This window comes from Lolium perenne, chromosome 2 (assembly GCF_019359855.2).
Source record: "Lolium perenne isolate Kyuss_39 chromosome 2, Kyuss_2.0, whole genome shotgun sequence".
NCBI lineage: Eukaryota > Viridiplantae > Streptophyta > Magnoliopsida > Poales > Poaceae > Lolium > Lolium perenne.
This window is the reverse complement of record NC_067245.2, coordinates 91,531,672-91,603,273: the sequence shown is the minus strand read 5'-3', so window position 1 is coordinate 91,603,273 and position 71,602 is coordinate 91,531,672. Positions and strand designations below refer to the sequence as shown.

At 44.6% G+C, this 71,602-nt stretch overlaps 4 protein-coding genes and 1 long non-coding RNA gene across 7 annotated transcripts; 2 read left to right on the top strand and 3 right to left on the bottom strand.

Moving 5' to 3' along the window:
• Positions 1–15,725: 15,725 nt before the first annotated feature.
• On the bottom strand, positions 15,726–17,345 carry LOC127330123 (aspartic proteinase nepenthesin-1-like). Its single transcript, XM_051356449.2, has one exon. It carries the CDS (start codon positions 17,211–17,213, stop codon positions 15,882–15,884), a length of 1,332 nt encoding a protein of 443 aa, XP_051212409.1. The 5' UTR covers positions 17,214–17,345; the 3' UTR covers positions 15,726–15,881.
• Positions 17,346–20,793: 3,448 nt separating this feature from the next.
• Positions 20,794–22,296, bottom strand: LOC127333249 (aspartic proteinase nepenthesin-1). Its single transcript, XM_051359590.2, has one exon. The coding sequence runs from the start codon at positions 22,279–22,281 to the stop codon at positions 20,956–20,958; it is 1,326 nt and encodes a 441-aa protein (XP_051215550.1). The 5' UTR covers positions 22,282–22,296; the 3' UTR covers positions 20,794–20,955.
• Positions 22,297–44,628: 22,332 nt separating this feature from the next.
• Positions 44,629–48,801, top strand: LOC127333247 (putative cysteine-rich receptor-like protein kinase 20). Of its 2 annotated transcripts, none has more exons than XM_051359587.2 (7): positions 44,629–45,479; positions 46,903–47,013; positions 47,119–47,294; positions 47,421–47,631; positions 47,724–47,961; positions 48,047–48,203; positions 48,376–48,801. In XM_051359587.2, exons 1-7 carry the CDS (start codon positions 44,729–44,731, stop codon positions 48,670–48,672), a joined length of 1,941 nt encoding a protein of 646 aa, XP_051215547.1. In that variant the 5' UTR covers positions 44,629–44,728; the 3' UTR covers positions 48,673–48,801. The 2 variants fall into 2 exon arrangements, with proteins under 2 accessions (XP_051215547.1, XP_051215548.1); XM_051359588.2 differs by having other exon boundaries at positions 45,286–45,444; positions 48,376–48,763.
• Positions 46,690–53,860, bottom strand: LOC127333248 (uncharacterized). 2 transcript variants are annotated; one of them, XR_007871032.2, is made up of 3 exons: positions 53,673–53,860; positions 48,471–48,587; positions 46,690–47,250 (listed from the first exon to the last, which is right to left on the bottom strand). It is a non-coding gene; the product is annotated as an uncharacterized lncRNA (long non-coding RNA). The 2 variants fall into 2 exon arrangements; XR_007871033.2 differs by lacking the exon at positions 53,673–53,860 and adding an exon at positions 49,316–49,405.
• On the top strand, positions 49,637–52,903 carry LOC127333246 (cysteine-rich receptor-like protein kinase 19). Its single transcript, XM_051359585.2, has 7 exons — positions 49,637–50,417; positions 50,960–51,079; positions 51,188–51,369; positions 51,654–51,867; positions 51,962–52,199; positions 52,361–52,514; positions 52,628–52,903. Exons 1-7 carry the CDS (start codon positions 49,637–49,639, stop codon positions 52,901–52,903), a joined length of 1,965 nt encoding a protein of 654 aa, XP_051215545.1.
• Positions 53,861–71,602: the final 17,742 nt, after the last annotated feature.

Here is a 71,602-nt window from a genome sequence, read left to right as displayed (position 1 = left end):
CATTACTACTGCTCATATTCATTTATACCACTTGTATTTCACTATCTCTTCACCGAACTAGTGCACCTATACATCTGACAAGTGTATTAGGTGTGTTGGGGACACAAGAGACTTCTTGTATCGTGATTGCAGGGTTGCATGAGAGGGATATCTTTGACCTCTTCCTCCCTGAGTTCGATAAACCTTGGGTGATCCACTTAAGGGAAACTTGCTGCTCTTCTACAAACCTCTGCTCTTGGATGCCCAACACTGTCTACAAGAATAGAAGCACCCGTAGACATCACGCCGCCAATCCCATCTCGGGGGATTCAGGAGATCGCCTCCGGCACCCTGCCGGAGAGGGGAATCATCTCCCGGAGGTCTCTTCATCGCCATGATCGCCTCCGGAGTGATGAGTGAGTAGTTCACCCCTGGACTATGGGTCCATAGCAGTAGCTAGATGGTCGTCTTCTCCTTATGTGCTTCATTGTCGGATCTTGTGAGCTGCCTAACATGATCAAGATCATCTATCTGTAATGCTAAATGTTGTGTTTGTCGGGATCCGATGGATAGAGAATACTATGTTATGTTGATTATCAATCTATTACCTATGTGTTGTTTATGATCTTGCATGCTCTCCGTTATTAGTAGAGGCTCTGGCCAAGTTTTTACTCTTAACTCCAAGAGGGAGTATTTATGCTCGATAGTGGGTTCATGCCTCCATTAAATCTGGGACAAGGATGAAAGTTCTAAGGTTGTGGATGTGCTGTTGCCACTAGGGATAAAACATTGATGCTATGTCCGAGGATGTAGTTATTGATTACATTACGCACCATACTTAACGCAATTGTCTGTTGTTTGCAACTTAATACTGGAAGGGGTTCGGATGATAACCTGAAGGTGGACTTTTTAGGCATAGATGCATGCTGGATAGCGGTCTATGTACTTTGTCGTAATTCCCAATTAAATCTCACTATACTCATCATATCATGTATGTGCATGGTCATGCCCTCTCTATTTGTCAATTGCCCGACTGTAATTTGTTCACCCAACATGCTATTTATCTTATGGGAGAGACACCTCTAGTGAACTGTGGACCCCGGTCCTATTCTTTACATCTGAAATACAATCTACTGCAATACTTGTTCTTTACTGTTCTTCGCAAACAATCATCATCCACACTATACATCTAATCCTTTGTTACAGCAAGCCGGTGAGATTGACAACCTCACTGCTTCGTTGGGGCAAAGTACTTTGGTTGTGTTGTGCAGGTTCCACGTTGGCGCCGGAATCCCTGGTGTTGTGCCGCACTACATCCCGCCGCCATCAACCTTCGACGTGCTTCTTGGCTCCTACTGGTTCGATAAACCTTGGTTTCTTACTGAGGGAAAACTTGCTGCTGTGCGCATCATACCTTCCTCTTGGGGTTCCCAACGAATGTGTGTATTACACGCCATCAAGCTCTTTTTCTGGCGCCGTTGCCGGGGAGATCAAGACACGCTGCAAGGGGAGTCTCCACAATCCAATCTCTTTACTTTGTTTTTGTCTTGCTTCATTTTATTTACTTTCTTGTTTGCTGCATTATATCAAAACACAAAAAAATTAGTTGCTAGCTTTACTTTATTTACTGTCTTGTTCTCTATATCAAAAACACAAAAAAATTACTTGCATTAGATTTACTTATTTCAACATGTTTCCTTTTAATTTTACTGAAAAAGATATACCTGTGGGACAAGGGTCTATAATTGGAAGAGATAATATAGAAGAATTTTTCACCCATGTTAGTATGCATGAAGATCTTAAAGATATACCCCTTGCAAAAGCTGTCCCTACTTATGAAGATGCCTCTGTTTGTTTGGTACGCATGATGGAAGCTAGATTTATTAGTCTCAACCCCATGATACAACACATGTTTCTTACACTTTCTGATATGGAGCGGGGAGAGAAGAGAGATTTTGTTCTAAAAGTCTTAGTGCGAGAATTTGCGGATATAGCTAAAGAAGCTAGAAAAGTTTTTAGTAAGCATGAGAGGCTTGGTACGATCACCGATTTTAAAAGAACACTTGAAAAAATGGATATGGATAGAATTAAGTACACTAATAGTGTTAATGATGGTGGGGAGATTAAAGCACCAATACCATGTAAGCTCCTAGCGATGCATGAAGCTCTAGATGATAATTATGCTTGGCTTGTTCCTGAAAATTTGTTTGATGAGAGTAGCAAGCCCAAGACTAATAAAAAGGGAGCCGCTGAAACCTATGTATCCAAAATACTATGCATGGTTGAGAAAATTCCAAACCCCGCTGTCGATGCATCGTCTCTTGATAATACTTGATATACACTTTCTGCGCCTAGCTGAAAGGCGTTAAAGAAAAGCGCTTATGGGAGACAACCCATGTTTTTACTACAGTACTTTTATTTTATATTTGAGTCTTGGAAGTTGTTTACTACTGTAGCAACCTCTCCTTATCTTAGTTTTGTGCATTGTTGTGCCAAGTAAAGTCGTTGATAGTAAGGTTCATACTAGATTTGGATTACTGCGCAGAAACAGATTTCTTTGCTGTCACGAATCTGGGCCTAATTCTCTGTAGGTAACTCAGAAAATTATACCAATTTACGTGAGTGATCCTCAGATATGTACGCAACTTTCATTAAATTTGGGCATTTTCATTTGAGCAAGTATGGTGCCACTTTAAAATTCGTCTTTACGAACTGTTCTGTTTTGACAGATTCTGCCTTTTATTTCGCATTGCCTCTTTTGCTATGTTGGATGTATTTCTTTGTTCCATTAATGTCCAGTAGCTTTGTGCAATGTCCAGAAGTGTTAATAATGATTATGTCACCTCTGAACATGTAAATTTTTATTGTGCACTAACCCTCTAATGAGTTGTTTCGAGTTTGGTGTGGAGGAAGTTTTCAAGGATCAAGAGAGGGAGATGATACAATATGATCAAGGAGAGTGAAAGCTCTAAGCTTGGGGATGCCCCGGTGGTTCACCCCTGCATATTTTAAGAAGACTCAAGCGTCTAAGCTTGGGGATGCCCAAGGCATCCCCTTCTTCATCGACAACATTATCAGGTTCCTCCCCTGAAACTATATTTTTATTCCATCACATCTTATGTGCTTTGCTTGGAGCGTCGGTTTGTTTTTACTTTTGTTTTCTTTTGAATAAAATGGATCCTAGCATTCATTGTGTGGGAGAGAGACACGCTCCGCTGTTTCATATGGACAATATGTCCTTAGGCTTTAGTCATAGTATTCATGGCGAAGGTTGAATCTTCTTCGTTAAATTGTTATATGGTTGGAATCGGGAAATGCTACATGTAGTAATTCTAAAATGTCTTGAATAATTTGATACTTGACAATTGTTGTGCTCATATAGATCTTGTTTAAGCTCTTGCATCATGTACCTTGTACCCATTAATGAATAACTACATAGAGCATGTTAAAATTTGGTTTGCATGATTGTTCTCTCCAAGTCTAGATATTTTCTGGTTAAGGTGTTTGAACAACAAGGAGATGATGTAAAGTCTTATAATGCTTACAATATGTTTATATGTGAGTCTTGCTGCACCATTTTATACTTGAGTTTGCTTCAAACAACCTTGCTAGCCTAGCCTTGTATTGAGAGGAATTCTTCTCATGCATCCAAATCCTTGAGCCAATAACCATGCCATTTGTGTCCACCATACCTACCTACCACATGGTATTTCTCCGCCATTCCAAAGTACATTACTTGAGTGCTACCTTTAAAATTTCTATTCTTTACCTTTACAATATATAGCTCATGGGACAAAATAGCTTAAAAACTATTGTGGTGAAGAATATGTACCTATGTGTCTTATTTCTTAGTAAGTTGCTTGTTGAGCGGTAACCATGTTTCTGGGGACACCATCAACTTTTTACCTTTGTTGAATATCATGTGAGTTGCTATGCATGTTCGTCTTGTCTGAAGTAAGGGCGGTTTTCACAATCAAATGGTTTGAGTATGCATACTGTTAGAGAAGAACATTGGGCCGCTAACTAAAGCCATGAATCATGGTGGAAGTTTCAGTTTGGACATAAAACCTCAATCTCTTATGAGAATATTAACTGTTGTTGAATGCTTAAGCATTAAAAGAGGAGTCCATTATCTGTTGTCTATGTTGTCCCGGTATGGGTGTCTAAGTTGAGAATGATCAAAAGCGAGAAATCCAATGCGAACCTTCTCCTTAGACCCTTGTACAGGCGGCATAGAGGTACCCCTTTGTGACACTTGGTTGAAACATATGTTATGCAATGATAATCCGTGTTAACCCAAGCTAATTAGGACAAGGTGCGAGCACTATTAGTATACTATGCATGAGGCTTGCAACTTATAAGATGTCTTATACATAACTCATATGCTTTATTACTACCGTTGACAAAATTATTTCTTGTTTTCAAAATAAAAGCTCTAGCACAAAAATAGTAATCCATGCTTCCCTCTGCGAAGGGCCTATCTTCTACTTTATTGTTGAGTCAGTTTACCTATTCTTTCTATCTTAGAAGCAAACACTTGTATAAACTGTGTGCATTGATTCTTACATGTTTACCTATTGCACTTGTTATATTACTTTGTGTTGACAATTATCCATGAGATATACATGTTAAAGTTGAAAGCAACCGCTGAAACTTATATCTTCCTTTGTGTTGTTTCAAAGCTTTCTACTAAGAACTTATTGCTTATGAGTTAACTCTTATGCAAGACTTATTGATGCTTGTCTTGAAAGTACTATTCATGAAAAGTCTTTGCTATATGATTCATTTGTTTACTCATTATCTTCATCATTGCTTCGAATCGCTGCATTCGTCTCATGTGCTTTACAATAGTATGATCAAGATTATGATAGCATGTCACTTCAGAAATTATCTTTGTTATCGTTTACCTACTCGAGGGCGAGTAGGAACTAAGCTTGGGGATGCTTGATACGTCCCAAACGTATCTATAATTTCTTATGTTACATGCTACTTTTATGATGATACTCACATGTTTTATATACATTATATGTCGTTATTATGCATTTTCCGGCACTAACCTATTGACGAGATGCCGAAGAGCCAGTTGCTGTTTTCTACTGTTTTTGGTTTCAGAAATCCTAGTAAGGAAATATTCTCGGAATTGGACGAAATCAACGCCCAGGGTCCTATTTTTGCACGAAGCTTCCAGAAGACCGAAGAGGAAACGAAGTGGGGCCACGAGGTGGCGCCACACTAGGGCGGCGTGGCCCAAGCCTTGGCCGCGCCGGCCTGTTGTGTGGGGCCCTCGTGTGGCCCCCTGACCTGCCCTTACGCCTACATATAGTCTTCGTCGCGAAACCCCCAGTACCGAGAGCCACGATACGGAAAACCTTACTGAGACGCCGCCACCGCCAATCCCATCTCGGGGGATTCAGGAGATCGCCTCCGGCACCCTGCCGGAGAGGGGAATCATCTCCCGGAGGTCTCTTCATCGCCATGATCGCCTCCGGAGTGATGAGTGAGTAGTTCACCCCTGGACTATGGGTCCATAGCAGTAGCTAGATGGTCGTCTTCTCCTTATGTGCTTCATTGTCGGATCTTGTGAGCTGCCTAACATGATCAAGATCATCTATCTGTAATGCTATATGTTGTGTTTGTCGGGATCCGATGGATAGAGAATGCTATGTTTTGTTGATTATCAATCTATTACCTATGTGTTGTTTATGATCTTGCATGCTCTCCGTTATTAGTAGAGGCTCTGGCCAAGTTTTTACTCTTAACTCCAAGAGGGAGTATTTATGCTCGATAGTGGGTTCATGCCTCCATTAAATGCAGGACGGTGTGAGAAAGTTCTAAGGTTGTGGATGTGCTGTTGCCACTAGGGATAAAACATTGATGCTATGTCCGAGGATGTAGTTATTGATTACATTACGCACCATACTTAATGCAATTGTCTGTTGTTTGCAACTTAATACTGGAAGGGGTTCGGATGATAACCTGAAGGTGGACTTTTTAGGCATAGATGCATGCTGGATAGCGGTCTATGTACTTTGTCGTAATGCCCAATTAAATCTCACTATACTCATCATATCATGTATGTGCATGGTCATGCCCTCTCTATTTGTCAATTGCCCGACTGTAATTTGTTCACCCAACATGCTATTTATCTTATGGGAGAGACACCTCTAGTGAACTGTGGACCCCGGTCATATTCTTTACATCTGAAATACAATCTACTGCAATACTTGTTCTTTACTGTTCTTCGCAAACAATCATCATCCACACTATACATCTAATCCTTTGTTACAGCAAGCCGGTGAGATTGACAACCTCACTGTTTCGTTGGGGCAAAGTACTTTGGTTGTGTTGTGCAGGTTCCACGTTGGCGCCGGAATCCCTGGTGTTGCGCCGCACTACATCCCGCCGCCATCAACCTTCGACGTGCTTCTTGGCTCCTACTGGTTCGATAAACCTTGGTTTCTTACTGAGGGAAAACTTGCTGCTGTGCGTATCATACCTTCCTCTTGGGGTTCCCAACGAACATGTGTATTACACGCCATCATACGTCACCATAGATCTATCTGCAGTTCGTGCAAGGTTCAAATTCCTCCATATCTATAGGGTTAATCTATTCTTATTTTCAATCTTAATGCTGAATGTTATCTTCATCAATATATTTTAGATTCTACTTCATCGGCTTTTCCCGTGGTGTCATCGTGCTTGCCCAGAAGAACCCGCCGCACAAGATACGGCTTCTGAACCCACTCACAAAGACATCGAACACTATGTTTGAGGCACAGATGCCAACTGTTTTTCTGGATTCAGTCGCTGCAATCAACTCCCCGACTATGGTCTTCACTTGCGGACATTACTCAGAGGAACTTGGTTGGGTCGATGAGAGCATTCCAACTAAGGATATATATGAAGATTGGGGAGAAGGAAGATTTTCGATCAAGAACCATAGTATGCGTTGCATTACCCCGTTCAATAATGAACTGTATGCAATAGTTGTGGACAATTTTGAGTCCGGAAGAATAGTGTGCACCAGTGTACAGAAGCAGCAGCGCGCGAGCACTGTCAAGATGGAGACACTAATTTCATTTCCAGAACTTGGACGTGACAAGTTCTACCTTGTGAAGTCGGATGGTGATCTGCTGCTTGTGTTGATGCACAACACGCCTGTGGTGTACCGTGTGGACACTCAGAGCCGCTCTCTCCATCCGGTCAGTAACATTGGCATTCATGCCTTCTTCGTATATTATATCCGGTGTATCTCCGTCGACACCAGAGTGCACCCGACTCTTCGACCTGGCTACATCTACTACGCGGATTTGGGTTATACCAGAGAGTACTTTCATGATACAAATTCATGGGATGAGTAGCCACAATATGTGCATAGATTAGGAAGCTACGGTCTGAGAAATGAACACCAGCCATACCATTTGGAGGATGTATTGGCCGCACACTGCAGACGGCGGGAGTTCAATGAATATTTCTTTGGGATAATGCACGAATGGAGCGACGCAGAAATATATGAGGATTGAATAACAAATTCATTCATCCTGGGGTATCCTAATCTTCTTGTTGGCCATACATTGCGTGCGTCTTGTATTTTTTTCAGCTTAGTTTGTCGTGAACATTAACAATGTTATTGGCTACTTTTGGCTGCTGTATGCAGTTTACCTATGTATTATACTTAGTTTTCTGATTATGCTGCTGTGAATTTATCATATAATAGCTTCTAGATTTGCTACTAGATTTGCTGCCATATTGGGCAAAAAACGAGGGCCAAAAGGCATAAATAATTGAAGAAAGACAGAAATAGAAGCTTCTCTAGATTTGATACTAATTTGGTGAAAAAGACAGAAAGAGAAAGAGGGGAAAAGGTGCTGTTAAAAATGCCAATTTGGGCCGAGAGAGACAAAACCCAGCTCTCACGTACAACCAAACACGGTCTCGTCCGTCCCACACGGTCCCTTCCTACCAACCCCAGACGACGCGGCCCCACACGTCAGCATGGAACATTCAAATAAATGGATTCCTTCCGTCTGAGCTCTTTCTGCGGGTTTCAGACAAAGGCTTGGGGAAAACTGAGGAAAAACTAAGGGGCTGGGAAAAACTGAGCACAACTAAGGAACCGAGGGCACGAAAATAGAAATCCCTACTTAAATTGCAGCCATCTAGCAGATCTCTCCTGTGTAATTCTGCCATTCCATATTCACTCATATGTCCAAGACGCATATGCCACAGATTAGTTTTACCAGGTTCATTAGGAATAACGGTAGCACCAATACTAGACAAAGTGTAAGGGTACATTGCCCCTATGTGTGGTTTTGGTAATTAATGACAACCCCTATGGACTAATTTTTTCATTGAGTTTATATGAAGGAGTATTCCATAGGTACTACTTGTATTCCATGTGTTGGATTCAAGTATGGATGCCACGAAGATAAAGAATACCTTGTGTATTGGCATCAAGATCATCGATTTGAAGATATATATGTGATATGATCAAGAAGAAGAAATGAAGATGGAGTTCTTATGTGGAACTCAATATTAGCCATGCTCTAGCTTATGTGATAATCAATGAATGATCAAGATCTTGAGTGCTTGATTTCAAGTGAAGAATTCAAGTTCTGGCTCTAAGTCGGTGTCATGATAGTCTCATAAGTTGAGCTATGGTTGACTAAGATTTAGAGCATGCAAACAAATGAAGAATTCTATATACACCTCAAGATAGTATGATAGATCATGGGAAGATACAAGGTTGACCAATACAAAGAGTGAAGAATAGATTCAAGTTTGGTCAACACATGACGCATGAAGAATGTGCCACGAGAAGTCATGTGGTATGGTAAGCCGTGTCAATTATGCTTTATGAACTAACCCATCATATATGTTCCCTTGTGTTGTCTATGTGGGTTAGGTATCTTTCCATGGGCATGCATCAAAAGTGAGATCTCATATAGCCAATGAGAGGATGACGTCAAGTGGTGATCGTCATCAAGGTTGAGTTGGGCAAGTTCAAGTTGAGCATCTCAATAGGATCATATGCTTGAAGCTTGCTGTCCATTTGGTGATAATGGACATGTGAATATGTGCATCAATGGAGCTTTCCCATCATGGTGTATGGGGGAGCATTTGTTAGTCTTCACGAAGCAACAATGATCAAGTGAGACATTCCGGCTTGAGTGGAGCTTGAAGAGTTATCATCAAGATCAAGCGGGATGCGCAAGGCAAAGTTATGGCTTTGCTAGTTTTCCTTTTTACCGGTCTCAAGGTGGTTGTTGGGAGACCGGGTTATAGGATACATAGCCGCACTATCAAGAGGGGCTTTTGGTTGGGTAACTTGATCACATCATTTTAGGGAGATCAACCCTTTGCATGCTTTGCATTTCATAAATCTTGTTGCTTCTTGGTGTTTTTCTGTGTGAGGTTCTTGAGCTTGTTTCTAGCTTTACAACAAGCCCAATTTCATCGAAAACGGAATCCATAGACCATATGCATCTTCTATTGCGTTTTCGAGCTTGGAGGTTTTACCGGTGTCTCTTTTATAGATAGGTCAAAACATTCATATTGTGGTTTTACTACGTGGGTGTAAAATGATGTTTCTATGCATAAAGTTGTAGGGCTTGTTGTTCTGATTCCAATAAGCCCAAGATCATCGACATCGGAGTCCGGACGCAAAAGTTATGATGGTTTTTGTAAAACATATTTTCATGTTTGACCCGGTGGCGCCGGCCTGTGGACTGGCCTCCCCGGCGCGGACTGGCTCCTGCTCCGGTGACAACCGGGGACATGTTCTGTATGTCCCCGGCCCGCCCCGGTCACGGCCCGGCCTCATGTCCGGTTTGGACCGGATGGTCCGGTCTGTGACCCGGTCGGACCGGCCCTCACACCAGGTGGCCCGGTCTGTGGCCTGGTCCCTGGCCCGGTCGGACCGGCTCTCACGCCAGGTGGCCCGGTCTCAGGCCCGGTTTGGTCCGGTTGACCAGGCTGCATGAAAACTCTCAGATCTGCCCCCAACGGTTATATCTTCCCTTGGGCTATAAAAAGGGCTTCTTCCCCAACAGTTATTTAGGGTTCTTGAGCACGTTTTTTACCACCATTGTTGAACCTCTTGAGCTTGCTTCCTCTCTCTTCCTTCACATGATTCTTGCTCATTCTTGAGGGATATAAGAGAGGAGATCTAGATCTACAACCTCCACCAATCCATTTCTCCTCTAAGTGAGGGGAACTCTTGGGATCTAGATCTTGGAGTCATTTGTTGATTTCCTCCTTTGTTCTTCCTCTCTAATCTCATCCTAGCATTTGTTGCTTTGGTAGGATTTGAGTGTGAAGGATCTGAACACCTCTAGTGTTCTTGCTTTGCATCATTCCATAGTGTTGAGCTCTCCACCACGATTAGTTCGAGTGAGATACCGTGAGCTTGTTACTCTTGGAGGGAGACCTCCTAGTTGGCTTGGCGGTTGGTGCTCCGGTGATCTCTTCAAGGAAGATTGTGAAGAGGCCCGGGCTTCTCCTTCCTGGAGCTTGTGAAGTGGTTTTAGAGCTTGCCATCTCCGGAGTGGAGGAAAACCTAACCATAAGAAAAGGGCCATTATCCTTCGTGGGTTTGGATCGGAGAATAGGGTGAGCCTTTGTGGCATTGCGGAATCCTTCGTGGGACCTCCACCCCTCCAAACATGACGTACCTTCTTGCAAAGGAAGGGAACACGGGAATACATCCTCATCTCCGCGTGCCTCGGTTATTTCTATACTCGAGCTTACTTTCCTTGTGATAGCCATCGTTCTTGAAGTACATATATCTTTCCATCACTTGTGCTACATATATCTTGTGCCTATCTTGCTTAACTCTAGTTGTTATTGTTGCACTTAGGTGAGCCTAGCATATTTAGGGTTTGTTCTTGTAAAATAAACGTTAGTTTAATTCCGCATTCTTACAAGCCAAATCCGTAAGAGTTTTAGCATAATTCATATCAGAAAGTGCTACCTCTAAGAACATATAATTTAGCATAATTCATATCACCAATCATGTGAACAAGATAAACTTTTGATACCTTCAGAACTCCGCATGAACCGGATTGTTTGTACCCATCAAGATCAATGGTACTGAGAGAGATCAGATTTCTGGCCATACCAGGTATGTGTCTCACATCTGTCAGTGTGCGTGTCATGTCATCATGCATCTTGATCTGAACGGAGCGAATGCCCATGATCTCACGTGGGTTGTTATCTCCCATACACACAACATCTCCACTCTGCACAAACTCATAAGAACTGAACTAGTCTTTGTTACATCATATATGAAACAAACAAGCAGAATCAAGGATCCACTCATCATTGCCAGAAACACAACCAACAAACACAACTAGGCAATCACCATCAGAATTATCATTGGAAACAACATCAGCCTTACCATCACCATGAGATTTGTTTTTCGGTTGGTAAGTACCGTTTCTTTTCTTCTTGTTCTGCAGCTTCCAATAATCATCAATATTATGGTTAGTTTCTTACAATACTTTCAGAACTTACTGTCTCATCCCTTGAACTTTGGGAGACCTCTGTCGGTCTTGCTCTTATCTATGTTGTAGTAGTTGTTTCTGTGCTCGGTCCTGCCTCAGACCTGCAGTGCTTCTGCCTTAGATGACGAACCCTCTGCCTGCACCATATATTTCATCTTTTCCCTCTGCTGGAGGGCCTGCCTCGAACCTGCAGTGCTTCTGCCTTAGATGACGAACCTCTGCCTGCACCATAGATTTCATCTTTTCCCTCTGCTGGAGGGCCTCATAAACTTTGGCAAGGGTTAGTTCATCACGACTATATAGTATGGTGTCTCGAAAATTCGCAAAATAATTAGGCAATGAGACTAACAATAGAAGAGCGAGATCGTCATCTTCATACTTTACCTCCAGGGACAACAAATCAGAAACAATCTCTCTGAAGATCGATAGGCGTGTCATCATTGATGCACCTTCTTGCAACTTGTGCGAGAACAACTTCATCTTCATGTGCATCTTACTGGTTAGATCTTTGAACATGCAGATCGATTCTAGTTTCAACCACATCGCCGTTGCATTTTCTCAGCCAGCACTTCCTGCAAAATATTATTGGATAGATGAAGTTGAATCAATGACAAAGCCTTACGATCTTTTTTGCTTTTCATCATCGGTCCAAGTCTTTGCATCAGACTTGTTGAATCCTTCAAGAGCTTCATCCAGATCAGAAGTTTGGGCGAGGATCGCCCTCATCTTCACTTGCCATAGAGAAAATCTCGTGGTGTAATCCAGTTGTGGTAGATCGAACTTCAAGAAAGACATGTCGCAAACCCTAGGTTGAAACATGTCCTCCGATGCCACGTGTTATAAACGCGACAAGCAAATAACTAAGAACGATAAAGAAAACATAGCGGAGACACAAGATTTTAACGTGGAAAACCCCTCCAACACAGAGGGGAAAAAACCAAGGGCACCAGCTAGCAAAACTTCACTATATCGGAGAGTGTTTACAAATGTCGTGGGTTACCATATAATCTGATAAACCCTAGTCGGCGGCTTACAATAGGTATATATAGGCGGTGGCATCGATCCGTACCCACGACGGGCCTCGCTCCGCTCGTCAGAAGTTAGTCTCCCTTTAGAATGAATTTGAATCACAATATAACATCTCCACCGGAGCTTCCAATAGCAAGCGCAATAACCTTATTGAGGTTCGTGGGAGAGAAAGTGGTCACACCGGCGCTCCCAATACAAAGTCAACATCATCATGAGCACAATAAAAGCGCCGGCACGCCCCAAACAAACCCTATACGAGGGGTTCTGATCGGGCGCGCCAGCATGAGGAGAGCAGCAACTCCATGTCGGATTCCCCTGGCCTGGCCCGCTGGTCGCTCTCCCATATCCCCACCTGCCCCTCACACTCTCTCTACCCCTCTCCCCCTCCCTCTCTCTCACCACTTTTCCTTTTCCCACCTCGTTTGTGTATCTTTGTCACTTTATTTTCTATTGGGGTTGAGCACCCGTGTGGAATTCTCTCCCCAAAATTGTCGGCACTATCGTCGGCGTGCCCCAAACGTGTCTGGCATATGCACTGCCAGCTACAATTTGAGGTTCGCTGGTAGAGATTCTCTTAGTCATTGCAAAATGAAGTCGAAAACCAGATGGAGAAGAAGATGGTCTTTGTTTTAAAATATGAGCACCAATATTAAAGCCAAAAAATAAAAAGAATGGATGTGCGTGATAAGCGCCATGCGACGAACAATGGTCTTGGCCAGAATAAGGGTTTTAGAGCATCTTCAGCCGTTCCCCGGGAAGGTCCCAGGACGCATTTTTTTCATCCGGATGGACCAAAATGGCCCAGTCGCGCCTCCGGATCCGATTTAGGCTTTCATCCATCCGGGGAGCCCAGGTCATCCCCCCCCCCCCCCCCGGGAGCGCTCGTGGAGTCCGGATGAAACGAAAGCGCGGGAAACACCGAGAAAACTTCTCACGCGGTTGGTGGCCCCGACTTGTCGGCAAAAAAGGTCGATCGTCGTCCTCATCGCATCGTTTTCCGCGTGCTGTAAAAGCCTGCCACCGGTCAGTCTTCACCGGAAGCGTAGCTTCCACGTGGCGAGTTAATCCCGTCGCCTCAGTTTGACGCGCGTCGCCCTCTATTTATCGCGGAACTACCGCGTCTGGCCGCATTCACCACTCCGTCTCCCTATTCACCTCTGTTCGCCAATCTCATCGAGAGCTAGCGATCAATGGCGAACGACGGCGCGGCGAACAACGGCTTCAGCCGCCGCTCTCTCCACCAATGGGAGGGGAGGCTCCTGCACGCGGCAGGCTACCCCGCGCCGCCCGACTTCCGCGCGCCCGGAGGCTGGAGACTGAGCGCGGGCGGCGTCCCGATCCCGTCGCCGCCGATCGGTCGCGTCGCCCTAGAGGCGGAGATCAGTGCGCGGAGGAGCGCTTCTTCCCGGATAACTAAGACATGTGGATGAAGTTCTTCTAGCGAAGGTATGAGCGCGAACTCGCCGCGTACGACGGCCCTCCTCCTCCTCCCGTTAGGAACAATGCCGCCGGCCGCCGCCGCTGGTGGAGCGGACCTGGCCGCACCCTCGAGAACATGCTCGCGCACATCGAGGTTGGCAATTCCCCAGTTCTGGGGATGCCGCCGCCGGTGTTGCCTACCGTGTCGCGCCGGCACGGTAGCTCCTGGACGCCGCAAAGGATGGCGCCGTCCTCCTCGTCGTCCGGGTCGTGGTCAGCGTCCAGGTCCAAAGGATCGGCTCCTCCGCCTTCGATGCCGGCCGTCGTCAAGAAGGAGCCGGCGTCTCCACCGCCGACCAGAGGGCACAGCAGCGGCGCCCTCGTCATTCGCGAGCAGCCTTCGTCTCCCTCGCGTGGCCACAAGAGGAAGACCTCAAAGAAGGAGGCCGCAGCCGCGTCCCAGCTCGTCGAGGAGGAGGCCAAGCGTGTCGAGGACGCCGCGGTGGCGGAGGTGATTGCCAAGTCTCTCAACGACCTCGTCCCCACCGACAACGCGCTTCCCATGGACGTCACACTCGACTGGTCCAGGCGGGACTGGGAGCGGCAGGAGGCGGAGCAGCAGCGGTGGCTGCTGGACTTGGCTGCCGCGCGGCAATGCGCCGTCCGCGCCGCCGCACCGGCTGCCGTACCGACCATCGCGCCCAAGCCCGTGCCGCTGATCAAGCTCGAGGAGAGCAGCGATGACGAGCTCTACCGGCCGATGCCGCGCCGCGACCCTGGTGCTGGATCAAGCCGTTGGTACGAGGCGTTGCCGGCCGAGGACGTCGGCAACTCGAGGGATGACGATGACAGCGGCGACTACACGGCCTTCTACCGTCATTTCGGCGTGTAGAAGGCCGTTATTAAATCTAGTTTTTGTTTCCCTATCGCCAAATTTAAATATATTATGAATTCAGCCTATATATGTACGGACTCGCCTATTAAATATCTTTAAATTTCGCTTATTTTGAACGAACTTTGTCTTGTTTTGTCGTTTTGTCTGAATTCACCGTTATTTGTCAAAGTTTTCATCCATCATGGACTCGCCGCTGGGAAAATGGATCTCCCTAAGCCTTTTCCGTTCGGCGCTAAATAGTGCCGGATTTCGGTCTGGAGAGCCCAACGGCTGAAGATGCTCTTACCAGGGTAACATTTGCCTCTAATTGTCTCTCGTTGATCAATTGTATTAAATCTTCCTCATCTGATCCTTTCCCGGTGGGCATCAGATGCTTGACGAAGGACTTTGTAGCTAGTTCCTTCTGAATTACTTGTTAATTGGGTTTTCAATGAAGCGGCAAATATTTTCGCTAGATCTTGTGTCGATTCTAGCTTAGATCTCATTCTTGATTTAGCTTCAGATAGTATCGGAAAGACATTATGTATTGATGTTATTTGAGGGAAATTCAATTCGTCCCCGGTGCATATGCTCCCTCTATAAAAAAATTATATTATACAATATTAAAAAAAAATTACATGTACATTTTTATGAGATATGTGCATTCCTCAAGTTTCGTGAGGAACCAATATTTTTTATAATCTTGTAAAAAAGAGAAAATTTATCTTCTGAAAAACCTGGTTTTTAGCATGGAGTTTTATCTTTTTTACACAAGTCACACGACAAGTCGACACGAAACGACTTTGTGAGCTCGTGAAGATGTACGTGTGAATTTTTTATTCTATTTTTTTGAAATTTTAAAATGTATTTAACATGCTTTCAAAATAAAGTGAGCATATGCTCATGTGCCAAAACACCACTCCTATTTGATCACTAAAGTGCCATATTTTCAAAGGAGAAAAAAAACATGGTGGTACATTTTTTTGTGTGTGAATCAGGTAGAATTGTTTTTTCGGTCGCCTGCGAATGGCATTATTATCGTGTAGAAATAGTCACACCCCAAATATAAGGACAATTTAAAGTTCACCACATTTGGCAGGCTCGAACGACAAGACGCCCCCCTCGAGATCGTAGAGGACGTGCATGCTCTGCTGCTGCAGGCTGCCCAGCACCGACATCCCCCGCATGCTCACCATCCCCAGGCACGCCACGCCACCGCTCCGGTCCTCCACCACGTAGCTCTCCCTGTGAAACGCCATGTCCGCGCCGTCGAAGTGGAACACAAGACGCGGCAAGTCCACGGCCTCGGTCCTCCCCTCCGGCGCGGCGAAGCAGAGGCTGAGCCCGAGGTGCGCGCCGCTGGCCAGCGGGAGCCCTACACGTGCCGCGACGGCGCGGGCCAGCACCAGGAACGCGCGCTCCTCCAGCGCCGTGAACGTCGTGCCGGAGTCGATGATGAACCCGCCGCCGCCCATCGGCGACACCCGGAACACGGCCGGGTCGATCGGCAGCAGGGTGTCGCCGACGGTGATCCCTTCCAGGTTGAGGTAGTAGTAGGAGCTCGTGCGCCCGCCGCCGGATGGGTTTGGCGCGAACGGCGTGGACTTGGCGGCGGTCGAGAGGGCCGCCGCCGACGGGCCGAGGAAGAGTGGGCTAGCCGTCTTGTCGTTGAAGGGCGTGAAGCAGTAGGAGAACCTCGTGACGCGCAGCTGAGACACCAGCGACAGTGGCCCCCTCCCCATCCCGACCACACCGGACGAGTTGTCCGTGCTGCCGTGGTTCTCCGTGCCGCAGCCGAAGGCGACGCCGTGCACGGCGGCGCCCGACTCGAAGGTCAACGTTTCCGTGGCGAGGACGCCGTCCGTCGAGGTGCCGTCGCCGTACGAGAAGTAGTACGGGCAGCCGCGCTCGGGCGCGGAGCAGCGCGAAATCGGGTCCACACGGAGCGCGTCGCAGAGCGTGGAGTGGCACGAGACGTTGGCGTAGGTGGCGGACCTGGCCGGCGCGTACAGCGGCGCGGGCTGCGGGAAGCACTTCCGGCAGGGCGCGTCGCACTGCGTCCAGATGAGATCGCTGCCCGTGTCGAGGACGACGGTGATCGGGAGCGGCGGCGTGCCGATGGCGAGGTCGACGAGGTACGTCGCCGTGCTCGCGTGCACTGTCGCCGTTCCTTCAATGCCGTCGCCCTTGAGCGTTGCGGTGGATGAGATGCCAGTGTGAAGCAGGCCGTTGACGCGGCGGTGGCTCCGCTCGGCGGCGCGGCGGATGCGCTCGGTCCCCGTGAAGTCGCCGCGTGTGTCTGCGTGCTCTAGCTCGACACGGATGCCACGGCTCGACGCATTGGAAGTGGTAACCGACGGCAGGAAGAGGAGGAGCCAGAGGAGAAAATATCTCTCTGACGACGCCATTGTTTCCTAGAAGTGGAGAAGAAATCAGAGATCGCACTATAGTTTGTTGGACGTTGGTGATTTTGGGTTCTATCAGCGCTCGTTCTTTGGTGGTCTGGTGGATATGTTGAATCGTCTAACGACGATCTATTCTCGAGGCATCATGGAGTGGCTCCGAAGTGCTTCCCACGTCGCTACAACATTGGCCTCTTCCTCTAGCTCCATTTTCTTTTCTTTTCACCGGAGGTGTGTCTGCCTCGGTCCTGAACTGCTGATCCATATACTACTACGTCCGTAATTAAATTGAGCAACAAAATTTTAAGACAAACTTTGACCGAAAAATAAAATCTTAGTTGTATTATACGTAACTAATATCTTTAGACTCGTATTGAATTTTTTTAAAGATACTAATTTTATAACAACATTTTTTATGAATAATTTTAGAGCAATTTTAGTCGAAGACAAGACACGTGAAACAAAAATGTCTTATTCATTAAAATGTAGGAAGCGGAAGGCCCGGCTTTCAATTCAATATTACATTAGTAAACTTTTTTTTAATATTACATTCGTAACTCGGTTGGGTCGCGGACCTTTTCCTCTCTTGCAAACCAAGTGAGGCCTCCTTCTCAATCAAAAAACTAAGGCTGTGTCTATGTCTAAGTTGACCGAGATTTTCTTAAGTCTCAGTCACCTCAGAAAAGTGCAACTACAGTTTAAATAAAAGTGCAACTCGGTCCAGTTGCACATTTCTGGCAGAAAAGTGCAATTGCACTTTTTTAACAGAAAAGTGCAACTCAAGCACTTTTTTGTAAGTGACTTAGACTTAAGAAAATCTCAGTTGACTGAGACATAGCAAAACCGAAAAACTAAATCAAAATACATCTTTGGTACAAAATGGACAATCTCACAAGGATAAAATGTCAGTAATTTTCTATTTATCGGAGGAAGAAGTAGAATCTTAGTCAAATATAATTTCTAAGTTGGGACTTTTATATTGACTAAATCAAGAAATTGAATTTCACTATGATATATCCACTGAATCCTTTGATGCAAAACTAATTGTTTCCAGGAGCTCTGGGATGGTTTCTCAAGCTTCCATGATTTGAGGCCTCGTTTCTGGACGGTTGTAAATCGAATGTTGCGGTTTCTCTACACATGGGAATAAAAGCCCAAGATCATAAAGACCTATCTATGGGGAGACTTTGATGAGCTCGGTCATGATGGAAATAATTAGTATCATAAATTAGTATCATGTATATGATACTACTAGTTTATGATACCACACTTATAATGCATAGTATTATAAGGTAATATCATACTACCTAGTAGTTTTATTATATTTAATATTTTGTAGAATCTCAATGCAAATTTGTGTAGAAGATGCATTTTGTCATCAAGTTTTCTAGTTTTACGTGCTATTATACGGTATCTACCTATGATACTACTTTCACGCCTCTCGTCATTAATTATTGTGCTACATCAGACTTTGCATGATACTACATATGATACTCACATTGTGGTGACTTGTAAGTCTTAGTAGCGAAAGGTCTACATGATAAGATTGCTCCTCCTTCCAAGTGTACTGACGTCGAAAAGGCACAGGCTACTGCGTTATCTACGGCACCATCTCCCCACCAAGATGTTAGGAATTTTCTCACTGAAGAGAATCCATTTGTCATGTGAAAGTTCTTGAGGGATAGTTGTATGGCCCCGCGCAGAAGGATCCGCGTGATGCTTGGGTTGAGTGAACTTGTGCTTTTCAGATTTTGAGGATGTGGGTGGGTATAATTCAGCTCTCCATCACGCAGCCTTTAGACTGAAACTCTGGGAAGAGAGATAACTGAGAATGACATGATAGAGAAAACTTTGTCCTCAATGCACCCAACGAATCTTCAGCTCCAATGGCAGTATTGGGCTGCCAAGTATGAAAAGTACCATGATCTGTTTTCGATCCTGAAAGTGCACGAGCAGAGCAAGCTGCTGCTGATGAAAGAGAGTTAAGTTGAACTATATCATCCAACCATGATGTAGAAAAGCTAGCCTGGATTTTCTCCTAACCCGACCCCCTCCTCTCCCGTCCCCTCCCCAACCCTAACTGCCGCCGCCGGTAGCGCCGCCGGGGCAAAGACCCTTGGGGCGTTGCGGCGGGGGGGGGGGGGGGGGGGGGCTCTCCTCGCCGATGTGGGGGACGGCGGACGGGCTCTCCCCTCCTCGACGCACGCGGCGGCGGCCGGCGCAGATGGTGATGGGTGGCGGCGGCTCTTGCGCTGCGGTCCTCCCCCTCCCCTCCCGTAGGCTTCCACCCGCAGTACACCGGCAGGGGATGGCGGTGGGCGGAAGCCAGGCCCTCGGTCTGCGCCATGCCCCCCCGCCGCCTCTCGTCGGTGCGTGGAGGCGATCTCGGGCTTCTTCCGCGTCACGAGGGCGCCCGAGGCAGCAGCCTTGGGTTCGACGGAGGAGGTGGCTCTCTTCTACGCCGGAGAGGGTCGGCCTGCGGTTGGTGGTGGTGGATCTTTTGATTTAACACCGCGATCCGGTGGCGAGATGGAGGGGCATGGAAGCCAGCGATGGTGTCGCTGGTGGAGGGTTGGATTGGCCAGCCCGGGATGGTCACCGACGTGGGGGTCCGACCTGTATAAAGGCGGCAGTCCTAGGGCCTCTCTTGCGTGAAGAGGAGGACCTACCGGAGGCCTGGACTCGTGATCTGGCCGGTGGGTTGAGTTCCGGAAGGCTCCGCCGACGAATGTAACAGTGCTTTGTCTGGAGTTTGCTGGATCGGAGGCATTCGGTCGTGCACACCCATGCTTTTATTCCGACCGATTGGTTCTGGAGGGAGCGGCGCGAAGCTCTTTTTCTGTATTGACATCAAGTGACTATGGATCCATGATGAAAGTCGGAAGAAGAGAATTTTATGAAGGCCGGAGGGGAGGACTAGCTGAGGGAGGTTCATGTCTCCGCGCTGTTGAGAGACTTGCTTGGTGTTCCGGGCTTCACATCAGCGGTATGAAAGTGGGGGCGACAACACAGGTAAAGTGTAGAGTCCTACCTTTCAGGGTGAAAACCCAAGGTCTGGCCTTAACTGGTTGTGTCTGGCAATGGCTTTGGTGGAGGCATTGTTTTGAGAGCGGAGACTATCTTCAGGGTGAAAACCTAAGATCTTTGATCGGGCGACGATGGTGTTTGAGCACTGTTCCCTTCTTGGAGGCGTCGTTTTTTGGAGAGTCTGTAATTCAGGTGTTGTCTTGGCGGTGGATGTATTGCTGTTGTTAGGCCCGAGATACTGTAGCGGGACTTTTGTTTCTTAGTTTTCTTTTCCTGTTTTTTGGCTGTGTGCATCCGTAGTGCCATTAGGGTGGTGCGTTGTTTTCGAGGCTGGGTGTAATTGATATCTTATTAATATTAATATATTCCCTTTATCGAAAAAAGCCTGGATTTTCTATGAATTGATGAGGATTCGAGCTCGAGGATTATGGATATCAGGAATAATCGATCCTATTCAACTATATTTTCTCCTTTTAAATCGATCTATCTATCTATGTCAGACAGATATACCAGTTTCATGTTTGTTTGATAAATCAGTAAGTTGTTCTGAACCATGTCAAGATTTTAATTAGGGCGCTTGTACTGTAGTAGAAGATCTTGAAGAATACAAATTAGCATTCTAAACTCCGACCAAAGAATTTTATGAATCGCGACTAGTACTACACAGAACTGACGGGAATTATGTACACGTATATATATGTGCCGATGTGCGCATGTCTCTTCAGAGCGCGCTGCACTTGGCTGGAGCAAACGAGAGCGTTTCCTTTCGAACGTCGTAGAGCAGATGGATGTTCTGCTGCTGGTAGTTGCCTAGCGTGCTCATCGCGCCGACGGTCTGGTTCCGCATGGCCAGGCACCACACGCCGGAACCGGAGATCATGTAGTTCTCCGCCGGCAGCACCATGTCTGCGCCGTCGAAGTGGAAGGTCATGCTCGGCATGGCCGGCGGTGTCGAGGTGTCGGACGGCAGCCCGAAGCACAGGTCGAGCCCCGTGGAATCCGATCCGTCGGCCAGCGGCAGCGTCACAAGGGACAGAACCGCGGCACGGACCTGCTGGTACGCCGCGTCGGCCAGCGACGTGATCGTCGTGCCGGAGTCGATGATGAGCCCGCCGGCGCCGTCGGCGCCCAGAGAGAACGTGCTGGGAGGGATGGACAACGCCGTCGTGCCGACGGATATGCCCGTCAGGTTGAGGTAGTAGTAGGTGCTCATGGGGGCCTTCGTCGGGCTGGCGACGAATGGCGTCGAACGGACCCCTGTGCCGTTGAGCGCCGCTGCCGGCCCGAGGAGGAGCGTGCTCGTGCTGTTCGTGTCCTGGAACGGCGTGAGGCAGTAGGAGAACATGCCGGCGCCGAGCTGCGAGACGAGCGACATGCTTCCCCTGCCCAAACCGACGAGGCCGGACGAGCCGTTCCAGTCATCGCTGCTCGCGTTACTGCAACCGAACGCGATGCCGGGAACACGGGCCTGGTCTGCCGGCGTCGAGCCGAACGTGAACGTCTCCACGCTCTGGATGCCAGCCGTCCACCCTGTGCCGTAGGTCTGGTTGTACATGCACGAGCAGCCCGGCGGCGGGCTCGGCCCGGCCAGCGCGGCGCACATGCTCGCCGAGCTGTTGCATGGGAGCACGCCGAAAGTGGTCGAGCTCGACGGGTTGTATAGCGGCCCGGGCTGCTTGAAGCACTGGCTACCGCAGGGCGCGCACTGCGTCCAGATGAGGTCGCTGCCCGTGTCGGCGATGGCAGAGTAGGACAGCGGCGGCGTGCCGATGGACAGCGTCATGAGGTACTCCCCGCCGTTGGGAAGGTCCTTCCGGGTCGGCGCGGCGACGGTGAGGCCTTCGGAGGACGCGAGTTTTCGGGTGAACCGGGCGTGGCGGTGCATGTCGCGGTTCAGTGCGTCGCGCACGAACTCGGTCGCGGTGACATCGGGGTTGGAGTGGATGCGCGTCAGCCCGACTCGGACGGCGGCGGCGTTGGAGGCGAGAGCTGCAGAAAGGAGCATGAGAAGCACGGCGATTGACGCCATTTGTACGCACGATGTCATGGAGCTAGACGATGATACAAGAAATGACAATATGTAATGAAATGGTTTGGGTTGGATTATATACTTCTGTGACATTAATTTCTGCATACTTGGTCAAGCACGCCATTTTGTGCTGGCCTTTTCGGTATGTTGCCTCGAAAGAACCGCGAAGGGTTTATCCTGTGATTATTGTCACATCACACCAAGAGAGTGATATATACGATTACGCGCAGGCTGAATATATCACGTATTAGGTGAGCTATTAGGTCGACGTGTAGGGAATAAGAATTCAAAGTTGCCTTCAAAATTGAACACGAGACTCGTGGTCGTCGGATAATTGCCATCGTCGAAAAGCAGGTAGAAGATGCATGAATTGACTGAATCCAATCTAGATGAGAGAAAACCAACCGCGTACAAGCAGCGCCTGTCACACACACAGTACATCACTACATCATCGTCGTCAACTGGAGATCAATGATAGGGGAAAAAAATGGGTGACTTGTACAGATGTGAAACGACCGTTTCTATGCTGAAAGTGAGAGGCGTAAGCTATAACTTTCAAAGACTGTCTCAAATGTTTTAAAAAGCACACGGAAGTAGCCAACTTCAGTTATCTATTTACTAGGATCTATGCAATTACAAGAGGAGTTCAACGCCAAAGCAGAAACATTGGCGGCAAGGGTTTCACCTGAATACCTGATATAAAGCGGAGGCTTCGCTCGTCGAGGGAGGAGGCACACAGATGTTCGAGGAGATATATGTTGCTCTGCGGTATGGACGGATACTGATCAAGGGAGGAGGCATGCATGAGCTCGAGGAGAGAGGTGCACGATTGGCGACGTGGATCTCAGAAAGGAGGAAGGTGATGGCGATAGGAGCTCGGGGACTCGGAGGAAGGAGGCAATGGAGGCACCAGCGAGTTGGGAAAGATGAGCTCTACGCAAATTAGGGACGCGCGCAATGATAGTGCTTTCTGTATTTTTCACGCGCTCATCCAAAACCTGTTTATAAACCATGAGGATGCTAAGGTAGAATGTGGGTAAAGATGACAAGACATATTTCACCAGGCTTAGTTTACATAGATCAGCATCAAAGGAATAACATGTGATTGGTGTTTAGCATTGTTGTACCAACATATCAAATCGAAAATACCGAGTTACCGACATCTCGTAGGAAGAAAATCAATGTTGGGTCATGTCCCTCCACATGGTTGTGTGTTGTCAGCCAAACATCATCCCCAGAAGTCCAACACATATCAATTGTTGATCCACATTCGCATATGCCGGCCGAGCTGCCTTCTTGAGAGGTAGAAAGGAGAAAAACCATATCCACCCTTGGTGGCTGTGTGAGAGAGCAAAGTAAGAAATCATGAACGTGGATGTTGTTGTGAGAGGGTGAGAGAAAAAACTAGAACACCACAACCGAGTGAGAAGAAAGGAAGAATGAGTTCTGATTTCTGTCCAGTTTTCTGAGATCTGGCCGGTCTGTCTTCAGGTTGGCGTTTGAAGGGTCAAACGAGTTTGGATTAGCTCCAAACTTAGTGAGTTTGTTTCTCACTTTGAGTACTTTTATCAGGTCAGCTGGTTTGAGATCTGGGTCAGCGGAGAATCAGATTTCATAAAGGTTTTGTCAGTTCGTACTACTGCATTTTTAGCACATGTTAGTTTTGGGAGACGAAAAGTTTGGACAGGCAAAAGGTGTCTGATTGAGTGATTATTGATCAGTATGTTGGGAACCCATGTATCTGCTTGCCTATCAAATTTGGTATTGAATAGATCTGCGGTTTAAGAGAAGTTTTTTGATTACCGAAGGGGACATAAACAATGATTTATCTGCCTTTGTTGTATATTGCTTCTTGTCATTAATGTTGTTATTGCCGGTGGACAACGAGCTGAATTGTGTTGTAATATCTTGTACCCAGATTGTTAATACTGAAGTTTGGATGGACCGGTTGGTCCACACATGTGATATTTCCCTCATCGCGTTGAGAAGATTTTCCACGTAAATCTTTGTGTCACTTGTTTGTGTGCTTCTGTTTGTTTTTCTGATGCATATCTATTGGTTGAAGCTTTTCTTGAAGTTTACATTTCACACAGGCTGGTTGGCAGTGAGGTCGTGTATCTCCTCACCGTGCCCCAACAGAGTGGTAACAGAGCTAAGATTTAGTTTGTACTCAAGTTTCATAGTAACATTTCTTTTTAGGCTGAGTGCTGCATACTTGTGTGAAAGATGGAAGTGAATACCAACAGAATGATATCACTAAATTGTAGAAATTATCAAGATTGGAAGAGCAAGATGAAAGATTTGTTGTATGTAAAGAAATACTGGAAGTAGATGTTTTCCACTAACATGCCTAAGGACACGAAGCAAGATCAGTGGGATGTACTTCATCTACAAGCTCGTGGGTTCATTTGACAGTGGTTCGATGACAATATTTTGAACCATATCATTGATGAGACATGGGCATACACCTTACGGATGAAATTGGAGGGGTTTTATGCTCGCAAAGAAGGTAGCAACAAGATGTTCTTGATCAAGAAATTGATGTGTTTGAGGTACAAGAAGGGTACTCCAAATGCAGATCATGTAAATGAATTTTAGGGCGTTATAAATCAGATATCTTCAATTAGAATCACATTTGAAGATGAAGTGAGAGCCTTTCTGCTACTTGGCTCATTACCGTTGTCACTTGGAACCTTGTGAAGACCAAGGTACTAATTAAATGAAGAGTCCGGAATAGTTGCTGATAAGGAAAATTCTGCCTCGCACTCAGAAGTGTTGGTGACTCAGTCATTGGGGAGAAGCAATAATAGAGGTCTGAGTAAGGATGAAGGAAGAAGTAGAAGAAAATCAAAAGGCAAGTATGCTGATTTGGTGTGCCATCACTGCCATGATAAGGTCCACATCAATATCCATTGTGAACAATGAAAGAAGGATAAAAAGAAAGTAAATGAGAAGCAAGTTTAGAGACAAACAAACATTGACAATGATAGTGAGGGTAGAATTGCTGCAGTTGAGAAAATCATGTTTCTTATGGATGAAGAACGTGATGGCAGCAATGATTCCATTGTCGAGGAGAGAATTACTTTATTTTATGATAAGTCCTTCAACCTTGCAGATGGTGATGTGACTTGGATACCGGAAAATTACATACATGCTTTGCAGCGGTGCTACCATACATGTTACATTCCATAGAGAGTTGTTCACAAACTATACACCGGGTGATTTTTGTGTTATGAAGATGGGAAACAATGATAGAGCACAAATCGTTGGAAGAGGAAATGTGTAATTGGAGACTGAAAATGGTACCACACTAGTCGTCAAGTTGGCCATGCATGTTGGGGCCCTACGACCCAACATTATCTCGGTTGGGTTGCTTGATGGAGATGGGTACTTGAGAAGATTTCAAAATGCATAGTGCAGGCTCACTAAAGGTAACATGGTTTTAGTTTTGCATCATATCCATGCTAAGATTTTTGTTGCTTGTGTCAATGCATTGCAGAAGAGGATGCTTGTGCTTTATGGCACAAGAGACTTGGGCACATGAGTGAGAAGAGGATGGCAACGCTAGTGAAGAAAAATTTGTTCAAAGGTGTGAAAGGCGTTCACAACAAGAAATGTTCAGATTGTCCAGCAAGGAAGCAACATAGAGTTGAACTGAAGAGTCAGCCTCCTCTCAAGAAGCACGAGGCTTTGGACTTTGTACATTCCAATCTTTGTAAAATGTCGGCAAGGAAATGGGTGGAGCAAAGTATTTTGTCACATTTTTTGATGACTTCTCCAAAAAAAACTTTGGGTCTATGTTTTGAAGACCAAAGATCAAGTACTGTATTCAAGAAATTCCAAGTCTCGGTTGAGAGGAAACTGAGAATAAGATCAATGCCTTCGCACTGATAATGAGGTAGAGTATATTGGACCATTTGATACATATTACAAGGAAAAAGAATTATGCACCAATTTACTCATCTGAAGAAACCACAACTGAATGGTCTTGCTGAAAGGATGGAAAAGATAATCATTGGGAGAGTTAGATGCTTTCTATCAAGTGCAAATTTACCGAAACATTATTGGGGAGAGGCTTTGTCAAATGCAGTTTATCTTATTATTCTCTCACAAAGTTATCTATTGCAGGGAGATGTCCCCAACATGGTCTATTATGGAAAGGATGTTGCCTCGTATGATCACCTGAAGTTTTTTGGGTGTAAGGTTTTTTCATATCCCTCAAGATAAAAGGTCGAAGCTTGATTTGAAGACATGATAGTGCATATCTCTTCGCTATGGAGGTGATTTGAATGATCCAATAGAAAGGAATGTTGTGAGAAGTTGTGATGTTGTGTTTATTGAACACCAAACAATTTTGGATATTGTGAATATAAAGGAGAAAGCTCTAGAGTTAACTCTGTTGGATGTTCCTTCTCAAAGACAACATCAAGACATAAATAATCCCAACCAGGTCCTGCAAATTCAGCTCACCAAAAAACTAATTATGATGATGCAGAAGATGTGCAAGGTGATGCACATAATGGTGCAAGTGATGAAGATTCTCCCCAGCAGCAAGAGTATGATAATACTGAAGAAGATGACCACGATAAGCAAGAAGCACCAACATCAGGTAGTCCACCAACAAATCCACTTAGACGGTCCAGCAGTGGTTGTGTTCCTTCATTAGGAATGCATCATATCAATATGTGGTGTTATTGTCTGATGGTTCAGAACCTGAGTGTTGTCAGAGGCGGTGAAAAGTGAGAATAAGGATTGGAATAATGTTACGCAAGAAGGGATGGATTCCTTGCATATGAATCATACTTATGAGCTATTGAAGTTACCTAAGGGCAAGAAAATGACATAGTAGGGATTTTCCCTACTCTATGTGTGTCAAAAGTTACCTAAGGTCAAGAAAGTTCTGAAAAAAGTGGATCTACATAATCAAGAAAGAAGAGCACGCGTCACATCGTACAAGGCCAGGCTAGTTGTGAAAGGATCCAACCAAAAAAAATTATTGATTTTGACGAAATATTTTCTTCGGTGGTGAAGATGAAATCTATGAGAATGATCCTTGGCATGGAAGCAAGTCTCAACTTGGAGGTTGAGCAAATTTATGTGAAGATAACTTTCTTATATGGAGAGTTGGAGGAAGAAATTTACATGTAGTAGACTGAGGGCTTTCTTGTTAAAGGAAAAGAAGTATGTGAGCAAAATGAAGGAAAAAACTCTATGGCCTAAAACAAGCACCAAGACAATGGTACATGAAGTTTGAATCTGTCACGAGGGAGCAAGGATACAAGAGGTGTATCTCAAACCATTATGTATTTATGTATAGGTTCTCATGTGATGATTTTATCATATGTTGATGATATCTTAATTGTTGGGAAGAATTTCTGTAGGATTGCTAGACTAAATAAATAGTTGAGCAAAAATTTTGCCACGAAAAAATTAGGTCCAACAAAAATATAGTATGCGCAGGAGAATTGAGAGAGACAGAAAATCCAACAAGTTGTATTTATCTCAGGAGAACTATATTGAAAAAGTACTTCGCAACATCAACATGTACAAGAAAAGGGAAGTAAGTTGTCCACTAGCAGCTCATTTCAAGTTGAGCAAAAAAGCAATGTACCTCCATTGACAAGATGCAAAAGGAAATACAGAATGTTCCTTATGCACAAGTGGTTGGGAGTTTGATGTATGGTATGGTGTGCACACAAACTGACATTGCTGAAGCGGTTAGAACTACGAGCAAATTTATGTCTAATCCAGGTTTACCGCATTGGCAAGTCGTCAAGCGGTTTTTGATGTATCTCCCGGGAACCACAAATTTGAAGTTCTTTTTTGGTGCTAAGGTGTCAGAGCCGATTGCTTAAGAAGTGAGCTTAGCTCACTTGGTTAGGGAAGTGGATGTACAACCCAGCCACCTAGGTTCAAGTCCACACGGATGCGAATTTGGGTTCTTATTATTGAAAAAAAAAATCACTGTAGGTGCTTCCCCTACCGTATTCCTTTCAAAAAGAGTCGATTGCTTATTCATATTCAGACTTGGCTAGAGATATTGATGGCAGAAAGTCTACTTCAGGTAGTTTGATTAACCATTTAGGGGAATATTGGCATGGCAAAGTAGGTTACAAAAGTGTATGGCACTGAACACAACTAAAGCCGAGTTCATCACACAAACAGAGGTGTGCACGGAGCTATTGTGGCTGGAACGATTGGCTTGTGATCTTGGATTTAAGCAAGACAAGTATGTGTCGTTTTATGACAACCGGAGTGATATCCAACTAAGCAAGAATGCAAGTTTTCATTTGAGGTTGAAGCATATTGATGTACCCCACCATTGGATTCGAGATGTGTTGAATTCCAGGAAAATACAGATTGAGAAGGGGCACATAGATGACAATGAGGCTGATATATTGACCAAGGTGATGAAAAGAGAAAAGCTCGAGGTATGTTGTCGGCTAGCCAGAATGTTTGTTGGTATGTAGTGAGATCCTCCATGATGTCGTGTGATGCAGTCCGACCTTCAGTCTCCACCGCATCATGTGCGTCAACGCCGACACGTCAAGGTGAATCTTCTCCTTTATGCGTGCTTACAAATGTCTCTCATTAATGGTATGCTACTTCATCCTCCGTCATATGACCATGATAGGAATACATCACCAAGTACAAAGGAAGTGGAGGACGCCATGGATGCTTGAGGACTCAAGGCCGAGGTCATGGAAACATGGAAGAGATCGTCGAGGAGAAGGAAGAAGAGCTGGTGAAACCGGTGCTCAAACCGGCACTGCAGGCCCCTGATGTCTACGGGTGCTTCTATTCTTGTAGACAGTGTTGGGCCTCCAAGAGCAGAGGTTTGTAGAACAGCAGCAAGTTTCCCTTAAGTGGATCACCCAAGGTTTATCGAACTCAGGGAGGAAGAGGTCAAAGATATCCCTCTCATGCAACCCTGCAACCACAAAGCAAGAAGTCTCTTGTGTCCCCAACACACCTAATAGGTGCACTAGTTCGGCGAAGAGATAGTGAAATACAAGTGGTATGAATGAATATGAGTAGTAGTAACGGCGCCAGAAAAGTGCTTGCTGGCGTGCAGTTGATGGTAGTAATATTGTAGGAAGTAAAGATGCAGTAAAACAGTAAACAAGCAGCGATAGCAGTATTTAGGAACAAGGCCTAGGGATCATACTTTCACTAGTGGACACTCTCAACATTGATCAGATAACAGAATAAATAGATAGATGCTAGACTCTACACCCTCTTGTTGGACGATGAACACCACTAACTGTGTAGGATTACACGAACCCTCAATGCCGGAGTTAACAAGCTCCACAATATTCAATGTTCATATTTAAATAACCTTAGAGTGCATAACAGATCAACATAACCAAACCAAGTACTAACATAGCATGCACACTGTCACCTTCACACTACGAAAGGAGGAATAGATCACATCAATACTATCATAGCAATAGTTAACTTCATAATCTACAAGAGATCACAATCATAGCCTACGCCAAGTACTACACGATGCACACACTGTCACCATTACACCGTGCACGAGGAATAAACTACTTTAATAACATCACTAGAGTAGCACACAGATAAATTGTGATACAAAACACATTGCAATCATAAAGAGATATAAATAAGCACTTCACTATGCCATTCATAACAGTGAATAAGTATTCTGTGAAATATAGCCTAAGAGACCCACACGGTGCACACACTGTCACCTTTACACACGTGGGACAAGGAGTCTCCGGAGATCACATAAGTAAAATCCACTTGACTAGCATAATGACATCTAGATTACAAGCATCATCATATGAATCTCAATCATGTAAGGCAGCTCATGAGATTATTGTATTGAAGTACATAGGAGAGAGATGAACCACATAGCTACCGGTACAGCCCCGAGCCTCGATGGAGAACTACTCCCTCCTCATGGGAGACAGCAGCGTTGATGAAGATGGCGGTGGTGTCGATGGAGAAGCCTTCCGGGGGCACTTCCCCGTCCCGGCGGCGTGCCGGAACGGAGACTCCTGTCCCCCAGATCTTGGCTTTGCGATGGCGGCGGCTCTGGAAGGTTTTCTCTGGTTTCGTCGAACGTGGTAGGGTTTTCACGACGGATACTTTAAGTAGGCAGAAGGGCGGTGTCAGAAGGGGTCTGGGGCCACCAGACACTAGGGCGGCGCGCCCCCCTCCTGGGCCGCGCCGCCACCATGTGTGGGCCCCCTGTGGCCCCTCTCTGGCGGCTCTCGGGTGTTCTGGAAGCTCCCGGGGATTCTAAGATGCTGGGCGTTGATTTCGTCCAATTCCGAGAATATTTCCTTACTAGGATTTCTGAAACCAAAAACAGCAGAAAACAGCAACTGGCCCTTTGGCATCTCGTCAATAGGTTAGTTCCGGAAAACGCATAATAATGACATAAAGTATGCATAAAACATGTAGATATCATCAATAATGTTGCATGGAACATAAGAAATTATCGATACGTCGGAGACGTATCCGCATCCCCAAGCTTAGTTCCTGCTCGTCCCGAGCAGGTAAACGATAACAAAGATAATTTCTGGAGTGACATGCCATCATAACCTTGATCATACTATTGTAAGCATATGTAATGAATGCAGCGATCAAAACAATGGTAATGACATGAGTAAACAAATGAATCATAAAGCAAAGATTTTTCATGAATAGTACTTCAAGACAAGCATCAATAAGTCTTGCATAAGAGTTAACTCATAAAGCAATAAATCAAAGTAAAGGTATTGAAGCAACACAAAGGAAGATTAAGTTTCAGCGGTTGCTTTCAACTTATAACATGTATATCTCATGGATAGTGTCAACATAAAGTAATATAACAAGTGCAATATGCAAGTATGTAGGAATCAATGCACAGTTCACACAAGTGTTTGCTTCTTGAGGTGGAGAGAAATAGGTGAACTGACTCAACATAAAAGTAAAAGAAAGGTCCTTCAAAGAGGAAAGCATCGATTGCTATATTTGTGCTAGAGCTTTTATTTTGAAAACATGAAACAATTTTGTCAACGGTAGTAATAAAGCATATGTATCATGTAAATTATATCTTACAAGTTGCAAGCCTCATGCATAGTATACTAGTAGTGCCTGCACCTTGTCCTAATTAGCTCGGATTAACACGGATTATCATTGCATAACATATGTTTCAACCAAGTGTCACAAAGGGGTACCTCTATGCCGCCTGTACAAGGGTCTAAGGAGAAAGTTCGCATTGGATTTCTCGCTTTTGATCATTCTTCAACTTAGACACCCATACCGGGACAACATAGACAACAGATAATGGACTCCTCTTTTAATGCTTAAGCATTCAACAACAGATAATATTCTCATAAGAGATTGAGGTTTTATGTCCAAACTGAAACTTCCACCATGATTCATGGCTTTAGTTAGCGGCCCAATGTTCTTCTCTAACAGTATGCATACTCAAACCATTTGATTGTGAAAACCGCCCTTACTTCAGACAATACGAACATGCATAGCAATTCACATGATATTCAACAAAGGTAAAAAGTTGATGGCGTCCCCAGAAAACATGGTTACCGCTCAACAAGCAACTTATTAAGAAATAAGACACATAACTACATATTCAATACCACAATAGTTTTTAAGGCTATTTTGTCCCATGAGCTATATATTGCAAAGGCGAATGATGGAAATTTAAAGGTAGCACTCAAGCAATTTACTTTGGAATGGCGGAGAAATACCATGTAGTAGGTAGGTATGGTGGACACAAATGGCATAGTGGTTGGCTCAAGGATTTTGGATGCATGAGAAGTATTCCCTCTCGATACAAGGTTTAGGCTAGCAAGGTTATTTGAAACAAACACAAGGATGAACCGGTGCAGCAAAACTCACATAAAAGACATATTGTAAACATTATAAGACTCTACACCGTCTTCCTTGTTGTTCAAAACTCAATACTAGAAATTATCTAGACTTTAGAGAGACCAAATATGCAAACCAAATTTTAGCAAGCTCTATGTATTTCTTCATTAATGGGTGCAAAGTATATGATGCAAGAGCTTAAACATGAGCACAACAATTGCCAAGTATCAAATTATTCAAGACATTTTAGAATTACTACATGTAGCATTTCCCGATTCCAACCATATAACAATTTAACGAAGAAGATTCAACCTTCGCCATGAATACTATGAGTAAAGCCTAAGGACATATTTGTCCATATGCAATAGCGGAGCGTGTCTCTCTCCCACACAATGAATGCTAGGATCCATTTTATTCAAACAAAAACAAAAACAAAAACAAACCGACGCTCCAAGCAAAGCACATAAGATGTGATGGAATAAAAATATAGTTTCAAGAAAAGAAACCTGATAGAAGAAGGGGATGCCTTGGGCATCCCCAAGCTTAGATGCTTGAGTCTTCTTGAAATATGCAGGGATGAACCACCGGGGCATCCCCAAGCTTAGACTCTTCACTCTTCTTGATCATAGTATATCATCCTCCTCTCTTGACCCTTGAAAACTTCCTCCACACCAAACTCGAAACAAACTCATTAGAGGGTTAGTGCATAATCAAAAATTCACATGTTCAGAGGTGACACAATCATTCTTAACACTTCTGGACATTGCCCAAAGCTACTGGAAGGTAATGGAACAAAGAAATCCACCCAACACAGCAAAAGAGGCAATGCGAAATAAAAGGCAGAATCTGTCCAAACAGAACAGTCCGTAAAGACGAATTTTAAAGTGGCACCATACTTGCTCAGATGAAAATGCCCAAATTGAATGAAAGTTGCGTACATATCTGAGTATCACGCACGTAAATTGGCAGATTTTTCTGAGTTACCTGCAGAGAATTCTGCCCAGATTCGTGACAGACAGAAATCTATTTCTGCGCAGTAATCCAAATCTAGTATCAACCTTGCTATCAAAGACTTTACTTGGCACAACAATGCAATAAAATTAGATAAGGAGAGGTTGATACAGTAGTAACAACTTCCAAGACACAAATACAAAATAAAAGTACTGTAACAAAATAAACACATGGGTTATCTCCCAAGAAGTTCTTTCTTTATAGCCATTAAGATGGGCTCAGCAATTTTAATGATGCTCGCGCAAGAAATAAGAGTTGAAGCAAAAGAGAGCATCAAGAAGCAAATTCAAAACACATTTAAGTCTAACATGCTTCCTATGCATAGGAATCTTGTAAATAAACAAGTTCATGAAGAGCAAAGTAACAAGCATAGGAAGATAAAAACAGTGTAACTTCAAAAATTTCAGCATATAGAGAGGTGTTTTAGTAACATGAAATTTTTTACAACCATATTTCCCTCTCTCATAATAATTTTCAGTAGCATCATGAGCAAACTCAACAATATAAGTATCACATAAAACATCTTTATTCACATGCATAAAAGTATCATTACCCTCCACATAAGCATAGTCAATTTTATTGGTAATAGTGGGAGCAAATTCAACAAAGTAGCTATCATTATTATTCTCATCATCAAATATAGGAGGCATATTGTAATCATAATCAAATTTATCCTCCATAACAGGCGGTACTAAAAGACTACTATCATCATCATAAATAGGAGGCAAAGTATCATCAAAGTAAATTTTCTCCTCAATGCTTGGGGGACTAAAAAGATCATGCTCATCAGAACCAGCTTCCCCAAGCTTAGAACTTTCTATATCATTAGCAACAATGGTATTCAAAGTGTTCATACTAATATGTTCCATGGGTTTTTTAATTTTCGCATCAAACCATCCATGTCTTAAATCAGGAAATAGAATAAGAAGCTCACTGTTGTCCATTATGCCAAACTAGTGTAAACAAGAAACAAAAAGATGCAATTGCAGGATCTAAAGGAAATAGCTTCGAGCACACACACAATGGCGCCAGAAAAGTACTTTACCTGGGACCAGAGTATGAGTGCCTTTTACCTTTCCTCCCCGGCAACGGCGCCAGAAAAGTGCTTGATGTCTACGGGTGCTTCTATTCTTGTAGACAGTGTTGGGCCTCCAAGAGCAGAGGTTTGTAGAACAGCAGCAAGTTTCCCTTAAGTGGATCACCCAAGGTTTATCGAACTCAGGGAGGAAGAGGTCAAAGATATCCCTCTCATGCAACCCTGCAACCACAAAGCAAGAAGTCTCTTGTGTCCCCAACACACCTAATAGGTGCACTAGTTCGGCGAAGAGATAGTGAAATACAAGTGGTATGAATGAATATGAGCAGTAGTAACGGCGCCAGAAAAGTGCTTGCTGGCGTGCAGTTGATGGTAGTAATATTGTAGAAAGTAAAGATGTAGTAAAACAGTAAACAAGCAGCGATAGCAGTATTTAGGAACAAGGCCTAGGGATCATACTTTCACTAGCGGACACTCTCAACATTGATCACATAACAGAATAAATAGATAGATGCTAGACTCTACACCCTCTTGTTGGATGATGAACACCACTAACTGTGTAGGATTACACGAACCCTCAATGCCGGAGTTAACAAGCTCCACAATATTCAATGTTCATATTTAAATAACCTTAGAGTGCATAACAGATCAACATAACCAAACCAAGTACTAACATAGCATGCACACTGTCACCTTCATACTACGAAAGGAGGAATAGATCACATCAATACTATCATAGCAATAGTTAACTTCATAATCTACAAGAGATCACAATCATAGCCTACGCTAAGTACTACACGATGCACACACTGTCACCATTACACCGTGCAGGAGGAATAAACTACTTTAATAACATCACTAGAGTAGCACACAGATAAATTGTGATACAAAACATATTGCAATCATAAAGAGATATAAATAACACTTCACTATGCCATTCATAACAGTGAATAAGTATTCTGTGAAATATAGCCTAAGAGACCCACACGGTGCACACACTGTCACCTTTACACACGTGGGACAAGGAGTCTCCGGAGATCACATAAGTAAAATCCACTTGACTAGCATAATGACATCTAGATTACAAGCATCATCATATGAATCTCAATCATGTAAGGCAGCTCATGAGATTATTGTATTGAAGTACATAGGAGAGAGATGAACCACATAGCTACCGGTACAGCCCCGAGCCTCGATGGAGAACTACTCCCTCCTCATGGGAGACAGCAGCGTTGATGAAGATGGCGGTGGTGTCGATGGAGAAGCCTTCCGGGGGCACTTCCCCGTCCCGGAGGCGTGCCGGAACAGAGACTCCTGTCCTCCAGATCTTGGCTTCGCGATGGCGGCGGCTCTGGAAGGTTTTCTCTGGTTTCGTCGAACGTGGTAGGATTTTCGCGACGGAGACTTTAAGTAGGAGAAAGGGCGGCGTCAGAAGGGGTCTGGGGCCACCAGACACTAGGGCGGCGCGCCCCCCTCCTGGGCCGCGCCGCCACCATGTGTGGGCCCCCTGTGGCCCCTCTCTGGCGGCTCTCGGGTGTTCTGGAAGCTCCCGGGGATTCTAAGATGCTGGGCGTTGATTTCGTCCAATTCCGAGAATATTTCCTTACTAGGATTTCTGAAACAAAAAATAGCAGAAAACAGCAACTGGCCCTTCGGCATCTCGTCAATAGGTTAGTTCCGGAAAACGCATAATAATGACATAAAGTATGCATAAAACATGTAGATATCATCAATAATGTGGCATGGAACATAAGAAATTATCGATACGTCGGAGACGTATCAGCCCCCACGCCGAACCAGTCCAGCGTACGAACCGACGCGCCAGAACCCCTGTCGAGGAATACCGGCGCCATGCTTGGCCCCGCCGAACTTACTGCCGGAATGATACGAGAAGTGCTACCTTTATCCCTTTGTATGCCTAAACTACCCCTCCTTAGTGGCTCCCTATATATAGGCTCCCACTTCCCCCTTCATTTGGTAGAGTTGAACTTGAGAGAACCTAGGCTTATGCCTCCACCATCCCCTTGGGATTAGAGAAACCCCCTCCTTAGATTACCAAATCTATTGTATCAAGGCACTCCTCATATGATCGTTCTTTCATACTTGTGATTCTACCTCGGTCTCTCACTCGTGTGACTATCGATTGTATACTGATCTTTCTCTCGAGGATTCAACCTTGTGTCTTTCCCTCGAGAGATTCCATCGGGATAGCGGTTCGGGTTATCGGGAGTAAACCAGAACTGTATCGGGTTGGTGTGTGCTTTGCGTGCGTTCATCGTGTTCTTCGCCGTGTTCTTCGTGTCCGTCCCTCCCCCCTCATGTTCTTGGTAAATTCGTGAGATCGGGCTACAAATCGAGGCTTGAGACTGATACGTCTCCGACGTATCGATAATTTCTTATGTACCATGCCACATTATTGATGATATCTACATGTTTTATACACATTATATGTCGTATTTATGCATTTTCCGGCACTAACCTATTAACGAGATGCCGAAGAGCCAGTTGCTGTTTTCTGCTGTTTTTGGTTTCAGAAATCCTAGTAAGGAAATATTCTCGGAATTGGACGAAATCAACGCCCAGGGTCCTATTTTTAGACGAAGCTTCCAGAAGACCGGAGGGGAGACGAAGTGGGGCCACGGGGCGCCGCCACACTAGGGCGGCGCGGCCAGCAAGGGGTCCGCGCGGCCCTGTTGTGTGGGGCCCCCGTGACGCCCTTTGACCTGCCCTTCCGCCTACTTAAAGCCTCCGTCGCGAAACCCCATGTACCGAGAGCCACGATACGGAAAACCTTACTGAGACGCCGCCGCCGCCAATCCCATCTCGGGGGATTCAGGAGATCGCCTCCGGCACCCTGCCGGAGAGGGGAATCATCTCCCGGAGGACTCTTCATCGCCATGATCGCCTCCGGAGTGATGTGTGAGTAGTTCACCCCTGGACTATGGGTCCATAGCAGTAGCTAGATGGTCATCTTCTCCTTATGTGCTTCATTGTTGGATCTTGTGAGCTGCCTAACATGATCAAGATCATCTATCTGTAATTCTATATGTTGTGTTTGTGGGATCCGATGGATAGAGAATACTATGTTATGGTGATTATCAATCTATTACCTATGTGTTGTTTATGATCTTGCATGCTCTCCGTTATTAGTAGAGGCTCTGGCCAAGTTTTTGCTCTTAACTCCAAGAGGGAGTATTTATGCTCGATAGTGGGTTCATGCCTCCATTAAATCTGGGACAGTGACAGAAAGTTCTAAGGTTGTGGATGTGCTGTTGCCACTAGGGATAAAACATTGATGCTATGTCCGAGGATGTAGTTATTGATTACATTACGCACCATACTTAATGCAATTGTCTGTTGTTTGCAACTTAATACCGGAAGGGGTTCGGATGATAACCTGAAGGTGGACTTTTTAGGCATAGATGCATGCTGGATAGCGGTCTATGTACTTTGTCGTAATGCCCAATTAAATCTCACAATATTTATCATGTCATGTATGTGCATTGTCATGCCCTCTCTATTTGTCAATTGCCCGACTGTAATTTGTTCACCCAACATGCTATTTATCTTATGGGAGAGACACCTCTAGTGAACTGTGGACCCCGGTCCTATTCTTTACATTGAATACAATCTGCTGCAATACTTGTTTTACTGTTCTTCGCAAACAATCATCATCCACACTATACATCTAATCCTTTGTTACAGCAAGCCGGTGAGATTGACAACCTCACTGTTTCGTTGGGGCAAAGTACTTTGGTTGTGTTGTGCAGGTTCCACGTTGGCGCTGGAATCCCTGGTGTTGCGCCGCACTACATCCCGCCGCCATCAACCTTCAACGTGCTTCTTGACTCCTACTGGTTCGATTAAACCTTGGTTTCTTACTGAGGGAAACTTGCTACTGTGCTTATCACACCTTCCTCTTGGGGTTCCCAACGGACGTGTCAACTACACGCATCAAGCAAATTTCTGGCGCCGTTGCCGGGGAGATCAAGACACGCTGCAAGGGGAGTCTCCACAATCCAATCTCTTTACTTTGTTTTTGTATTGCTTTATTTTATTTACTACTTTGTTTGCTGCACTTAAACAAAACACAAAAAAATTAGTTGCTAGCTTTACTTTATTTACTATCTTGTTATCTATATCAAAAACACAAAAAAAAATTAGTTACTTGCATTTACTTTATCTAGTTTGCGTTATTTACTACTGCTAAAATGGGTAATCCTGAAGTTGAAGTTCGTTCGTTTAAACAACAAGGTGGAGAAAGTTTTAAAGATGCTTGGTATAGAATTAGTGATGCTCATCATAGGTGCACTAAGAAACACTCCACTATTATCCTACTTAGCAATTTTTATGTTGGTATATCTAGTTGGAATAGGTATGTTCTTGATACTCTTTCGGGGGATAATTTCCTAGGTACTCCTGCTTTAGAAGCTAGTTGCATCATTGAGAGTCTAGTTGGAATATCACCTGCTAATGAAACTAAAATTAAAATCTCTCTTGAGGACGTCATGAAAAAGTTGGAAGCCATAGAGAAAAAAATTCCAAGTGTTGAAACTAAATTGGAAATGTTACTTGATAAAACGGATGAACTTGATAAATCCTTAGAAGGAATTGATGAAAGAATTAGTGTCCTAGGAACTTGTGTTGACCATGATAATCAAATCAATAGGATTGGCGAACTTGAAAAAGCTATGGGAACCTTGGGTTCAACTTTTTCTTCTCTTAAATACAAGGAGAAAGCTTATGTGGGTAAAGAGCAAAAATTCATGTATGTCTCTAAGGTGCCTAAACCAAAGAATTATTATAGGCCTAAAATTGATAAAACTCCCGACACCCAAGGTAATGTCGATGCTTCATCTCTTGATAATACTTGATTCACACTTTCTGCGCCTAGCTGAAAGGCGTTAAAGAAAAGCGCTTATGGGAGACAACCCATGTTTTTACTACAGTACTTTGTTTTATATTTGAGTCTTGGAAGTTGTTTACTACTGTAGCAACCTCTCCTTATCATGTTTTTGTGCCAAGTAAAGTCTCTATGGTAAAGTTGATGCTAGATTTGGATTGCTGCACAGAAACAGCATTGCTGTCTGTCACGAATTCGCGCAGAAGTCCCTGTAAAAAAAATCAAAAAAAAATCTGCAAATTTACGTGCGTGATCCTCAGATATGTACGCAACTTTCATTAGTTTTGAGTTTTTCCGTTTGAGCAAGTTAAGTGCCCCTTCCAGGTTCGTCTTTACGGAATGTTCTGTTTTTGACAGATTCTGCCTTTTATTTCGCATTGCCTCTTTTGCTATGTTGGATGAATTTCTTTGATCCATTAGTGTCCAGTAGCTTTGTGCAATGTCCAGAAGTGTTAAGAATGATTGTGTCACCTCTGAACATGTGAATTTTTGATTGTGCACTAACCCTCTAATGAGTTTGCTTGAAGTTTGGTGTGAAGGAAGTTTTCAAGGGTCAAGAGAGGAGTATGATATACTATGATCAAGAGGAGTGAAAGCTCTAAGCTTGGGGATGCCCCGGTGGTTCACCCCTGCATATTTTAAGAAGACTCAAGTGTCTAAGCTTGGGGATGCCCAAGGCATCCCCTTCTTCATCGACAACATCATCAGGTTCCTCCCCTGAAACTATATTTTTATTCAGTCACATCTTATGTGCTTTGCTTGGAGCGTCTGTTTGTTTTTGTTTTTGTTTTTGTTTGAATAAAATGGATCCTAGCATTCATTGTGTGGGAGAGAGACACGCTCCGCTGTTGCATATGGACAAATATGTCCTTATGCTTTACTCATAGTATTCATGGCGAAGGTTGAATCTTCTTCGTTAAATTGTTATATGGTTGGAATCGGGAAATGCTACATGTAGTAATTCTAAAATGTCTTGAATAATTTGATACTTGGCAATTGTTGTGCTCATGTTTAAGCTCTTGCATCATATACTTTGCACCCATTAATGAAGAAATACATAGAGCTTGCTAAAATTTGGTTTGCATATTTGGTCTCTCTAAAGTCTAGATAATTTCTAGTATTGAGTTTTGAACAACAAGGAAGACGGTGTAGAGTCTTATAATGTTTACAATATGTCTTTTATGTGAGTTTTGCTGCACCGGTTCATCCTTGTGTTTGTTTCAAATAACCTTGCTAGCCTAAACCTTGTATCGAGAGGGAATACTTCTCATGCATCCAAAATCCTTGAGCCAACCACTATGCCATTTGTGTCCACCATACCTACCTACTACATGGTATTTCTCCGCCATTCCAAAGTAAATTGCTTGAGTGCTACCTTTAAATTTCCATCATTCGCCTTTGCAATATATAGCTCATGGGACAAAATAGCCTTAAAAACTATTGTGGTATTGAATATGTACTTATGCACTTTATCTCTTATTAAGTTGCTTGTTGTGCGATAACCATGTTCCTGGGGACGCCATCAACTCTTTGTTGAATATCATGTGAGTTGCTATGCATGTTCGTCTTGTCTGAAGTAAGGGCGGTTTTCACAATCAAATGGTTTGAGTATGCATACTGTTAGAGAAGAACATTGGGCCGCTAACTAAAGCCATGAATCATGGTGGAAGTTTCAGTTTGGACATAAAACCTCAATCTCTTATGAGAATATTAACTGTTGTTGAATGCTTAAGCATTAAAAGAGGAGTCCATTATCTGTTGTCCATGTTGTCCCGGTATGGGTGTCTAAGTTGAAGAATGATCAAAAGCGAGAAATCCAATGCGAACTTTCTCCTTAGACCCTTGTACAGGCGGCATAGAGGTACCCCTTTGTGACACTTGGTTGAAACATATGTTATGCAATGATAATCCGTGTTAACCCAAGCTAATTAGGACAAGGTGCGGGCACTATTAGTACACTATGCATGAGGCTTGCAACTTGTAAGATATAATTTACATAATACATATGCTTTATTACTACCGTTGACAAAATTGCTTCATGTTTTCAAAATAAAAGCTCTAGCACAAATATAGCAATCGATGCTTCCCTCTTTCAAGGACCTTTCTTTTACTTTTATGTTGAGTCAGTTCACCTATCTCTCTCCACCTTAAGAAGCAAACACTTGTGTGAACTGTGCATTGATTCCTACATACTTGCATATTGCACTTGTTATATTACTCTATGTTGACACTATCCATGAGATATACATGTTATAAGTTGAAAGCAACCGCTGAAACTTAATCTTCCTTTGTGTTGCTTCAATACCTTTACTTTGATTTATTGCTTTATGAGTTAACTCTTATGCAAGACTTATTGATGCTTGTCTTGAAGTACTATTCATGAAAAGTCTTTGCTTTATGATTCATTTGTTTACTCATGTCATTACCATTGTTTTGATCGCTGCATTCATTACATATGCTTACAATAGTATGATCAAGGTTATGATGGCATGTCACTCCAGAAATTATCTTTGTTATCGTTTACCTGCTCGGGACGAGCAGGAACTAAGCTTGGGGATGCTGATACGTCTCCGATGTATCGATAATTTCTTATGTTCCATGCCACAATATTGATGATATCTACATGTTTTATACACATTATATGTCGTATTTATGCATTTTCCGGCACTAACCTATTAACGAGATGTCGAAGAGCCAGTTGCTGTTTTCTGCTGTTTTTGGTTTCAGAAATCCTAGTAAGGAAATATTCTCGAAATTGGACGAAATCAACGCCCAGGGTCCTATTTTTAGACGAAGCTTCCAGAAGACCGGAGGGGAGACGAAGTGGGGCCACGGGGCGCCGCCACACTAGGGCGGCGCGGCCAGCAAGGGGCCCGCGCGGCCCTGTTGTGTGGGGCCCCCGTGACGCCCTTTGACCTGCCCTTCCGCCTACTTAAAGCCTCCGTCGTGAAACCCCCTGTACCGAGAGCCACGATACGGAAAACCTTACTGAGACGCCGCCGCCGCCAATCCCATCTCGGGGGATTCAGGAGATCGCCTCCGGCACCCTGCCGGAGAGGGGAATCATCTCCCGGAGGACTCTTCATCGCCATGATCGCCTCCGGAGTGATGTGTGAGTAGTTCACCCCTGGACTATGGGTCCATAGCAGTAGCTAGATGGTCGTCTTCTCCTTATGTGCTTCATTGTTGGATCTTGTGAGCTGCCTAACATGATCAAGATCATCTATCTGTAACTCTATATGTTGTGTTTGTCGGGATCCGATGGATAGAGAATACTATGTTATGGTGATTATCAATCTATTACCTATGTGTTGTTTATGATCTTGCATGCTCTCCGTTATTAGTAGAGGCTCTGGCCAAGTTTTTGCTCTTAACTCCAAGAGGGAGTATTTATGCTCGATAGTGGGTTCATGCCTCCATTAAATCTGGGACAGTGACAGAAAGTTCTAAGGTTGTGGATGTGCTGTTGCCACTAGGGATAAAACATTGATGCTATGTCCGAGGATGTAGTTATTGATTACATTACGCACCATACTTAATGCAATTGTCTGTTGTTTGCAACTTAATACCGGAAGGGGTTCGGATGATAACCTGAAGGTGGACTTTTTAGGCATAGATGCATGCTGGATAGCGGTCTATGTACTTTGTCGTAATGCCCAATTAAATCTCACAATATTTATCATGTCATGTATGTGCATTGTCATGCCCTCTCTATTTGTCAATTGCCCGACTGTAATTTGTTCACCCAACATGCTATTTATCTTATGGGAGAGACACCTCTAGTGAACTGTGGACCCCGGTCCTATTCTTTACATTGAATACAATCTGCTGCAATACTTGTTTTACTGTTCTTCGCAAACAATCATCATCCACACTATACATCTAATCCTTTGTTACAGCAAGCCGGTGAGATTGACAACCTCACTGTTTCGTTGGGGCAAAGTACTTTGGTTGTGTTGTGCAGGTTCCACGTTGGCACTGGAATCCCTGGTGTTGCGCCGCACTACATCCCGCCGCCATCAACCTTCAACGTGCTTCTTGACTCCTACTGGTTCGATTAAACCTTGGTTTCTTACTGAGGGAAACTTGCTACTGTGCTCATCACACCTTCCTCTTGGGGTTCCCAACGGACGTGTCAACTACACGCATCAGAGACCTCATCAGCTACAGAAGTGAGGGGTAGTTTGTTGGGACATATCCCTCCACATGGACGTGTGTTGGCAGCCTAACTTCAACTATAGAAGTCCAACACACACCAACCGTTGATCGAGGTTCGGACTGACCTACCTCATTAAGATGTAGAAAGGAGAAAACCCTATCCACGCTTGGTGGTTGTGTGAGAGAGCAAGGAAAGTCTGAATGTGGTTGCTGCCGAGAGAGGGTGAGAGGACACACTAGAACACCACAACCAAGTGAGAAGATAGGAAGAAGAAAGAGAGGTGATTTATGTCCAGTTTTCTGAGATTTAACTTGTATGTCTCTAAGCTGGTGTTTGAAGGCTCAAACATGCTTGGATTGGTTCCTAACTTGGTGAGTTGGTTCCTTACTTCGAGTACTTTGATCTGGTTAGCTGGTTTGAGATTTGGGTTAGTGGAGAATCAGATTTGAAATTGGTTTTGTCAGTTCGTACAGATGCAGTTTCAGCATAGAACAGTTTTGGGAGACGGATAGTTTAGGCAGACCGAGTTAGACTGAGATGAGTTTTTTGTCAGTATGTTAGGAACTCATGTGTCTGCTTGTCTACCAAATTTGGTGCTGATTGATCTTCTATTTAATAGTAGTTTGTTGATTTCCAAGGGACCATAAACCATGATATCTCTGTCTTTGTTGTATCTTGCCTCTTGTGATTGTTGTTGCGGGTGGGTAATGAGCTGAAGTGTGATGTAATCTCTAGATGTTCTAGAGAAATCTATGTACCTAGGTTGCTAATAGTGAAACTTGCGTGGATATTTTCTACTTAAACCTTTATGTTATTTGTGTGTGTGCATATATTTGTTTTGCCGCTTCATATCTATTGGTTGAAGTTATTCTCGAAATTTATTACACACATGCTAGATGGGCTGTGAGGTCATGTATCTTCTCACCGTGCCCCTAGAAGCAAGATTGGTGCGAATAAAGGGTAGCGGGAGGGGAGCGATGAACAAGCTAATGAGTGACGGTTTGAGGGCAGCGTAAGCGCTGCGTTTTATTTGAAGTCCAAGCCAGCCTCACTAAAGTTCATGTTGTGGTTTTTTTTTTTTTTTTGCGATTCATGTTGTGGTTTTGGTTGCCTATGTTATGGCCAATGTAGAAATAAAAATAAATTAGATTCCATGCAAGAGCTAGCTCTTTTGTCATAACCAAAAATTGATACGATTGATTCAACCAAATACTCCGTATAACATACTAGAGCGTTGAAAATTGCGATTATATGGTTCACGAGTAAGTAGGTTCCACTGTCCATACACCGCAAGGGAGGGGAGATTAATCAAACCAGTTGTGCGTGCACATTGCGCGGTTATGGCGTAGTCATCAATTGATTTGCAGAAAACGTCGTGATCTGATATTTGATCTTTCTCATCACCTATGTGGTTCCATTCCGTTCCAACTTGCCCTGTGGTCAGTTCTGTGACATTTTGAGTGGATATACTGAAAGTCGTTTTGCACTCCCTGTCACGCACGGCAGGACGATGCTTGCAGCTCTGGTAATTCTCCTGTTCTCCCTGCCGGCGCCGTCGGCCGGTGACCGGTCGTTCTGCCCCGACGTCGCCAACGGCACGTACAACCCGAACAGCGCCTACAGCTCCAACCTGGGATCCCTCGCCGATGATCTTATCGCCAGAGCCACGGATTCGCACTCGGCCACTGGCACGGCCGGCACCGGCTCCGAGAAGGTCTACGGCGCCGTGCTCTGCCGAGGGGACTCCACCGGCGCCGACTGCGGCAGGAGCCTCCGGGAAGCCTTCGACGGGACCATAAACGCCAGCAGCACCGGTGCCGTATGCGCGCTCCACAGGGACGTGGCGCTCTACTCCGAGCTGTACCAGCTCCGCCTCTCCGACCAGGACTTCCTCTCCACCTTCAGCAACGCGCCGGAGTGGGTCGATGGCACCAACCTGAACCTTGTGCCGGCTGCCGAGACCAGGCAGTTTGACGAGCTAGTCAGCAAGCTGACGAGAACGCTCGCCGAGACAGCGGCGACGCGGCCGGACAGGTACGCGACCACCGACGCGCCGTGGTCGTCGGAGGAGAGGCAACGGAAGCTGTACGGGCTGGCGCAGTGCACGCAGGACATGCCGCCACAGCGCTGCCGCGCTTGCCTCGGCGGCCTCTTCGCCGAGATGCGGCAGAAGATCGGCAGCGGCAGGATGGGCGGGGCGATTCATGGCGCGCGGTGCACGCTCCGGTACGAGACGGGCACCCAGTTCTTTACTGCCACAGGCAAGTTGTTGCCTATGTTATTTGAGGAAAATTCTAACTGAAAATATCTCGCACCTACTCATACCACGCAGATCCTTAAACTCAAACAATTCAGGACGTAACCGAGAAGCTGAGAATCCAGATTCCCGATTCACTTCTGTCCTGAACATTGATTCCCCTTTTTCCCTTCTGACATGAACCTTGTAAAGCTATACAAAATACCGTTCACTCATTTTTTTCCCCGATATGGGAATAGCTCCAGCCTATGTACTACGGCTTTTATTTCATTATTATCAAACTGTCTGTCTCGGCAACGGTAAAAACTATGCAATTATTACAATTCACGGATCACTCAAAATTTCAACGTAAATCAGCCACCTAAAAAATGGCAGCAACCAAGGATCAGCAAGTGAGCCAACGGTCAAGCTGCCAACCGCACCGGCTGAATAAATCCTGAGCGACCGTCTTCAAACGGCTGCACCCAAAATCCATGTCCTGGCGCTGCCCTTCCGACTAGAGACATAATCACGTAGGGTCCAGTGGATAGCAAGAGGGATAACCTATAAAAAAAAGTGGCACGATTTGATTTTTTTAAATGAGATCATTTCGCACATGCCACACTGTCCATAAGAGAGCAGAAATACCAACTCATTAAAATAAATGTTGTATAGTTTTATCATGGTCACAAAACCTACATTTTGTATTACCCTACCAATTCCTTTTAATGAGATTATCCTTCGTTAAAATGAATTTTCTATGAAGGAACCACATAAAAATCCTAATTTTCAGTGGTTCTTTGATTTTCCAAATGTATTTACATAGATATTTTGTATGCACATTCAAATAGTCAAGATACATAGACTAGAACTCCTTTGAAGCCGTTAATGTCCAGCAGAAAACATCCTTAGCATCAGAAAGCTTAATCTCAATCAAGCGACTAAGTGCATCCATCTTGCCCACTTTTGCTCGTCTAAGTTTCGTGTAAAATCTATATTTAGAGGCAGACCCTGCATCACGTTGGCGACCAAGACATCTTTATGATTGACAATGCGGTATAGAGAAGGGTATTGTTGCGCTAAAGGCTTGTTCCCTAAGCAAATATCCTCCCAAAAGCGAGTATCTAAGCCATTCCCAACTTCAAAGAAACCCTTAGAAAAGAAATCATCTTTAACTTTCATTAGTCCTTTCCAAAAAGGAGAATCATTTGGTTTAACTTTCACTTGCGACGGAGTATTAGAATGGAGATATTTATTTTGTCGAAGCTCTTGCCACACTCCTTCTTCATTCATAAGCTTAAACAACCATTTACTTAGAAGGCACCTATTTTTAATATCAAGAACTTCAATTCCAAGTCCCCCTTGATCTTTTGGCCAACAGATAATATTCCACTTAGTAAGCCTATACTTTCTTTTGACATATGAATCATCTCTCTTACAATATTCAGGGCAACACAAGGGCCATGCACTATTGATCATTGGTACAGTGTACTCCCTCCTGATCCTCAGTACGCGTTTGCTTTTCTGTGTCCTATACATCATAAGGCGAAGAAAAAAAGGTAAGCCATTCAATAATGTTACATGCTTTAATGATGATAGTGGCAGCTAGACCACTACCAGTTAATCCAGTTTCCTGTAAAACTGATGGAGAGATGTACATTCAGGGAAAATAAACTCCACGGAGCAGCCCAAGAACATAGATGAAATCCTGAGGCTTTGGAAGATGGAAGATACCGGTTCTGAGTTCGCCTTGTATGATTTCTCACAAATTGCAGATGCCACGGACAACTTCGCACCTGCCAAAATATTAGGAGAGGGTGGGTTTGGGCCTGTTTACAAGGTATTTTTCTTTCTATTCGTATGGCAATGTCACATGTATCATTAGCATATGATGGGCTTCCTCTAGAAAAACAAAATTAAGATGGCACCATTTAAAATTATACATGACAATTGATACTTTTTCTAGGGAGTTTTTCCTGATGGACAAAAGGTAGCAATTAAAAAACTTGCCGCACAGTCAAGACAAGGTCTAATGGAATTCAAAAATGAGATCCAACTGGTAGCAAAACTTCAGCACAGGAATCTTGTTATGCTGCTTGGCTGTTGCGTCCATGGAGAAGAGAAGATACTTATCTATGAATACATGACAAACAAAAGCTTGGACTACTTCATTTTTGGTATGTTCTGGAGTAATAATTTTCTAATGCACAATTGTATGCCTTCCCCTCTGTAGTACTAACACTATGGCCCTATGTTATATTATTTGCAGATCCGATCAGAAGGACATCATTAAACTGGATGATACGATTTAAAATAGTTGAAGGAGTAGCACAAGGGCTTCTCTACCTTCATGAGCATTCACGACTGCGTATCATCCATAGGGATTTGAAAGCAAGCAACATTCTGTTAGACTCTGAGTTAAATCCTAAGATTTCTGATTTCGGAATGGCAAGGATATTTCCATCAGATGCCACTCAAGAGAAAGCAAGCAGACTTGTTGGAACATAGTAAGTACAGCACATGAGTAAATTACCTATTATTCTTTCTAACCCATGCATTTGGGTTCTGACTACGGCATGTAATCTTTCCTAGTGGTTACATGGCTCCTGAATATGCCTTTGGGGGCCTTCTCTCGATCAAGTCAGATGTTTTCAGTTTTGGGGTACTGCTACTTGAGATTATAAGTGGAAAGAGGAGTGCAGGATTTCAGCACTCTGGCGATGGAGAATTTCCCAATCTTCTTCAATATGTAAGAAAGTGAAAATCTTAAAGATTGGTGCATTGTACATTTTTCTTTTCCAAGAATTGTAGGTTTATTTAATTCTTTCATGCGTTATTGACTATAGTTTGTATGCAAAAATAGCAGTAGATATATATGGATTCCCTTATCGTCAGAGCTATGTAAGAACCCTATTTTTCAGGCATGGCAAATGTGGAAAGAAGGGAGATGGCATGAATTTGTTGATCAATCGTTTGGTGATGAATACAAACCAGGAGATATGAGGAAATATCTTACGTTGGCACTGATGTGTGTCCAAGTGAAAGCGGTAGACCGTCCCACTATGTCTGATATTGTTGCAATGCTTGGCAGCGACGACATAACCATACCAGAGCCAAGGCAACCAGCTTACTCCTGTACCGGAGTAGATGCGTCAGTAAACATCAATGTATCATGCACCAGAAATGATATAAGCTTCACTACTATAGATGGTAGATAAATGATCATTCGTTTCATCGGCAAAGTGTGTGACTACTGGTATTGGGTGTTCTTCTGGTGGTAAATAACTAACAGCATGCTGTTTGTATTCATTTGTGGCTCAGAACTTACATACCTCACACGTTTGTCCTGTCACTGCATACTTATTTTCCATTATGGCCCATATTTGCAATTTCGGACTACCAGAATATACAGATACCTGTTCTGAAACTTTATAGCACAAGAACGAGCACACAACCTGCATGATGCTAGGTAGATACATCTACATAGTCTCACTACTATCTACCGTCAGATTGTGATCCACATCATGCTTTGGTTCACACTTTTTATGTCTCTAAACTCCACAACATTGTACTCACCATGAAGAACCAATTCATATTTTGTTTGTAATATTCCATCCATATGCATGTTAAAAATGAAAAGGAATTTCTGATAAAGTGATAGTTGAGTCTAGACCAATATTGGCCTTGACAGTACTGTGAAATTGATTTCACCAAGATGTGAAATGAAGATGTGCTACAATGGATAGTTTCGGTGTAGAATATTCATATATGATTTACATGTATGTGCAAGTTTCAGAAAGACATATTTCCCAAATTGTGCAAATGTGCAAGTTCACACGGGATTGATAAGTATGGCAGCACCTGTGTGTGTAAAACTGCAAATAAGTCCACTGCTTACAGTTGGACCAAATTGAACGTCAAAACCCCATTCAAGTAGGACTCTTTCTCTACCCTCCTTTCTAGGAAATGGTGATGTCCCCATCAGTCATCCTGTCAATTCGAAGAGAAATGTCTAACTTAGACCAGTTTAGTCTCAACAGTCATTTCGTGAGAACTTTCAATACCTTTACCGCTTGGTAGACAAAAGAGAAGATGGTATTTGACACTCATCCATTACAGCTTGATTAGTACTTCTGCAACACAGATAGGCCAAAGACCATTGCTCGGTAGTAAACTGGAAGGATGCTGGTGTTATCTCTCTTAGTTCTCTTCTCCTTCTCAGCATCTTCGGCAGGCCAGGCAATCTGTAGTGACAATAATGGCGGCATGTACATGCCAAACAATACCTACAAAGACAACCTCATATCCCTCGCCAAGTTACTGTTTGCTAGCGCCGCTGAGGAGCACTCAGCCGTTGGCGGGGCTGGCACAGGACCAGACAAGGTCTACGGTGCAGTGCTTTGTCGGGGCGATTCTGACAGCTCCGACTGTCATAAGCGCCTAACCAAGGCCCTTGATGAAGCAATCAACAGCAAAGCTGGTGACTCTTACTCTCTCCAGAGCAATAAGGATGTGACCTACTACTACGATGAATACCAGGCACAGATAAGCTTCTCCGACAAGGACTTCCTTTCCAGCTTCAGCAACATGCCCAGGTGCACCGTGAATACTAACCTGAATTCTGTGACGGCCACTGTAACCGAGCGTTTCGAAGATCTTGTCACCAAACTGATAGATGCCCTTGCCGATGTTGTGGTGAGTCAAGCAGATAAATATGCAGTCGGCAAGGTGTGGTTTGAGGAGACAGGACAGACAGTGTACGCGATGGCTCAGTGCATACATGACATGCCATATGAGCGCTGTGCGGTGTGCCTAGATGACATCATCTCTCACAGGCAGAGTAACATCAGCGCTGGTCAGATGGGAGCGGCATTTCTTGGGGTCTGGTGCACATTGCGTTATGAGACGGATACACAGTTCTTCACTGCTACCAAGATGCTATCGCTCAATGCGCTCCCAAGAAGTAGGTTTTCCTTGAATGGCTTCCCTGATTTCCTAACGAAATTATCATAATCTCTTGACCACTCTAGTAGTTAGAATTGCCTTTGTCCTATGAAGGCAAGGACTTCTATCAAGTGAGTGTTTGGAAGGGTTTTTTTTCGGTGGACTTTGGGAAGGGCTGGAAAAGGGAGGGAAACTTATCCAAACATATGCTGAACTAAATTACTAGGAACCAAGAACCTACACCGCCTTAGTATTTCAGATAGGAATAGACACCTCCCTCCGGCCTTCAGTTTCTTTCTGATATAAGTCTTCTCTGATGTGGACATGATGCTGGGAGACAAAATTTGGCAATAAAGATGACAATTTAGATTTATCTGTTTCTTTCAAACTCATGTCACACCTCATTTAAGAGTTAAGAAGCTTTATCCAGTAGTTGGAAGTGTTCCTTCAGTTATGATGCATGCAGTCATAGCAAAAACATGAAGTTTCAACAACGCTTTACATAATTTCTCATTGGTTTATCAAAACAGAGTTTCATTGGAATTTTATGTGAATGTACAGGTAAAACACACTTTTTTCGATGGAACAATGCAGTCTTGGTCAGCGTTGGAGGTTTCCTACTAGTACTATTCATGTCTTGCTTGGTATTCCATATATGGATCAACACACAACGAAGAAGAGGTATGCATTGTCATCAGTTCAACACTGCATAAGATAATATTTTCCATGCTTAATTTTTCTCCATACATCTATGAAGAACATACAGTCTCATAACTGTTGTTCTTTCAGAACAAACAGTGTTTAAACTACGACGGCTGTACTTGTCAATACAAGTTGCAATAAATCTTTGGAGGACGGGAGGAGCCAACCCAGAATTTTCACTGTATGATTTCTACCAGATAAAAGAGGCTACAAATAACTTCTCAGTCGATAACAAACTGGGACACGGTGGCTTCGGTCCTGTATATAAGGTGATTGCATACTTTCATTGTAAATGATATCTGATTTTTCTTAAAAAAATATCTCACTCAAAATCAAAAGTAAACATTCACTTGCTAGACTTCTTTTGTCTGAATATTATCCTTGGTTGTCAATTGTATTACTTATAGTCACCAGTGAAAAAGGAATGCATTCTGCGACTATGCATAATTTAACCTTTTCCCCTTTCGTATAAATTTACGAACTTAGTACTCAAACAGTCAAACCAATTGTGCATGATAACATATGAACTTGTTTCTGCTTTTCCCGATCTCAGGGCCGATTGAGAAGTGGACTTAAAATAGCAGTCAAGAGACTGGAGACGTGTTCTTTGCAAGGTTTACTGGAGTTCCAGAATGAAATTCAACTTATAGCAAAGCTTCAACACAAAAATCTCGTTAAACTGCTGGGATGTTGCATTCAAGGAGATCGAGAAAAGTTGCTTGTATATGAATACTTGGAAAACAAAAGCCTAGACTATTTCATTTTTGGTAACACCTTCTACTTTTGATGTGCTGGAAGCCCGGCACAAGATATTATTTGTAGTTTGGCAAGATGCTATAGTTAATTATACATGTTCTGCAGATATGGTTAAAGGAGCGCAATTAAACTGGTCAAACCGTTTGCACATAATTGATGGGACAGCTCAAGGTCTTCTTTATCTTCACAACTACTCACGATTATGTGTTGTTCATCGGGATTTGAAAGCAAGTAACATTCTCTTGGACAGTGTGATGAATCCAAAAATATCTGATTTTGGGATGGCTAGAATTTTCTGCTCAAATATGGCAGAGTCAAATACCACCAGAATAGTGGGCACACAGTAAGAACATACACACATGTTCACTTTTATTTATTATCAAATACGGTGGTGCTTCTTTTGGACGAAAATGGAAAAAGAAGCACCAAAGCATCTTATCAAATTAATCTTAAAATTGTACCTTTTGCATTAGTGATTTGTTCATTTTTATTTCCATTGCCCAGTGGCTACATACCTCCTGAGTATGCTTTTGAGGGGGTTTGCTCGATCAAGACAGATGTATTTAGCTTTGGCATATTGATTCTGGAAATAATAACTGGAAAGAGGACAGCCCACTTCTACCAATACAATGGAAAACTATATAATCTCGTCGCATACGTGAGTGGAGTTACCCTAGACCACAATTTAAATTTCTATGCATGCACATTTGCTTTATCATGCCATTTTATTATTTTTCAATATTTGACAAAATCAAAATATTTTGATGACAGGCCTGGCAACTTTGGATAGATGGAAAATGGGGTGACATGATTTATTGTCCAACAGGGAACAAATATGATGAGATAGAAAGGTGCATTCATGTGGCACTTTTATGTGTTCAAGAAAGTGCGGAGGACCGACCTGCTATGGAGCGTGTTGTCACAATGCTAAACACCAAGAACATGAGCTTACCCCCGCCTATGCAACCGGCTTACTTCCATGTAAATCCAAGTGAGGAAGAAGTTTCATCATGTAACATTACTATAAGCATCACATTAGAGAGGTAGCACCACATAGTCATCAATTCTCAGAAATATACTAGTTGCATTAGTTAAGTTTATCTGCACCCAAAGGAAATAATTGGCATTAACATAGTGATCTCTATGCACATCTATTTGTCTTATTTTTTTTTATCCGGATATGTTATACCTTTTTGTTTCTGGGTGCAAACTTTATTGTACTTATTCTCTTTCGACTGAAGTTAAAGCATGTTGAAGACTTATATCACCATTTGGAAGTTGCAACATACTGAACAAAGTTAAACAGAAATGAGAATTTATTGTGATGTTCTAGAGTTACACGTTCCTACCATGAACAACATAAAACAATAGCAAGCAGTACTTTTCAAACGACTGGACGAAACTAAGGGGAGTGAGAACCAACAGTGTGAGCACAGAAACTGCTAACATTGTAGTCACAAACGGTAATTTGAGTACGCTAGAAAAGTGAAATTGACAATCCTAGAGAAGTACTGACACGAAAAGGAATTCCAGATAATGGCACAACTATTTCCTGGCTATCCAGGCATATATAACCACATTTTCTCCAATTATTTCATCTCAATCCTCAACCCAATGCAGCAATTCATATTATGGGAGCAGGTAACAAAATAAATACAGTTTTGATGCAAAGGCCGGGGGATGCCTCCTTTTCGAAAAAAAGGTTAACAGAATACAGTGTCCCCATGACACCATGAACGAATCGAAAATGGAACTGCGACGCCGATTCTCTACTGTAATCCAAAACTAAAACGGGAGATGAGTTACAGAGACGAACCGGGGGCTCCCGTTTGCTCCAGGTAGGCGATATTAGGTCAAACACGCTGTCGGGAAGCCGGGACGGCCGACGCACGCCGCCGCCATCGCTGTCTCGGGTAGGGTGCTCCAGCGACGGTTGCCGGCGCGAGCGCCTGCGCCCTGCGAGGAGCTTACTCTGGGCCCAACCTCCATAAGACCCATGAAACAAGTATCATCGGGAGGGGCCTGTAGCACTCCCACTGGGCTGACAGGCGCTGACTTTAGTCAGGCCTCACAAGGGTTAAACTGGAAGGAAATTTTCCGATTGCCTAGGATCTGGCCCAAGGATTGTTTCTTGTTTTGGAGGAAGGCCAAAGGATATTTGACCTTGGATTATCTCCAACAAACTTTTTTCCATTTTTTCCCCTAAACTCCTACAACATGTAGAAAAAATATCATATGCCAACATAAAAGGTTGCTCTCCTTTTTTTAGATAGAAGGCTCAAATGAGCTCGACTTTGGATAAACGAAGCCATCAACTGGCTAGGCAAAGTATATCAGCTACTTTCTCTGCTCCATATTAATAGACTCAACTTTATCTAAATTCGCATGCATCTAGTCTAATACTTAACTAGATACATAGAAATCTAGATAAAATTGAGTCCATTAATATGAACCGGAGGGAGTACAAAATGAAGCGGAGAGAACAAAGTATCATATGCCAACATAAAAAGGTTGCTCTCCTTTTTCACCTTGAGCTTGTGTAGGCCGGTGTTGTTGGTTTGTGGCACACCATCATTTTGCCCTATATGATTTTTTTGTACATGATGATGTAAGAGCTATTGAAGATGTCCATAGTTCGTGGCAGCTAGTTTGTAGTTTTGGTGCTTCGAAATGAGAGTCGTCTCTAGTCTATGGTCGTTGTTTTCACCTTCAATTTCCAACATGGCAAGCATATTCAAATTTTTTCTATGAATGTAATTTCTCCGCTAAGATTTTGAGTTTGACATTTTGTTTATAGGTCTCCCTCCTATATCTTGTTCGTGATGTGTTTTCTCCGGTGCTTCCACAGCGTTCGAACTAGTGGAGTGGGTTCAACATATATGGATCTCCTGATTGTCGCAACACTTTAGTATTTCTTGGCATTCAGCTTTGATATCAATATCCCATGATATTTGCATGCAATCCAATGTAATGTCAAGCCTATGAATGTCTATGTCCAAAGAGATCCCTAGTGTTTTGTTTGATGTTGTTTCCAATGTAATGTTAAGCCTCTGAATGTCTACGGTCCAAACAGAGCCCTAGTGTTTTGTTTGATGCTGTTTCCAATGTAATCAAAGGCGGAGCTGGGCCCCAGGCTACACGGGCCATGGCCCGGGGCGTGAAAAAATACCAGCCTACTATACTAGAGGTTGGCCTGGGGCGCAGCCTAGCCCAGTTAGGCCTGCCCTTACATGCTCGTTTTGATCGAGCCTAGCGACGCAGCAGATACGCACGCGTAGGAGGCAGCGACGAAGCCCCAGCTAGCCACCGCCGCCCGCTCGTTCCGGTCCAGCACCGCCCACTGCCCACTTGTCCAGCGCCGGTCACCCGCTACCCACTTTTCCAGCGCCGGCTGATACGCCTCAAACGTATCTATAATTTCTTATGTTCCATGCTAGTTTTATGACAATCCCTACATGTTTTGTTCACACTTTATGTCATTATTATGCATTTTCCGGAACTAACCTATTGACGAGATGCCGAAGTGCCAGTTCCTGTTTTCTGTTGTTTTTTGGTTTCAGGAATCCTAGTAAGGAAATATTCTCGGAATCGGACGAAATCAATGCCCAGCATCCTATTTTTCCACGAAGCTTCCAGAACACCCGAGAGCCAGCAGAGGGGGGCCACAGGGCCACCAGATGACAGGGTGGCGCGGCCAGGGCCTGGGTCGCGCCCCCCTATTGTGTCAACGCCTCGTCAGCCTTCCGACTCCGCCTCTTCGCCTATTTAAAGGTCCCTGACCTAAATCTTCGATACGAAAAAGCCACGGTACGAGAAACCTTCCAGAGCCGCCGCCATCGCGAAGCCAAGATCTGGGGGACAGGAGTCTCTGTTCCGGCACGCCGCCGGGACGGGGAAGTGCCCCCGGAAGGCATCTCCATCGACACCACCGCCATCTTCATCACCGCTGCTGTCTCCCATGAGGAGGGAGTAGTTCTCCATCGAGGCTAAGGGCTGTACCGGTAGCTATGTGGTTAATCTCTCTCCTATGTACTTCAATACAATGATCTCATGAGCTGCCTTACATGATTGAGATTCATATGAGTTTTGTATCACTATTAATCTATGTGCTACTCTTGTGATGTTATTAAAGTAGTCTATTCCTCCTTCACGGTGTAATGGTGACAGTGTGTGCATTGTGCAGTACTTGGCGTAGGTTATGATCATAATCTCTTGTAGGTTATGGAGTTAATTATTACTATGATAGTATTGATGTGATTTATTCCCCCTTCATAGTGTAAAGGTGACAGTGTGTATGCTATGTTAGTACTCGGTTTAAATTGCAAAGATCTATTATGGTCTAAGGTTACTTAAATATGAATACCGAATGTTGTGGAGCTTGTTAACTCCGGCATTGAGGTGCTCTTGTAGCTCTACACAACGAATGGTGTTTATTATCAAACAAGAGTATATGTAGCACAAAGGAAGAGAACTTATTTATTTATGTGATCAATGTTGAGAGTGTCCACTAGTGAAAGTATGATCCCTAGGCCTTGTTTCCAAATACTGCAATCATCGCTTGTTTACTGTTCTACTGCATGTTTACTTCCTGCAATATTACTACCATCAACTGCACGCCAGCAAGCACTTTTCTGGCGCCGTTACTACTGCTCATATTCATTTATACCACTTGTATTTCACTATCTCTTCGCCGAACTAGTGCACCTATACATCTGACAAGTGTATTAGGTGTGTTGGGGACACAAGAGACTTCTTGTATCGTGATTGCAGGGTTGCTTGAGAGGGATATCTTTGACCTCTTCCTCCCTGAGTTCGATAAACCTTGGGTGATCCACTTAAGAGAAACTTGCTGCTGTTCTACAAACCTCTGCTCTTGGAGGCTCAACACTGTCTACAAGAATAGAAGCACCCGTAGACATCAAGCACTTTTCTGGCACCGTTGCCGGGGAGGAAAGGTAAAAGGCACTCATACTCCGGTCCCAGGTAACTAAGTTATTTTCTGTTGTCGTTGTAAGTGCTCGAAGCTATTTCCTTTAGATCCTGCAATTGCATCTTTTTGTCTCTTGTTTTACACTAGTAAGGCTTAATGGAAGACAACAACAAAATGAGAGATCTTTATGAACTTTATCTTGAATTAGGACATGATGTGTTTGAAGAGAAAATTAAAAAACCCATGGAACTTATGCATGCTAATGGGAATGTTATTAGTATGAATGCTTTGAACACCATTGTTGCTAATGCTATGGAAGAATTTAAGCTTGGGGAGGTCAGTTTTGATGAAAATGATCTCTTTAGTCCTCCGGATATTGAGGAGAAAGTTTATGTTGATTATGATATGCCTCCTATTTATGATGATTATAATGATAGTGGTCTTTTGGTGCCGCCTACTATGGAGGATAAAGTCTAATATGATGATACTATACCTCCTATATTTGATGATGAGAATAATAATGATAGCTACTTTGTTGAATTTGCTCCCACTACAACTAATAAAATTGATTATGCTTATGTGGAGAGTAATGATACTTTTATGCCTGTGAATAAGAATGCTTTATGTGATACTTATATTGTTGAGTTTGTTCATGATGCCTCTGAAAGTTATTATGAGAGAGGAAAATATGGTTGTAGAAATTTTCATGTTACTAAAACACCTCTCTATATGCTGAAATCTTTGAAGTTACACTGGTTTTATCTTCCTATGCTTGTTACTTTGCTCTTCATGAACTTGTTTATTTACAAGATTCCTATGCATAGGAAGCATGTTAGACTTAAATGTGTTTTTAATTTGCTTCTTGATGCTCTCTTTTGCTTCAACTCTTATTTCTTGCAAGTGCATCATTAAAATTACTGAGCCCATCTTAATGGCTATAAAGAAAGCACTTCTTGGGAGATAACCCATGTGTTTATTTTACTACAACACTTTTTGTTTTATATTTGAGTCTTGGAAGTTGTTACTACTGTAGCAACCTCTCCTTATCTTATTTTCTTGCATTGTTGTGCCAAGTAAAGTCTTTGATAGTAGGGTTGATACTAGATTTGGATTACTGCGCAGAAACAGATTTCTGTCTGTCACGAATTTGGGCAGGGTTCTCTGTAGATAACTCAGAAAAATCTGCCAATTTACGTGCGTGATCCTCAGATATGTACGCAACTTTCATTCAATTTGAGCATTTTCATCTGAGCAAGTCCAGTGCCTCTTAAAAATTCGTCTTTACGGACTGTTCTGTTTTGACAGATTCTGCCTTTTATTTCGTATTGCCTCTTTTGCTGTGTTGGATGGATTTCTTTGTTCCATTAACTTCCAGTAGCTTTGGGCAATGTCCAGAAGTGTTAAGAATGATTGTGTCACCTCTGAACATGTGAAATTTTTGATTATGCACTAACCCTCTAATGAGATTGTTTTGAGTTTGGTGTGGAGGAAGTTTTCAAGGGTCAAGAGAGGAGGGTGATATACTATGATCTAGAAGAGTGAAAAGTCTAAGCTTGGGGATGCCCCCGTGGTTCATCCCTGCATATTTCAAGAAGACTCAAGCATCTAAGCTTGGGGATGCCCAAGGCATCCCCTTCTTCATCGACAATTTATCAGGTCACTTCTCTTGAAACTATATTTTTATTCGGTCACATCTTATGCACTTTACTTGGAGCGTCTGTTTGTTTTTGTTTTGTTTGAATAAGTTCATCCTTGTGTGGGAGAGAGACACGCTCCGCTGGTTCGTATGAACACATGTGTTCTTAGCTTTTAATGTTCATAGCGAAGGTTGAAACTGCATCGTTCATTGTTATATGGTTGGAAATAGAAAATGCTGCATGTGGTAATTGGTATAATGTCTTGAATAATTTGATACTTGGCAATTGTTGTGCTCATATAGATCATGTTTAAGCTCTTGCATCATGTACTTTGCACCTATTAATGAAGAACTACATAGAGCTTGTTAAAATTTGGTTTGCATGATTGGTCTCTCTAAGTCTAGATATTTTCTGGTTAAGGTGTTTGAACAACAAGGAAGACAATGTAAAGTCTTATAATGCTTACAATATGTTCATATGTGAGTCTTGCTGCACCGTTTTATACTTGAGTTTGCTTCAAACAACCTTGCTAGCCTAGCCTTGTATTGAGAGGGAATTCTTCTCGTGCATCCAAATCCTTGAGCCAAAACACTATGCCATTTGTGTCCACCATACCTACCTACTACATGGTATTTCCTGCCATTCCAAGCAAATACTTCATGTGCTACCTTTAAACAATTCAAAAGTCATTATCTCTTATTTGTATCAATGTTTTATAGCTCATGAGGAAGTATGTGGTGTTTATCTTTCAACCTTGTCATTTATTTCTGACAGACTTTCACAATGGACTAGTGGCTTCATCCGCTTATCCAATAATTTTGCAAAAAGAGCTGGCAATGGGGTTCCCAGCCCCAATTAATTAACTTGCATTAATAATTCTCTTCACATGTTTTTCTCTGATTCATCAGTAAGCAACTTAATTTTGCAAATAGACACCCCTCCATGGTATGAGATTGTTGGAAGGCACCCGAGGATTCGGTTAGCCATGGCTTGAGAAAGAAAAGGTTGGGAGGAGTGTCATCTAAAAAATAAAAAATAAACTAAAATATATGTGTAAACAAAAGAGAAGAGGGATGATCTACCTTGCTGGTAGAGACAACGTCCTTCATGGGAGCCGCTCTTGAAAGTCTGGTTGATAAGGTAGTTAGAGTACCCATTACCATTCGTTGACAACAACAAACACCTCTCAAAACTTTACTTTTATGCTCTCTATATGATTTCAAAACTTGAAAAGCTCTAGCACATGATTTAATCCCTGCTTCCCTCTGCGAAGGGCCATTCTTTTACTTTATGTTGAGTCAGTTTATCTACTTTCTTCCATCTTAGAAGCAAACACTTGTGTCAACTGTGTGCATTGATTCTTACATGTTTACCTATTGCACTTGTTATATTGCTTTATGTTGACAACTATCCATGAGATATACATGTTACAAGTTGAAAGCAATTGCTGAAACTTAATCATCCTTTGTGTTGTTTCAAAGCTTTCTACTAAGAATTTATTGCTTATGAGTTAACTCTTATGCAAGACTTATTGATACTTGTCTTGAAAGTACTATTCATAAAAAGTCTTTGCTATATGATTCATTTGTTTACTCATTGTCTTCATCATTGCTTCGAATCGCTGCATTCATCTCATATGCTTTACAATAATGTTGATCAAAGATTATGTTGGTAGCATGTCACTTAAGAAATTATCATTGTTATCGTTTACCTACTTGAGGGCGAGTAGGAACTAAGCTAGGGGATGCTTGATACGTCTCAAACGTATCTATAATTTCTTATGTTCCATGCTAGTTTTATGACAATACCTACATGTTTTGTTCACACTTTATGTCATTATTATGCATTTTTCGGAACTAACCTATTGACGAGATGCCAAAGTGCCAGTTCCTGTTTTCTGCTGTTTTTGGTTTCAGGAATCCTAGTAAGGAAATATTCTCGGAATCGGACGAAATCAATGCCCAGCATCCTATTTTTCCACGAAGCTTCCAGAACACCCGAGAGCCAGCAGAGGGGGGCCACAGGGCCACCAGATGACAGGGTGGCGCGGCCAGGGCCTGGGCCGCGCCCCCCTATTGTGTCACCGCCTCGTCAGCCTTCCGACTCCGCCTCTTCGCCTATTTAAAGGTCCCTGACCTAAATCTTCGATACGAAAAAGCCACGGTACGAGAAACCTTCCAGAGCCGCCGCCATCGCGAAGCCAAGATCTGGGGGACAGGAGTCTCTGTTTCGGCATGCCGCCGGGACGGGGAAGTACCCCCGGAAGGCATCTCCATCGACACCACCGCCATCTTCATCACCGCTGCTGTCTCCCATGAGGAGGGAGTAGTTCTCCATCGAGGCTAAGGGCTGTACCGGTAGCTATGTGGTTAATCTCTCTCCTATGTACTTCAATACAATGATCTCATGAGCTGCCTTACATGATTGAGATTCATATGAGTTTTGTATCACTATTAATCTATGTGCTACTCTTGTGATGTTATTAAAGTAGTCTATTCCTCCTTCACGGTGTAATGGTGACAGTGTGTGCATCGTGTAGTATTGGCGTAGGTTATGATCATAATCTCTTGTAGGTTATGGAGTTAATTATTACTATGATAGTATTGATGTGATTTATTCCCCCTTCATAGTGTAAAGGTGACAGTGTGTACGCTATGTTAGTACTCGGTTTAAATTGCAAAGATCTATTTGGCTCTAAGGTTACTTAAACATGAATACCGAATGTTGTGGAGCTTGTTAACTCCGGCATTGAGGTGCTCTTGTAGCCCTACACAGCGAATGGTGTTTGTTATCAAACAAGAGTATATGTAGCACAAAGGAAGAGAACTTATTTATTTATGTGATCAATGTTGAGAGTGTCCACTAGTGAAAGTATGATCCCTAGGCCTTGTTTCCAAATACTGCAATCATCGCTTGTTTACTGTTCTACTGCATGTTTACTTCCTGCAATATTACTACCATCAACTGCACGCCAGCAAGCACTTTTCTGGCGCCATTACTACTGCTTATATTCATTCATCCCACTTGTATTTCACTATCTCTTCGCCGAACTAGTGCACCTATACATCTGACAAGTGTATTAGGTGTGTTGGGGATACAAGAGACTTCTTGTATCGTGATTGCAGGGTTGCTTGAGAGGGATATCTTTGACCTCTTCATCCCTGAGTTCGATAAACCTTGGGTGATCCACTTAAGGGAAACTTGCAGCTATTCTACAAACCTCTGCTCTTGGAGGCCCAACACTGTCTACAAGAATAGAAGCACCCGTAGACATCACCGGCCGCCCGCTATCGCCGCCTGCCCGCCGCCCTCCGGCCTCCCAGCGCCTCGCCGCGTGACCGCGCCCCGACTTGACTGTGCTATGTATTCCCCTCAAATTCCCCCTTTTTGTTGTTCTGCGCCTCTGCCCCTTCTAAATCTTGATTTCCTCTTACAATTATATTGTTTAGATTTTGCCTTTACGTGCTCTCCCCTCTGCCTTGACGTGGTTTGCTTAATTTTTCTTCGATTTATATTGTCTATTGCGATATCTTACGTTCGGAGTAGAAACACCATTGATAAAGTGTTTACATTCGAATTAGTTATCGAACTTAGCTTCAGAGCTTGTATTCTGCTATGCCTTAAACTAGGGTAATTTTCTTCAAATTTTTTGGCCCCTTAGTTTTTGGCCCGGGGCGTAAACAATTCCTGACTACGCCACTGAATATAATGTTAAGCCTCTGAATGTCTACGTCCAAACAGAGCCCTAGTGTTTTGTTTGATGTTGTTTTTTCAACAAGTGGGATATGCTTTTATTATATTCATTTTATTATACAGATTAGATATTAGATATTGCCATATATCTAGTTGGTGGATGTAGGAATAATATCGGCAGCTTTCAATGGATTCTTCCTCACAACATGCAACAGTTTAAGTTTAATCTGTTCCTATATTTTATCTTCCATCATTGATGAAGAAAAAAAAATACTTGTCTGACTCTATGAATATGATTGATTCCATCAAACAAATCAGTACTTAATTTTCCTCGAGATCTGATAACGGATGTCATGGTTTCTAAATTGGCCGAACATTACATCCTTTTGTTTTCATATGTGGGTGTAGGACCCGGAACCGGTGATGTTTCCAAGTTCGAAATGGAAATTTCAAGTTCTTAACCACTTTATACAAAGATTTAAGTTGCATATATTTGGTTTTGCGTGGGATTATGATAATATCGCTTGTGAAATCCGTATTTTCTCTTTGTACTTTGTGTTTGCTTTACCCTGCTTTCTCTACTTTTGTCTAAGTTTCTACAAAAAAATTATAAAAGCACATCATAACACAATTATGCAACCACAAAATTAACCTAAGCACCCAAAGACTAAATTTATGTTGAAGTTTGAACTTCAGCTTAAATTCATGTGCCGCATAAAGAATTTGCTCCAACTTGAGCCTTATAAAATGTAAACATGCCATACACTAAAGCCTTGTACGATGAGAGTGCTTAAAGAGGTGGTTACAAAAATAAACTATGCTTTTTCTTAAGCATCAGTGCTTATTTCTATGTGAGAGGTACCTAGTTAAGAATCTTGTATTCTTAAGAAAACCCAATTTATTTTCTAGGCATCTTGCTAAGCATATTGCATTGTACATGCCTTCAACTAGCAAGGCAATCCGTAAGCAATGTCCACTGTGTTTAGATGCAATGAATTGGGCTTGAAATTGGGAAATTGAAATTCAAGACCCGAATTCCGCCGTTTGGATACGCAAAGAATTAAGATCGGAAAACGTTGTTCAATTCCAACCCGCGCCCCTCCGAAGCGCTTTTTCTGGCTCGCCAATTCGGAGGGCCAGACCTTCGTATTGCCTTGGACCGCGACGTCTCCGTGCCCGAGCCACGACGGAGCAGTCCCCAAGTCTCCCACGAGGTCCGCCGTCCGCACTCTACACTGCCCTCCTCTCCTTCTCCAACCTCCGCGTCCGCCCATCCATGGACCTCCCCCAAACCCTTGTTGGAGAGGCGGGAGCTGGAACGGCGCGGGATGGGATGCCGCGGCCGTCGGCGTTAAGGGTGGTGGCGGGAGGCGGCGGAGAGCGCTTTGGTCCGGTGATATCCATCTGGCGCTACTCGAGTCATAGCCTGAACAGCTGAACCTCGCGCTGAGACAGGGCCCCGCTTCCCCATGGGTCGGCATCTTTTGCCTCACATGTGACCTCGGCAGCGACATGTCTCCCCATCGAGAGGAGAAACGCCCAAATTCTGAATCAACCACGACGGAGCACTCTGGCTTGCTTGATGCGGGTCTTTCTTTCTTTCTTTCTTTTGACATGTGCTTGATGTAAGTCAGCTAGGAATCAATCGACTGGATAGTGGATACTAGATTAATCAACTAGCTAGATCCTTGTTAGTTGGTACTAGATCAATTTGGTGAACATACGTGTGTGTGTTTCTCAGCGAAAAGTATTTCGATGAACTAGTTTTTTTTTTTTTTTTTTTTGAAACGGGGGCAAAAGCTTTGCCCCATTCTATTAATTAAGAAGAAGGTTCGACATGAGAGAACATGCCAAGAAGTAGTACATTAAGCTTACACGAATTACTCTCGCGGCATTATATTGCCCAAATTTTTGGCACCCGCTAAAACCCATAAACGTGCCTCATGCTTAATCTTATCGAAGACTACTTGCGCCGGCGCGCTTTTAGCCCGGAAGACCCTAGCATTCCTTTCATTCCACACTTCCCAAGCAACTAGCAAGGTGATAGAAGCCATGGCCTTGCGGTTGGGCATGCCTCCTCCCGCCATGAAGGACCACCACTCGGCCGTGTTGAGATTTGCCCATTGCATAGGGTGAAGCTCATTGAGCCCTGCCACTCTTTAAGGAGGCCCCAAATGCGAATGGTGAAGCGGCAATGGACGAAGAGGTGGTCGATAGATTCCGTGTATTGTTTGCAAAGAGGACAAAGCCCACAATTTGGCCACCCTCGCTTGGCCAACCGGTCGGCCGTCCAAATCCTTCCTTGGTTGACAAGCCATGCAAAAAAATTCACCTTTGGTGGTGCCCATGCTTTCCATATTGTCTTGTACATAGGCGAGATGGTGGACCCGATGAAGTGCAACTCATAAGCCGACTTGGTCGTGTATTGCCCATTAGGCGTAAGCTTCCAAGAGATGTCGTCCTCCACCTCCGGGTCAAGGTTGACATTAGAGATAAGGGCCCAAAGGTCGACAAATTGGGAGAGGTGTTCTTCGGTGAAGGAGTTATCTAAGGTGATTTTGCTTATCCAAGCATCATCGCAAAGAGCTTGTGAGACCTTCCAATTCTTCCTCTTGGAAGCAACAAAAATTAGAGGGGCAATGTCAATCGGTTTTCTCCCTTGGAGCCAAGGGGCATGCCAAAAGGGCGTCTTCTTCCCATTCCCAAGCGTGATGGCGGTAGCTGCATAGAACATGTCCATGTCTTCATCAGAGCAAGGGTTCCTGGAGCCGATCCAAATCTTGGAAGGGTCTTTCCACTCAAGCCAAGGCCATCGTAAACGAAGCGCTGTCGCAAACTTCTCCAAGTGAAGAACACCGAGGCCCCCTAGCTTCTTAGGGCGGCACACCATATCCCAGTTGACTTTACACTTAGCCCCGGTGGTAGTGTCCTTGGCGGACCAAAGGAAGGCTCTCTGAATCTTGTTGATGAATTTGATAGTGCCCGGAGGGATGCATAGGGGGGTGAGGTGGTAGATGGCTTGAGAGGTGATCACCGATTTTACCAAGGCGGTGCGGCCGGCCGTGGTGATGAGCTTGCCATTCCAAGTGGGGAGCTTGTTTACGCATTTGTCCTCAAGATGTTGGAAGTCCCCTCTCTTCAAACACCAAACGGAGAGCGGAAGCCCAAGGTACCAAAGCGGGAAGGAAGCGATGGTGGCAGGGATGTCCGCGAGAATGTCATTCAAGTTGAGATTGGTGCAACGTATAGGGACGATAGAGCTTTTCTGCAGGTTGGTGCAAAGACCCGTGACCTCGCCAAAGTTATGTAAGATGGATGCCAGATTTGTGATGTCCTCCTTGAATGGTGCCACGAACACCGCCGCGTCGTCCGCATAGAGAGAAGTCCTCACCGGCGAGCCGCGGCCGCTGATCTTGTGAAGGAGCCCATGAGCCGTGGCAATATCCAGGAGTTGTGATAGAGGGTCGATGGCGAGGACGAACAAAAGGGGGGAGAGGGGATCTCCCTGTCTCAGCCCTCTCCCATGGAGAATCGGTGCGCCGGCCACCCCATTAAGGAGGACTCTCGAGGTCGCGGTCGTGAGGAGGGCAACCACCCAGTTTCGGAATCTACTAGGGAACCCTCTCTTTTGCATGAGGTCAACAATGTATTCCTATCTCACGGAGTCAAAAGCCTTTCGAATGTCTAACTTGAAGAGAAGGGCCGGGGTCTTGTTCCTATGTAGTCTCGTGGCAAAGTTTTTGACATAGAGAAAATTGTCGTGGATGCTTCGCTTTTTGATGAATGCGCTTTGTGCATGCGAGACAAGATCGTCCATATGAGGGGTGAGCCGGAGGGCAAGAGCTTTGGCGATAATCTTGGCAAGGCCGTGAATCAAGCTTATGGGCCGGTAATCCGAGATCTCTTCCGCCCCTTCCTTTTTGGGTAGGAGAGCGATGTTTGCAGAGTTTAACCAATGGAAATTCTCCGCGTGCTGGCTTCCAAACAAGTGCACCACATTCATGATGTCAACTTTGATAATATCCCAACACCTTCGGAAGAAAGCCCCAGAAAAGCCGTCTGGGCCGGGCGCCTTGTCAGTAGGCATTTGCATGATCGCATTCTTGATTTCCTCCTCAGAGAAAGGATTTCCCAAGTCGTGAAGGTCGGGGTTCTCGAAGTGTAGCACATCCCAGTTGAAGTCGCAAGTTCTAGGCAGCCCTTTGCCAAAAGCCGTCTTGAAGTGGCTATGGACAATATGTTCCTTGGCATGGTGTTCCGTGACCCAACCTTGGTTGAACTTGAGCCGGTGTATATGATTCTTCCTTCGCCTAGCATTGACCCTCAAGTGAATGAACTTGGTGTTGGCGTCTCCTTCTCTAAGACAAGTAACCCGGGCACATTGTTGCTTTCTTGCCCTTTCAATGGTCGCGAGGGCTATGGCCTTCCTCTTTAAGCGGTTCATGAGATCAATCTCCGCCACTGAAAGGCGCCGGCTTTCTTGCGCAATGTCAAAGTGGAGGATGACAAGCAAAGCGGCATGCATTGTAACCTTGGTATTTGAGAAAAGGCGCCGACCCCATTTAGATAGTGCCTTCCCGGTATTTCTCAGCTTATGGAACAGCCTTTGGCAGGGCTCAAGGTGAGGGGAGGGTGCATCCCAGGCATGTTGTACTACCTCGTCGAAGCCAGGAATCCGCAGCCAAAATTTTTCAAATCTGAACGTCCTTGGTCTCCGCGGGCCACTATCGTCAGCAAGGAGCAGGGGGCAGTGGTCCGAAAGGGATGAGGAAAGCGCATGGAGAACATGAGAGTCGAAGGTCAAGTCCCAAGCTGTGTTGCAGAAGAAAGCGTCGAGCTTGCAGAGAGTGGGGTCAGCTCTTCTGTTTGACCAAGTGAATCGTCGATTTTGCAAGTGTATCTCATTTAGCTCGCAAGCATGCAAAGCAGCCCGGAAGCGGTTGATGCGGCGACGGTTGACATTTCCTTTATTCTTGTCCCGAGCGCGGCGAATTTGGTTGAAGTCCCCCAAAGCAAGCCACCGGGTCCCTTGCGGCGGTTTATGCCCAATCAACTCATTGAAAAAGTCGTGTTTCCGGTTAGAAGCGGTGGGGCCATAGACACCGGTAATCTTAAAATCTCCCTCGCCGTTGGAGTTTAGGACATGCACATCTGCCGACATGCAAAATTCAGTGGTTATCACGTTTGTCACATCCACCACCGTGTTATCCCAAAGAAGCAGAATACCTCCCCGTGTTCCAATCGCCGGCTTTTCAGCGAAACTCCTGAGTCTGTTGCCGCCAATATAGCAGGCGTCAAACTGCGAGATGGGTTGCAGCTTGGTCTCTTGCAAACAGACAATGTGGCAAGACGAGGCGGAGATCGTTTCATGCACAGTGTCCCGCCGATCCTGATCATTCAGGCCCCTGGTGTTCCAGCCCATGATGTTAACAATTTGCTCAATCATTGGCAACTGTAGCAACCCAGGATATATGCTTGCAAGCACGCTTTAGAAGTGGAGCTAGCGTTGTAGCAGCAAGCCCAGCTGGGACGAACAAAACGGCAAGGCAGACAGCAACCCAGGTTATGCGTTTGCAAACATACTTTAGAGGTAGAACTAGCATTGTAGCAACAAATATCACGTACAGTACTCGATAACACACAGAAGAGCCCAGCTGGTACATGCACCAGGCAAATTGGGCGACACAAGTTTCGACCACAGCAAAGCAGTAGTTTTTTGCTAACATTGGAAACTAGAAGCAACAGGAAGCATAGCAAAGCAGCATCATCCTTAGGCATCCTCGCCGCCATCCGCGACGAACAGGTCCTGGTCCATAGCCGCCGCACCGCCATGACCAATCAGCGCCTCATCAGTAGCCTCATCTTGGAAGTCATCCAGCTTGAAGAGGGCGCGCATAGCACCCAGCACATCATCCGGCACCCTTCCTTGGAATCGTCTTGCAAACTCGTCCATGGCCTTCGCTGTGATCTCCTCTCCATCCTGCACTATGCCCAGACCCCTGCAAACCATCATCTCTGCCTTGCCAGCGATCGGAGCCCTGTTGCGCCTTGCTGCACCGCGCGCGCCCTTCTGCCTCAAGGAGAAACTGACGGTGCGTGCAATGGCAACTCCGGCCATCGTCTTCCTTCGCGGGACCGGGCGCAGAGGTGGGGAGGACATGGGAGGCGACAGCAATGGCTCACGAGCCGCGGCAAAGAGAGGCCCCAGCTCCACAGTCTTGTCCGCACCATGGGCGTCGCTGCATAGGGACAGGGTCGGGCTGGTGTCAGCAGGCGTGCGCGCCGGCGAATTGCCATCGCCAAAGGTTGGCGTGCGCTGGTCCGGAGAGGCATCAAAGCCAGGAGGACGGACCGGCCCCTCGACGTCGATGAGGGAGGCCGGGGAAAGAGAGGCCAGGGAGCGCCTAGCCCCTGCCGACGCTGCTGCAGCCGGTGAGAGTGTGAGCCGCAGCTCCATGCCATTGGTCCTGGACATGAGGAGCTCAGCATATCCCGCGCCTTTCTCCGAGGGTGACGAGGGGATGACCGAAGTTGGAGAGGAGGGCGGGTCTGGGGTTGTCGGTGGAGTTCTGGCTGCCCTCGACCGGCGTCTGGAGGAGCGAGGGGACGCCGAGCGTGCCCTGCCCCTGCCCCTGCCCAGGTGATCATCCTCAGCAGGCTCGCTCAGGCCAAAGCCCAAGTGGCGCGGCATGCCAAGCTCGAACCCCACGACCTGCGTCTCGTCTTGTCCTTGGAGAGCTTCATCGCCGCTACCCTCCATTGCATTGAGCTCAAGGATGGGTGCGCCGTCCGGCGCCGCCTGCCCCAAGGCCTGCTCATCCTCCAGCACCTCAATGACCGGCACGGCCTCCAGTTGGGCAGTTGGAGCCACCAGAGGCAGTATTGCACCCTGTGCATCCTCAACAGCCACCAGAGGCAGCATTGCACCCTGTGCATCCTCAACAGCCACCAGGCCAGGGACCGGCCCATTGACCTCAGAGCTTCTTCTTCTACCGCCATGGCTCGAGCGGTCGCGCTCCCGCTGGCGCTCTCGGTCCTGCCTGGCCCTGCCGTCGTCCCGCGCCCTGGAGCCCGTGGCGCGCGAAAGGCTGCGACGCAGCGTGTTGCTCCATCCGCGCGAGGCATTCCGGCCCCGGCGATCGTGTCCTTCCTCGTCGTCGATGAACTAGTGAGCTAACCGCATAGCACGAACGCTGAAACCGAGCAGACCACGTGATGATATGGTTTCTACACAAGTCTGTATGGTCTAAACTCAATAGAACATCAAATTCTACAGTTTATACATCCAAACATGAATTTGAATCGAGTACAACCTTTAATTCTAACAGCAAATTCTAAACACATCCAAACAATAGAATGCAAATTGGAAGCCAATTCGTTTTTATCTTAGATTTAGAATTTTCAGTCCAATTCAATTCCATGCCTGATTCTATGCATTCAAACACTACAGACATTGCTAGCGAGCAGATCCCCGTGACGATAGCATCAATAAAATAGAAAATGCTTTTCTGCTTCCAAAAAAAAAATACAAAATAAACAAATGGGCCTAAATAGACTGGACGATGTAGCCATGCATGACACCTGGGCGTACTGTCTGTGCCTTTTCTTCAGGATAAAATAACGGGCGCGTCTAGCGGGCGGCCGTGTGCCAGTCCGTAGTTTCTGGCGGTCGTCCAGTTTAGGAAAGTTCCTGTGATCTCTCACAGAAACGGAAAGCAAAATACGGTCTTCCTCCTTCTTTATCTCGATCTGTTTCCTCCATGAACGAAACTCTCCGGCCATGGCCACGGCACCGTGGGGATCCCGCTCTTCGATAACGGCGTCCTCTCGCCGGGCGCGACGCCGAGCCGCCGGATCCGCCGTCCGTGCACCGCGCTGGCCTTCGTCGTTACTCTGCTCGCCCTGGCCGTCGTGATCCTTGGCGCCGGCGCCGCCCCGGCTGGCCTTCCTCCGCGAGGGAATCCCACCCCGGGTGGTCTCAGGCGCATCCGCCGCCGTTCGTGGCCGATATCGAGCCCGCATCGCCACCGTTCCCAATTAGCGCTGCACATCACGCCACGAGCCGCCGCACACCCCTCTGCTCAGCGAGCTGCCTGAGCTCCAATCCAGTGCTCCGGTGGCTGGCAACCAGAGCTCATCGTCCCGGGCTCTTCCGGTGTCCGCGTGCGGCGGCTGCTCCTGGTGCCCGCAGCACACCCCCATGTGTTGCTCCTGGTGCCCGCAGCACACCCCCGTGTGTGGATATCGAAATTGCTCCGTTAGAGACCAAAATTGCTCTATCAGATATAAAACTTGCTCAGTTCAATATTAAAGTTGCGCCATCTGGCACCAAAATTGCTTTGTTGGGCACCAGATTTTCTTTATTCACCAATATTGTGTCGTCTGACACTAAAGTTGCATCTTCGGGCCCCAAAAATTGTATTATCGGGCATCAAAGTTGCCATGTTGGGCATTATCGCGCACTTGAATTGCGTCGTCGGGAACCAAAGTTACGCCACCCGGTGACCAAATTTGCTCCAAATGAGCACCAAAATTGCTCTCTCGGGTATGAAAGTTGCTCTGTCAGGCACCAAAATTGCTCTGTCATGTATGAAAGTTGCCCCCGCCGGGCACCAAATTTTTCAGAGACAATAAAAGGACATTGGAAAGTAAGTAAGTACTAGGTGAACTTAACTATCTGCATTGCATAGAGGATCAAAGGACCGGAACAAAAAGAGTAGAACCTAAACTATGCAGTAGAAGCAACATTTCTATGAACACGAGCAACATAAGCATTGGAAGGTGCCAGTAGAAACAACTATTATGGCAGTAGAAGCAACTATTATTCCAGTATATGCAACTACTATGCCTGATAAGCAACTGTTGTTCCATTTCCAGTTTAACAAAATTGCGTTTTCGGCAACCAAAATTCCGTCGTAAGGTGCCACATTTGCCCTCTAAAAAGTTGATTGTCGTAGAATTGTGATGCAACAACTTCGGGGCAGTGTCAGACAACCAACTCCAGTGCAGCGGTAGGCAACTTCGATGCATGGGTAGGCAATTCGCTGCAGGGGTACGCAACTCCGGTTCATTGGTAGGCAATTTCGGTGCAACCATAGGCAAATTCGTTTCATCTCGAGGCAACTTTGGTGGAGTGGTATGCCACTTCGGTGCAGTGGTAGGCAACGGTAAACTGTAGCGCATTTGTCGAGCATAGCAACCTAACCATCGCCGCCATTGACGAGGTCCACATATACAAAGCCCTAGATTTCTGTGCACCTGACATCCACCGTTGCCACCATGGTCCCTCCACTTGGTGTCCTCGACATCGCCGGTTAGGCAACATCGCGGTAGATCTAGGCAACTTTGATGCTATGTTAGGAAACTTTAGTGCAATGGTAGGCTACTCCAGAGCAGCGTTAGGTGACTTCAGAGCACCGCTAGGCAACTTTGGAGCAACGCCAGGCAACTTGTTTCATCGCTAGGAAACTTTGATGCAACTGTAGG

Coding starts and splice junctions, on each gene's coding strand:
- LOC127330123 (XM_051356449.2), bottom strand. CDS start 17,213: ATGGCGTCGTCAGAGAGATATTTTCTCCTCTGGCTCCTCCTCTTCCTG.
- LOC127333249 (XM_051359590.2), bottom strand. CDS start 22,281: ATGACATCGTGCGTACAAATGGCGTCAATCGCCGTGCTTCTCATGCTC.
- LOC127333247 (XM_051359587.2), top strand. CDS start 44,729: ATGCTTGCAGCTCTGGTAATTCTCCTGTTCTCCCTGCCGGCGCCGTCG. Junction 47,014..47,118: donor CATAAGGCGAAGAAAAAAAG/GTAAGCCATTCA, acceptor ATGTACATTCAG/GGAAAATAAACTCCACGGAG. Junction 47,295..47,420: donor GGTTTGGGCCTGTTTACAAG/GTATTTTTCTTT, acceptor TACTTTTTCTAG/GGAGTTTTTCCTGATGGACA.
- LOC127333246 (XM_051359585.2), top strand. CDS start 49,637: ATGCTGGTGTTATCTCTCTTAGTTCTCTTCTCCTTCTCAGCATCTTCG. Junction 50,418..50,959: donor GCTCAATGCGCTCCCAAGAA/GTAGGTTTTCCT, acceptor GTGAATGTACAG/GTAAAACACACTTTTTTCGA. Junction 52,515..52,627: donor TATATAATCTCGTCGCATAC/GTGAGTGGAGTT, acceptor TTTTGATGACAG/GCCTGGCAACTTTGGATAGA.